Source organism: Quercus suber, unplaced genomic scaffold (assembly GCF_002906115.3).
Source record: "Quercus suber isolate HL8 unplaced genomic scaffold, Cork oak 2.0 scaffold_666, whole genome shotgun sequence".
NCBI classification, from domain to species: domain Eukaryota; kingdom Viridiplantae; phylum Streptophyta; class Magnoliopsida; order Fagales; family Fagaceae; genus Quercus; species Quercus suber.
In genome coordinates, this window is record NW_027070107.1 from 319,974 (window position 1) to 377,847 (window position 57,874).

The 57,874-nt window shown below is 36.2% G+C and overlaps 5 protein-coding genes and 1 pseudogene across 7 annotated transcripts; 4 read left to right on the forward strand and 2 right to left on the reverse strand.

Moving 5' to 3' along the window:
• The first annotated feature begins 14,573 nt into the window (after positions 1-14,573).
• Positions 14,574-22,041, forward strand: LOC112034597 (BTB/POZ domain-containing protein At2g30600). 2 transcript variants are annotated; one of them, XM_024067408.2, is made up of 13 exons: positions 14,574-14,792; positions 15,278-16,171; positions 16,623-16,952; positions 17,960-18,190; positions 18,580-18,741; positions 19,293-19,505; positions 19,600-19,647; positions 19,741-19,796; positions 20,015-20,147; positions 20,305-20,379; positions 20,461-20,541; positions 21,489-21,557; positions 21,709-22,041. In XM_024067408.2, exons 2-13 carry the CDS (start codon positions 15,383-15,385, stop codon positions 21,925-21,927), a joined length of 2,406 nt encoding a protein of 801 aa, XP_023923176.1. In that variant the 5' UTR covers positions 14,574-14,792; positions 15,278-15,382; the 3' UTR covers positions 21,928-22,041. The 2 variants fall into 2 exon arrangements, with proteins under 2 accessions (XP_023923176.1, XP_023923175.1); XM_024067407.2 differs by having other exon boundaries at positions 15,325-16,171.
• A 1,172-nt stretch (positions 22,042-23,213) lies between these two features.
• On the reverse strand, positions 23,214-26,835 carry LOC112034619 (small nuclear ribonucleoprotein SmD3b). Its single transcript, XM_024067437.2, has 5 exons — positions 26,504-26,835; positions 24,640-24,692; positions 24,456-24,522; positions 24,311-24,367; positions 23,214-23,554 (listed from the first exon to the last, which is right to left on the reverse strand). The coding sequence occupies exons 1-5, from the start codon at positions 26,660-26,662 to the stop codon at positions 23,492-23,494; spliced, it is 399 nt and encodes a 132-aa protein (XP_023923205.1). The 5' UTR covers positions 26,663-26,835; the 3' UTR covers positions 23,214-23,491.
• A 5,587-nt stretch (positions 26,836-32,422) lies between these two features.
• On the forward strand, positions 32,423-43,906 carry LOC112034613 (1,4-alpha-glucan-branching enzyme 1, chloroplastic/amyloplastic). Its single transcript, XM_024067430.2, is given in 15 exon segments — positions 32,423-32,584; positions 33,756-33,875; positions 34,074-34,257; positions 34,260-34,283; positions 34,530-34,599; positions 34,693-34,962; positions 35,366-36,272; positions 36,475-36,591; positions 36,917-36,979; positions 37,279-37,386; positions 39,803-39,904; positions 42,172-42,239; positions 42,346-42,427; positions 42,867-42,983; positions 43,452-43,906. Coding segments are annotated over 15 exon segments (2,457 nt in total). The 5' UTR covers positions 32,423-32,518; the 3' UTR covers positions 43,611-43,906.
• Positions 43,907-47,899: 3,993 nt separating this feature from the next.
• Positions 47,900-49,722, forward strand: LOC112034605 (probable glutathione S-transferase). The gene is made up of 2 exons (XM_024067417.2): positions 47,900-48,368; positions 49,134-49,722. The coding sequence occupies exons 1-2, from the start codon at positions 47,949-47,951 to the stop codon at positions 49,476-49,478; spliced, it is 765 nt and encodes a 254-aa protein (XP_023923185.2). The 5' UTR covers positions 47,900-47,948; the 3' UTR covers positions 49,479-49,722.
• A 1,033-nt stretch (positions 49,723-50,755) lies between these two features.
• LOC112034601 (dolichol-phosphate mannosyltransferase subunit 1) lies at positions 50,756-55,748 on the forward strand. Of its 2 annotated transcripts, XR_010625956.1 has the most exons (9): positions 50,756-51,058; positions 51,688-51,787; positions 51,887-51,920; positions 51,991-52,067; positions 52,526-52,551; positions 52,655-52,819; positions 52,907-53,021; positions 54,749-54,910; positions 55,479-55,748. XR_010625956.1 is itself a non-coding variant. In XM_024067414.2 (8 exons), exons 1-8 carry the CDS (start codon positions 50,961-50,963, stop codon positions 54,851-54,853), a joined length of 720 nt encoding a protein of 239 aa, XP_023923182.1. In that variant the 5' UTR covers positions 50,756-50,960; the 3' UTR covers positions 54,854-55,063. The 2 variants fall into 2 exon arrangements, 1 of the variants encoding a protein (XP_023923182.1); XM_024067414.2 differs by lacking the exon at positions 55,479-55,748 and having other exon boundaries at positions 54,749-55,063.
• Positions 55,749-57,657: 1,909 nt separating this feature from the next.
• The window catches only part of LOC136064329 (alkane hydroxylase MAH1-like), a 2,903-nt pseudogene continuing 2,686 nt past the window's right edge, over positions 57,658-57,874 (reverse strand).

The window sequence follows — 57,874 nt, forward strand, 5'->3', positions numbered from 1 at the left end:
TTTTTATATTTCTCATGAAAGTGGTGTTAAAACTTTCATAATTTTGTTTATTAAAAATTATTTTAAGAGCACTCGTTAACATGACCCTTAATAATATAGGTGAATCCAAAAAATTAAAACTAAGTCACGAGATTAATTCCAAATCATGAGCCGCCAAAGACCAGCATTAATTGCAGCAGATTTGCTTCCATAAGCCATTAAAGCTCAAGCTTGGCCCCTTAATTCGACAATTCGCACCAATTGGCAACCTTTTAATTCAATCTGAGTCTTTCGTCTTCAGATTTGTCACACTAGCACAACCTGCTATGAAGGCTAATTCACCATTGTCCCATGTCATTCCACCACCAGAATAACCTTGTTGGGTTTTCTTGCCGCCATTTATGGCCTTGAAACCACCGTTCCTAGCCTTGGGTTCATTATTTTAAGTAGCCATTTATGGGTTCTTTAGTGTTTTCTACTTCCTGCCTAACAGATCCTAGTATTGTGACAATTAGTGGCACAAAAACATGAGGGTTGTGAATGTGGCAGGTTCCAATTCTTCAATATTAGTAGGTATCAACTTTTGGAAATTTTCTATAAAAAAAAACTTTTGGAAATAATTTGTTTAGGGTTTTTTTTTTTTTTTTTTTTTTTTTTTTTTTTGCTGATAGTACTGGAAATAAGTTGATTGATTTTTTTTTTTTTTAATGTACCTAGTGTGAGATCCACATTCCATTAATTGTATTTACTTTTTGACCAAAAACATAAAAGTAGGACTCACAAAATAAGCCATCCAAAAAAAAAAAAAATCCTTTATTATGGGGCCCCACATGAGACTTGCAAAAAGAAAAGAAAGAAAAAAAAAAAAAGATGGCTTGTAATCTAATCCAAATGTACACTAATAAAGATCAATTAGCTAATGACTTAAATTTTATAATATTTGTGAGCTCCACGCGAGTCTCATAACACTAAAACTAATTTCCATCAAAAGGTAGTTTTTTCTTCACACATTAGGTACTATATTTGGTTAAAAAGTTATGGACAAGTACTATTTATGAGTCTCACTCTATATTATTTCTCACCAAATTTGCTTATTCCAGTTCCAATCTACTTTTTTTGTTACAATACTTTTAGCCAAAAAATAACAATTAAGTATTTTTATTTACTATTTTAGAAAAAATTTTGGCAAAAGGCCAAGGGAGGGTGAGCATTCTACTGACATGCACCACCCAACTTGGAACCCCCGGTTGGAGTTAGATGGCGGGTGGTACCTTGGAGCTCTTCCATCAGGGAGTTCCAGAGAGGTCATGCCCATCACGTGGCCGAGGCTCTGGAGTGGCCTCTCCTACTGCCCAAGGATATGGACGCCTTGAAGAACATAAGGCAGCAGGATCTCTTTATGTCCCTGAAGAGGGACTTAGCCTTGGTGAGCTTCTCAGCTTGGTCCCACTGATCTCATGCTAGTTTTTTTGTTTACTTATCTCATGGAGTGTTCTTGTTGTCTTTGTGTAGGCTATCCAAGAGGTTTTCACCATTGAGGAAAGGGTGAAGGACGCCCGCAATGAGGCGAGGCTCATGGATAACCTCCGCGCGGAGGCAAGCAAGTCCCTCACCGTTGCCGAGGGCAGGAACAAAGAGCTAGCCCTGAAAATGGCCAATGTAGACAAGAACTGGAAAAGCGCGGAGGCTGGCCTTAGGAATGCCAAGGCGCAAATGGAGGAGCAGTGCCAAAGGCTCCACTACACCGAGATAGAGTTGGCCATGGCCAAGCAGCAGGTGTTGGAGCTGAAGGCTGAGTTGTCTAAGGCCAAGAGGTTGCCTAGGCAGTGCGAACACTGCAGGGAAGAAGTTTTATGACCTCGAAATGCAAGAAACTGAAACCTGGTTGATCAAAGAGTTAGCTGGGGTCTGTAGGGAATACTGCCTTGAGGTTTGGACTAAGGACCTAAATGTGGTTGGAGCTCCTGTGGACTCAAATTGGAGGAAAGCCGAGAACATCTACTATCTCGAAGACCTCCGAGAAGTCTTTGAGGCAACCCTCAAGGAAGCCGTCCTTGCTCTAACTGTGGCTGAGTAGCCTCCTCCCACCCAGGCCCCTCTTGAAGCCATCAAAAGCATAGCAAGGCTGGTGACCAAGGTAGAGGGTGGAGGTGGCTAATGGTAAGGATGTTGGCCAGAGTAGAGCCTGGCCAAAGGACAAAGGCAAAGGCAAGGAAGCCGCTCTCAAGGCAAAGGAGTCCAAGCAAGCCAAGCCTAAGGCCGTGACCTAGGAGAAGAAGGCCACTAATCCTCTTGTTCCTCTGCCGATCAGCAAAGAAGACCCTCCCCAGCAAAGGCTTAGCTTAGGATTTTTCTTTCTTTCTTTGTACTTTTAGCTTAGGATCTTTTTTTCCTTCTTTGTTCTTTTTTCCCTTGGTTAGGGCAGTTTGCCCCAGTCCGTGATGTACTTTTCCTTTTATTGAATGAAAATATATTTCTTTTTGCCTTTGTGGACCTTTGTTTTTCTTGCAATGTTTGTCTCTGGTTGGCTGTAATCACTGTTTTTCCCTTTGTTGAGACTTTTAGATTGAGGGTGCTTCGAAGGGTGAACATCCACACTTTAACAAAAGCAAGTAGTAATAATATGTAGTTAGCTTAAATAAATTAAATCTATGTAAACGGTGAGAAAAAATGACTATGTGCTGGTAGAAATTGTGTAATCAATAGGAAGGTCTAAGTCTTTAGAGATAAACAAAACACTTAGTAGGAAAGGGATAAACAAGTGTTAATTTATCCAAGGCATGTGATCTGAGGAACCAGACATAGCCCATGTTCTACTTAACCCTTAAACAAATAACCAAAAACATTAATTTACCTAAGGTATGTGGTCCGAGGAGTCAGGCATAACCAATGTTCTGTTTAATATTCACACAAGTAATGGTGAGTGTCAATTACCTAAGGCAAGGAGTCTGAGGAACCAAACATAACTAAGGTTCTGTTTAACACTTAAACAAACAACCAAGAATATTAATTTACTCAAGGTATGTGGTCTGAGGAGCCAGGCATAACCAATGTTCTACTTAATATTCAAACAAGTAATAAAGTGGGTTAATTTATCCAAAGCACATGGTCTGAGGAGCCAAGCATAACCAAGGTTCTGTTTAACACCTAAGTAAATAACCAAGAATATTAATTTACCCAAGGTATGTGGTTCAAGGAGTCAGGCATAACCAAAGTTCTATTTAATATTCAAACAAGTAATATAGAATGTTAATTTACTCAAGACATATGGTTTGAGGAGCCAGACATAATCAAGGTTCTGTTTAACACTTAAGCAAATAACTAAGAATATTAATTTACCAAGGTATGTGGTCCAAGGAGCCAAACATAACCAATGTTCTGTTTAATATTCAAACAAGTGATAGAGAGTGTTAATTTATCCAAGGCATGTTGTCTAAAGAGCTAGACATAACCAATGTTCTGTTTAACACTTAAGCAAATAACCAAGAATATTAATTTACCCAAGGTATGTGGTTCAAGAAGCCAGACATAACAAGATTCTGTTTAATATTCAAACCAGTTATAAGAATGTTAATTTACCCAAGGCATGTGATTTGAGAAGCCAGGCATAACCAATGTTCTGTTTAACACTTAAGTAAATAACTAAGAATATTAATTTCCCAAGGTATGTGGTTCGAGAAGCTAGTCATAACCAAGATTCTGTTTAATATTCGAACAAGTAATAGAGAGTGTTAATATTCAAATAAGTAATTAACGCAACACATAATGTCCTAAATAAAAACATGGTAGAGCTGTCTTTCATTAATAATAGTACCTTCGCAGGTTATTTACATTCCAAGGTCGCGTACAACTTTTTCGTTTAGATTTTCTAGGAAGTATGCTCTTATTCATGCTACCAAGGTGATATAGTATGACCCTTTCAATTGGGTCTTAACTTCCCCCATGCTGGGTTTTTTGCTATACCCACAACCTTTCTTAATACTAAGTCTCCATAGGCCAATGGTCTTAACTTTACATTTGAATCATACCCCTGCTTAAGCCTCTGTTGATAGTATGCTAATTGAACCATGACATTTTCTCTCTACTCCTCGATTAGATCTAGGCTCTTTTCTAATAGGTGGTCGTTGTCTGGAGTGAACAAGCTAGTCCTCAGCGTTGGGAATCCGGTCTCCAGAGAGATCACAGCCTCGACCCCGTAAGTCATTGAAAAAGAGGTCTCCCCCATCGACCTACGAGGGGTAGTCCGATATCTCTAGAGAACATGTGGAAGCTCGTTCACCTATTTGCTCTTTCCATCATCCAACCTCTTCTTAAGTTTATTCACTATAACCTTATTAACAGCCTCGGCCTACCCATTCCCCTAGGGGTAAGCTGAGTGGAATACCTATTCGTGATACCCAATTCACAACAGTACCTTTTGAAAGCCTTACTATCAAACTGAAGCCCGTTGTCCTAGACAAGGTATGAGAGATCCCAAACTGAGTGACAATGTTCTTCCACATAAACCTTTTGGTATCCCTATCCTTGATGTTTGCCAGTGGCTCGACTTTAACCCATTTGGTAAAGTAATCAGTGTCGAACAAAAGCTATCTCCTATTTCTTGCTGCTTTGGGGAAGCGCCCCACAATGTCCAAGCCCCACTGAGCAAAAGGCCATGGAAAAAAAAAAAAAAAAAAAAAAAAAAACCCTAAACAAATTATTTCCAAAAGTTTTTTTTTATAGAAAATTTCCAAAAGTTGATACCTACTAATATTGAAGAATTGGAACCTGCCACATTCACAACCCTCATGTTTTTGTCCCACTAATTGTCACAATACTAGGATCTGTTAGGCAGGAAGTAGAAAACACTAAAGAACCCATAAATGGCTACTTAAAATAATGAACCCAAGGCTAGGAACGGTGGTTTCAAGGCCATAAATGGCGGCAAGAAAACCCAACAAGGTTATTCTGGTGGTGGAATGACATGGGACAATGGTGAATTAGCCTTCATAGCAGGTTGTGCTAGTGTGACAAATCTGAAGACGAAAGACTCAGATTGAATTAAAAGGTTGCCAATTGGTGCGAATTGTCGAATTAAGGGGCCAAGCTTGAGCTTTAATGGCTTATGGAAGCAAATCTGCTGCAATTAATGCTGGTCTTTGGCGGCTCATGATTTGGAATTAATCTCGTGACTTAGTTTTAATTTTTTGGATTCACCTATATTATTAAGGGTCATGTTAACGAGTGCTCTTAAAATAATTTTTAATAAACAAAATTATGAAAGTTTTAACACCACTTTCATGAGAAATATAAAAACCGTCAGAAAAATTAATTGATTTATCATTTTCCAATAAAATATTTCTAAAAATGGTTCCTAAACTAATGCCCAAAACATTTCCCTACTATTAATAACAGGATTCCTATTTAGGTTTCATCATTTTGCGTACTAAAATATCTCCACACAAATTCTTAAACTTTCTAAAATACTCCTACCTTTTGTTAAATAATTTTAAATTTAGAAACATAAAACAATTAAAAAAGTAATTTACTATTTTTTTAAAAGTTCTTAAGTTTTAAGCTTTCAAACTTTTATCAATTCTTACGTAGAGAAAGATCTAAAAAATTAGGACGCTATCTCTATCTCACTTTTAAACATTATTTCATTAAATCCAAAATAAAAAGTAAAAAAAGCCTAATTGGCAAGTGCAAAGCATGTGTGATGAGTTTAGTGTTCAATATTGTGTTCTAATTTGAGTTCTTTATTTTTTTTTAATTATCTTTTCCTTTAAAATTGGTAAATTAATTAATTTTTATTAAAATATTGATGTGGCCCTTTTTTAATGTCAACACTTTTTTTAATATTGTTTAGTTGTCAAGTAAGCTTCGAGTGTGCTATGACTGCATACCAATTGCAAGGTAAGTGTTTTCTATTAATGAATTAATTAAATTGGCTACAAGTTGAAAATATTAGAGGTCAAATTTGTTATGCCTCAAAATATAGGGACCAAAATAATATTTTGCCTAAAATTTTTCATTTGTCTTTTAACTTGTTGAGATTGGAGTGCCTTTATGCACATAAATCTCTCAAAAATAGACTATGGATCAAATATGAGCTCACTTGTTTAGAAGGTACAATTAGACCAAGATGCCTTTGTTACAAAGGATTTGGCTTAGTGTAGTTCACTAGAGCATGGGATTTGTCACAGTTGTGACATGCATCCTTCTTAACTGGTTAAGTGCATTAGAGTTTTGGATCCAAACTTTGACCTATCATGAATCTCTTAGCTTAAAATGAAATGTGCTTATTTGTGGTTGTTACTTGTTTGATTATATAAGAGATTATAATAAATATCATTTACACTTTTACCCATTGGGTTTTATTTTTGGCTACTTTTTTTATATATTTCGATAATAGTAATAGAGAGAGGGGGATTTGAACCTAAATCTCTCCATAAAAAACACTAAGAAGTATAAGTTGAGCGATAAAAACTCCTATTGTTTTTTTGGCTACTTATTAGATACAAGTTCTCTGACCTAGGAATGCTCCCAAAACCCTAGCAATCAGTAGAATAGAGTTCCACCTCTCGTAGTGTGGGAGCTAACATTGGGATTAGTTTGAGTAAGAATAGTTTTGTCTCCTGGTTTCCTTTTATGAGGGGTATCTATGGAGGCTATGTCGGCATTATGGGAGAAGCTATCTCTCATGGAGTCAGAAGGAAGTCAGTATGCCGTGAAGGATGAACCCATTTTGGGTGAATACCTCTTGGCTGCAAAGTTCTTTACTAGGCAAGTTCTTAGTCCAGCAGCGATTGCTAAAACTTTTAAAGTGGTCTTGAGGACTAAAAAGGGATTTAAGGTGAGAGATATGGGTAACCATCTAGTGCTATTTTCGTTTTTCGATTCCTCGAATGTGGCGAGAGTTATGCAGGGAGAACCTTGGTCTTTTGATAAGCATTTGGTAGCCATCAAACCAATGGAAAGGCACGAGGATATTACCTCCCTAGACTTTAGCAGAACATGTTTCTGGGTTCAACTTCATGGACCTTCTATTGGACATATGTCTTATAATACAGCAATGGAGATTTGTTCGATAGTGGGAGAGGTGGATGATAGTGCGAGTGGTGAAGGGGAGAGAAGTGGGTTCAACTTCCTTCGAGTTAGGATGAATGTCAATAACTCACAACCCCTATACCGAGGACGACGATTATCTTTGGTTGATGGGAAAGAAAGCTGGGTTCGTTTTATGTATAAACAACTCCCGAACATCTGCTATTGGTGCGGGAGACTCACTCATAGTGACAGGGAATGTTCTTTGTGGATATGTAGCAATGGGACACTAAAGGACGATGATAGGTAATTTGGTTCATGGTTACGTGCAATGACCCCGAATCCATCACACAAAATGGTGGTAAGAGTGGCAGGTTTTGAGGAGGAGTTTCTTCGCAATGGACATAGTAGTGGTGAGGATGATGTTACCGAAGCTACAGAGTTGACTGGCAGGGGTTTGGGTAACATTCTGGCACCATATGCTGATCTGGTGACGATAACAGCCAATGCTCTTCCTAGAGTTGAGGTGGAGTCCGAAGTTGGAGTTGACTCTGAGAATACTGTTTTGGAAAGGGCATGTTTTCAGGGGACAGTTGGCAATACTCATTCAATTTCGAGTAATGCGTATCCCTCACGTGGTGTTTCAAATTTAGAAAAGGGGAAGAATGACGTTACTTTCCAAAACCAGTTAGCAAATATTGATTTTGAATTGGCAAAGTTTGAAGTGGAAATGGGCCCGAGTACCTTGGGTACAAATAGGCCAAGTGCTAGACTTATTGATGCCCCTCCTTTGACCAACGACCTAGTCCTAAACCATGGGCTTGCTAAAACTTCAAGTTAGCAACCAGTGATTGTTAAGAATCAGATCGTGCTTTTTAACCGAGTCCAGTAGGAAACTTCTAGTGATGACCCTGCTATTTGTCAAAGGGTATACATGGCAAGGAAAAGAAAACACTCAGAGAGTTTGACTGAAGAAACAGAGGATGGGAAGCGACAAAAGAAGGAAGTTTTGGAATCTTCAGAACCAACAGAGGAGGCTGGCCACCAACCCCGCCGATCTCAATGAGTGTTTTGGTGTGGAACTGCAAGGGTTTAGGGACCCGCCGTGCAGTCCGAGAGCTTGTCGAGATGGTACAAGCACAGGGTCCCAAGATCGTGTTTCTCTCAAAAACGAGGTCTGATAAGGAGTATATGAAAAAGGTATGTTATGATTTGGAATTTTAATGGTTTGTTTACTGTTCCTAACAATGGTAGAGGTGGAGGTTTGGCTATGATGTGGAAATCTGAGGTAGTTGTGTGGGTGGATAGTTTCTCGAACTATCACATCGATACGATTGTGAATGGTGGTAGGGAAGATGCTTGGAGACTAACGGGGTTTTATGGCGAGCCTAAAACTAGCAGAAGGAGTGAGGGATGGAATATGTTACGGATGCTAAGCTCGAAGCCGAAGTTGCCGTGGTGTTGCTTTGGAGATTTTAACGAGCTTTTAAGGGTTGAAGATAAGAAGGGAGGTGTGCCACAGTCTCATTATTTGATGCAAATGTTTCGGGAGGCATTGGATCACTATGATTTTGTGGATTTGGGTTTCTCTGGTCCGGCGTTCACTTGGTATGGCAGACGGTGGGGAGAGCTGATTTGGGAAAGATTGGATCGTGGGGTTGCCAATTATGAGTGGCTTGCACAATTTTCGATAGGGAGGGTGCGACACTTGTCTTGTTTTACTTCGGACCACAGACCAATTCTCTTGATATTGGATGCCGAAGGGGAAAAACAGAGGTGGAGACATAAACCTTTTAGATTCAAAGCAATATGGATGACTAATTCGGGTTGTCATATTACGGTGGTTTGTGCATGGGAATCCAACCAGGATGGTTTACCAATGTATAGAACAACAAAAAAGCTGAAAAAGTGTAAGAAGATGCTTAAGAAATGGAGTACATATCACTTTGGCAATGTTACAAGGCAGATTAAGAAGGTAAAGGAGCTTTTCTGGAAGGCAGAGGAGGAATCAGTCAGAACTGGGGATATTCAAGAGGTAGTGAGACTGAAGTCTAAATTAAATTTGTTGATAGAAAGGGAGGAACAGATATGGCTCCAGCAATTTCATGCGAAATGGATTCAAAGTGGGGATCAGAATACAAAGTTCTTTCATGGTACAGCCACTCAAAGTAAAAGGAGAAATTTTATAAGGGGTATTTGAGATGAAGGAGGGGCTTGGCAGAATGATGAGGAGGTATTCTCGAATTTGTTTATTGATTATTATATTAGATTGTTTACTTCATCTAGTCCAAGGGAGCTAGACCGAGTGTTAGAGGGTGTTCAGGAAGTGGTAGCAGGGGAAATAAATGCTAGTCTTATGATGGAGTACAAACCTGAGGAAGTGGTTGCTGCTATTAAGGAGATGGCTCCCTTAAAGGCACCTGGTCCAGACGGCATGCCACCATTGTTTTATCAGTCATATTGGCCAGATGTTGGTACGGAGGTAACTCAAGCCGTTTTGTCCTGTTTGAATTCTAGTTCTATTTTAAGGTCAATTAATCATACCTTTATTTCTTTGATTCCGAAAGTTAAAAACCCAGAGAGAGTTATTGAGTTCCGACCGATTAGTCTTGGCAATGTCATTTATAAGATTGTTAGTAAAGTGATACCCAATAGGCTTAAGCCTTGGCTTAATTCCCTTATCTTGGAGACGCAGAGTGCCTTCACAGCTGGCCAATTAATTAACGATAATATATTAATTGCCTTTGAGTCTTTACACCACATGAAGACGGGCTGTTTTGGCAAGAAAAGCTTCATGGCTCTCAAACTAGATATGAGCAAAGCATACAACAGGGGTGGAGTGGTTGTTTTTGGAGAAGATACTTTTGAAGATGGGTTTTCAGGCTTCTTGGGTTTCTCTTATTATGGAGTGCATTACAACGGTATCGTATTCTATCTTAGTAAACGGTAAGCCAAAAGGTATGATTAAACCACCAAAGGGTCTTAGGCAAGGTGATCCCCTCTCTCCCTATCTATTCTTGTTTTGTACGGAGGGGCTTAATGCTATTTTAAGGCAGGCAACTGAAGTTAGGGACATTCAGGGGTTTTTGATTTGTAGAAGAGGACCCAAGTTAACCCACCTCTTTTTTGCAGACGATTGCTTGCTCTTTTGCAAGTCGACACTTAAGGAGTGTGAAAAAATACAGTAATTATTAGCATTATATGAAAGTGCATTAGGGTAGATGGTAAACAAGGATAAGACTACCTTGTTCTTTAGCAGAAATACTGATGAAGACATTAAAGAGACAATAAAATTCTCTCTTAGGGTTCCAGCCATCCAACACTACAAGAAGTTTTTGAGGTTACCTTCCTTTGTGGGAAGAAATAAGAAGGCATGTTTCACTCAGATAAAGGGGCGAATTTGGTCTCGTATGCAGGGTTGGAAGGAGAAACTCTTAAGCCGGTAAGGAAGTCATGATTAAAGATGTCATCCAGTTTATTCCGGCATACTTTATGAGTGTGTTCAAACTTCCTATTGGGCTTTGTAAGGATATTGAAGCAATGATCAGAAGATTCTGGTGGGGGTAGGGGGATAAAAAGAAAATACATTGGGTGAAATGGAGTACTCTATGTACTTCAAAGTCTGTCGGTGGCATGGGTTTCTGGGATCTACAACAATTTAATCAAGCCTTACTGGCGAAGCAGGTTTGGAGGTTAGTCCAGCAAAAAGACTCTTTACTATTCAAGGTCTTTAAGATGAAATTCTTCCCTGGTGGTACTATTTTTGATGCTGGGGTGCCGACCAATTGCTCATATGCGTGGAGAAGTATTCTTCAAGCTAGGGAGGTCATTCTAAAAGGTGCTATTTAGAGGGTAGGTAATGGTGCTTCGATTAAAATTTGGGAGCATAGGTGGTTGCCATCAACTACTAACAGTAAAGTCCTATCACCGAGAGGGAATTCTGATGTAGTTTGGGTCAAGGAGCTTCTAGTACCTAACACTGGAGTTTGGAATATGGGCTTGCTGGATAGGATCTTTATTCCTTGGGAGGTTGAAGAAATTAAAAAAATCCATGTTTGTGTTCATGGATAGGATGATGCTTATATCTGGCCTATCACACCGGATGGGAATTATTCTGTTCGTAGTGCTTATCGAATGTTGGCAATGGAAACATCCAACGGTGAACCAGTCTCCTTAAATTCAGACTCTACGAATTAGGTCTGGAAGGGTGTGTGGAAGATTCAAGCTTCGAATAAAGTTAGGCATTTCATATGGAGGGCAGTGAAGGACTCCTTACCCACGAAGGAAAATCTAAAGAAAGAGCAGATTCAGTTGGATGTAACTTGCTCTCTCTGTGATGATTCCGAGGAGGACACGATGCACGCATTGTGGTTGTGTGATCAGGCTCGGTTGGTGTGGAAGTTTGAAGCTAGCTTTGTCTACTTGTATCAAAGGAAGTTCAAGACCTTTATGGACTTGTTTGAGGCTGTGCTTGATAGGGGTTCGGTGTTTAAGGTGGCTTGGTTCTCCACAATTACATGGAGTTTGTGGCAGAGACGAAACAGAATTAGAGAGAGGCAGCAGACGTGGCCTCTTCATGAGGTTAGTAGATGGGCAAAAGAAATGGTTCTGGAGTTCTTTGAGATCAATTAGAAGCCTACTAAGCCAATGAGACAATCTGCTCCTACCTATTGGCAGCCCCTACAATAAGGTATGTACAAAGCTAACTTTGATGCTACCCTCTTTGAGGGTCTTGGTATGGCTAGTCTGGGTGTTGTGGTAAGGGATTCAGCAGGGCATATCATTGCTGCCCTCAGTCAGAAGATTCGTAGCCCTCACTTTGTGGAGTTGGCTGAAGCTTTGGATTGCAATCGGGCTGTAGTTTTTGCCCAGGAGTTATGTCTTTCACAGGTGGTGTTTGAAGGTGATAGTCTTCGTATTGTTTAGGCAGTCAACAGTCAGGAGGCGTGCTTAATATTATGTGGTCATGTAGTTGGGGAGATTAAGAGCTTACGGAGAGGCCTTAGATTTTCTTGTTTTCAGCATGTTAAGAGGGATGGCAACAAGCTTGCCCACTCTCTCGCCCATAGAGCAGTTTCATCTGCTGCCACTAATGTATGGGTAGAAGAACTACCTAGTGATTTGGAAGATGTTTTCCAATTTGATTTTGCTCATCAATAAAACTCACTTACCTTTTTCTCAAAAAAAAAGTTTCATAACCACTTTACTTTGTAGATTAAGAACGGAAAGGAGGGACAAAAGGCCTAGATTGGATAAGATCTACCTTAAGATACAGTGATGATGAATGATGACATTACTTTAGTGTGGACCATAAGTAAGAAGGTATGAATTTAAGGTTCTGAATGATGTTTAAAGGGGGAAAAGGAGAGGAAAATTGCACCTGAATTTTTGTGCAACAAATCAAACTAATTGAAGGAATTCTATGAAAATATATAAACATCTTAGGGGTGGAAAACAAAACTTCCTTCTCTTTCTCTTTTTTTTTTTTTTAATTTATTTATCTCCTCATTTTGAGACCCGTGTAATTTTTGTGAAGATCTGCTAACAATCAAAGGGTGAAAACAAATTGAATTGAAGAAGACGTGTGAAGTGTGAACAACCATAAGTCCATATTTTGTGTTTCCTAGGGGTGTAATCAGTTCAGTTCGGTCGGTCTTTTTAGGTTTGGCCAACTGAAACCGAAATTTTCGGTTTGTGAAATTCTCAACTGAAACTGACCGAAATAATTGGAAATCAATCGGTTTCGGTGGTATTTCGGTTTCAGTCCGTTTTCAGTTAAGCACATGGGGCTATCTATTTTTCCAAAACTCTAAGCCAACATCACATTCACAACAGAAAATAACAACTCAACAAAAAATAACAACTCAACATCACATTTTTTCAATAAGAAAATAACATCTCAACATCAAATTCACAAAAATATAGCATTGATTTAGTATTAAGCAAAACCCAAAATACAAAAAAGAGAGAGGGTTATCAAGAAATTAAAAAGAGACTAGAGAAGGTCACCGTGAGAATGAAAAGATCAAGCTGCGTGGGGAGGCCGGCGTGTGAAGGCCAGTATGTGGAGGCGGCAGCAGAGGCATGAGGCGTGAGGGAGATGAAGGAGATGGAGGCGTGAGGGCGATGAGGGAGATGGAGGCCGGCGTGCATGAGGGAGATGGAGGCCGGCGTGCATGAGGGAGATGGAGGCCGGCGTGCGCGAGGGAGATGAGAGAGATGGAGGCCGGCGTGTATGAGGGAGGGCGATGAGGGAGATGGAGGCGTGAGGGAGATGAGGGAGATGACTCAGATGAGATGAGGGCGTGTAAGTGAAAGTGGGGTAGGTAGGGTAAGGGTAGGGTTTTTATTTTCTTTATTTTCAATTAGTTTCTGTTTAACTTAATTAATTTAAGTTAATTAGTTTACTTTTAGTTAATTAATCTAGATTAACTAATGGGCAGTGGGCTTCTTTCCAAAAAAAAAAAAAAAGGGCAGTGGGCTTGAGTTATTTTGGCAAGGCCAAGCCCATGTTTACACACCTTATATTATATCTATTTAATATAAAATATTATATAATAATATAATAATATATTTCGGTTCGGTTCGATCGGTTCGGTGCATTCAAATCTGCAACCGAAAACTGAACCAAAATTGTCGGTTTTTTATATAGTAAAACCAAAACCGAACCGAAATTTTTGCAACGGTTCGGTCTGTTTGAAGCGGTTTTCTTCAGTTCATCGATTTTTTGCACACCCCTAGTGTTTCCTACTTTTTGTGAGATGTCATGAATAGAGCATTACATCCCTATGCTATGTATGTATATATAAATATATATATATATATATATATATATATGGATTCTAAGCAGTACATAATAAAAAAAATTATATAAAAAAAAGCAGTACATAATAGTTTTTTTTTTTTTTTGGAGTTTTATACTGCTTTTAATGTGTAAACAATATAAGCATTATGTCAAGAGCAAAAGACTAATAGCTTAAATAAATATAAACAAATAAGGGAAAGCAAAAGACTAAAAAGGTTAATTAAATTGAGAAATCTGAACTCTAGTCTAGATGTCTATGTTGGAACCATTATTGAGTTAATAAGGTTTTTGGCATACATATTAAAAGTTGGTCACTTAATAAAAACTAACATTTTAATCATATGTTATTTATTTATTTTTAATTAGGTTGTTTTATAATAAATAAATAAATAAAAGATAATTGAAGAGACTATTTGTATATAATTTTGAAATTATATGATTTGTTTAAATAAAGCACATATTTCATAAAAAAAAAAAAAACACATAAATAATGGTATAATTTGTCATATAAAATATAGTTGATTGAAAAAGATAATTCTAAAAATATTTAGAGCCAGATTTGTTGCTGTGGTTTTTTTTGCTTGGAGTATCATTCTGGTAATTCCCACTCAGCTGACACGTTTCACTTTCAATCTGTCAGAATGTTTTACGGTCAGAAATCCATAAAAAAATAAAATAAAATAAAATAAAAGGTTCTACTTTCAAAGCATTAAATGAAATATTTTTGGAACATTAGGAACTCAGTTACCCATTAACCAAGTCCTCCAAGATTATTCTCATCAAAAAAAAAAAAAAAAAAAAAAAAAAAGTCCTCAAAGATTATAAAAAAAAAACACCAAGTCCTCCAAGACATATAAGTTTTAACCAAACCAAACCCATGTTGTCCAATTTGTGGAAAATATCTGTTTTGGCTCAACAGTCCTCTTTCTGATTCTGATTCCTGGACAGAGATCGCATGGCCTCATGAATCTTCTTCAACCAGGTAATAATTGAAAAGCTTCCATTTTTCAATAAATTTTTGAGGTGGGTTTTGATCAAAGACTTGATTTTTTTTCCACTGTTGTCATCAACACCATGACTTTTTCTTGTCGTTTATGGATTTTTTTTGGCCTTATATGAGGTTTTTCTCCATATATTTTTGTCCTGGTCAGGTACTTAGATAAGAATGTGGTGTAGGATTCAGAGCGAGGTTCTGATTAATACTTGTAGTTTATTATTTGGTTTTAGATTTTTTGTATCAAGTGGGGACTGGAAAGGCTTCTAGCATTTTCTAAATTAACCTTAGATAGTGATGTTTGAGCTGTCAGAATTTTTTATATGACATCAAAGAGACTGTTAGTTTCCTACAGTTTTGGTTCAATTTGGAGAGAAAAAAAATCTCATACACTGGTAAAATCAAGATGTTTGTCTTGTTGCTTTAATAAAAAATTGTCCTTTTTTTTAATGTTCATCTTTTTCCCATTTCAGATAGACATGGTGATGTTCCTATAAATACTGTTGTTTTTTTTTCCCAGTGTAAGTGACTAGTGAGTGTAGAATAGTGGGCTATTGTACAAGGAGGGATAATGCAAAATGAAAGAGAAGAAATTCCTTACAGTGGCACCCTTTGAGTGTGCTTGGAGCAAGGATTTGAAATTCCGGGAAGCCGGGCGGGGTTGTGTGGCTTTTGAAGCTTTTGCTCACAATGATGTCACTCTGGTGTTCCGGGAGAATGCGGGAAGCCAGCACTACCATTACAAAAGAGATAATAGTCCTCACTATACAGTTATATTGGGTAGTCATAGGAATAAGAGGTTGAAAATTGAGGTAGATGGGAAAACTGTGGTTGATGTGGCAGGTGTTGGGCTTTGTTGTTCTTCGGAGTTTAAGAGCTATTGGATCAGTATCTGTGATGGGTTGATTAGTATTGGTAAGGGAAGATACCCCTTTCAGAATCTTGTCTTTCAGTGGCTAGATTCAAATCCAAATTGTAGTGTTCGGTATGTTGGGCTTAGTAGCTGGGATAAACATGTTGGTTATAGAAATGTGAATGTGTTGCCAATAACACACAATCACATATCATTGTGGGAGCATGTGGAAAGTGGTGAATTTGAGGGTGAGGAGGAAGGGGAAGACGAGTTGAATGGTGAATACATGGATTATGAGAAATGGGGTCTTGAAAATTTTCTTGAGAATTGGGAATTGTCTGATATGGTTTTCATTTTTGATACTGAGGAAAGGCACGTACCTGCTCACAAGGCTATCTTGGTTGCATCTGGTAATTTTCCTTTCAGTTTGTCTGAAGATGTTGTCGAACTGCCAGCTGTAACTTATCCAGTTCTTCATGCATTTCTTCAATATATCTACACAGGCCAGACCAAGGTACTTTGTTTTCTTGAATCTCCAATACTTAATAACATCCTCATTTATCTGCATTCCCTTTTTGCTCCAACCCCCCCACCCCTCCCTCTTTTAAAACTGTAGTAAATGCATTATCACTAATTCACTATAAAATTTGTTTCAATAATTTATCATTCATATGCATACACGTATATACATACATATGGTATGTGTTTTTTGTTTCCATTTGTCTTTCTTCTAGGCAAGAGAAGCCTGAACTTTGTTTTATGCATTTTTGTGACGGGAAAAAAAAACATAAGCTAAACTGTCATTATGTTGTACCCCTATCTTCTTTCTTCTTTTTTAATGTATATCAGGTTCCTCATTGTTATTCTTGATACAAAAGTTAGTATGCTGATAGATGGCTTTGACAGTTGTAACTTTGTTATGGAACTTTAGATTCTAATAATGCTTGTGCCTGTGTTTGATGTAGATTCCAGAGTCACAACTTGGTCCTCTGAGGGCACTAGGATTACATTTTGAAGTAATGTCATTGGTCAAGCAGTGTGAACAAAATATAGAACGGTTTAAACTAAATAAAAAGTTGTTTGACTCGGGTAAGAGCGTGGAATTATCATATCCGAGCACTCGGACTCATTATTGTGCAACCTTCCCTCTTGGACTTCCTGTCAATATACAAAAGCTCAGACAATTGCTCATAACTGGCAAATACAGTGATGTGAACATATATATCGAGGGTCATGGTCTTGTTGCCCAGGCACATAAAGTTATTCTCAGTTTATGGAGTGTCCCATTTGCAAAGGTGAGACAAATTAATTCTTGTGTGGCTCCCTCAACCCCTTAAATCGCATAGACTATTTTAGAATGAAAGTTCTGACATTCCACAGTGAGCATTTTGCTTCTGAACGGGGGCATCTAATGTGTTCTGTCTGTTTAACAGGATTTACTATGCATTTATATTAATAGAAAATATGCAAGCATCTTACCAAGCTCCATAATAACAATTTCATTTATTTGTAAAATTCAAAAAAAAAAAAAAATGATTGTGCATGAATAAGGTTAAATAAATCTACAACAAACAACAAATAATTCTTGTTTTACTGGTTTTTCAGGGGCCTTGATTTTGACACAACTGTTAATGTTCACTGTTGGGCTAAGGTTTCCAATGTGATATGCTGATATGAACTTAAAGGCATAATAGCTATTTTCATATCATTTGCCTGCCCAGATTGTCTATTCACATGATTTACATGGGAAAAGGTCTGCATTGGAAAAAACTCATGTAAAACAAAATATAGACAGGTTGTAGGTTCTAATTAACTCAATTGGTAAAGTCTTTTGTGATCGAATAAGGGACTTACATTTGAATTGTGCTTATACCAAACATAATTAATTGGTGTCTTGGCCTAATGGTAACAATCATCATGGATTGGATGCCGTAGGTTTCAAATCCTATCGTAACTCCAAAAAAAAAAGGCAAATAGACAAGTTAAACATCTAATATGCATCTTAAAGAAGTTAAAAAAAGAAATTAAAAAAGAAAGAAAGAAAGAACTTTTTGGGGTTGTACACTGCTACTTTGTATGTCTGTCTGTATGCAATACTTGTCCCTAAGCTGTGGACGAGGTTTGCATAAATTACATGAAAGGAGTGGTATATAGGTTTATTAAAGGATTTCAGCTTTTCTTTATGCATTTCTTTTGAAAAATGTGATATTTTAAGAGTTCTGTACTCTTTGGGAATCTACTTGGTTTTTATTCTTTTACCAATGCATATGATCCACTATTAAAGGAAAAGTTTAACTGGCAGATGTTCACAAATGGAATGAGTGAAACCATGTCCTCAGAGGTTTCTTTAAGGGATGTGTCACCTGAAGCATTTAGGGCTATGCTTGAGTTCATGTACAGTGGTGAACTTGATATGGAAGCAACAGTGGTCGCCGGTGCCTTGCTACTCCAAATTTTATTTTTGGCTGATCAATTTGGAGTTACTCTCCTTCATCAGGAATGCTGTAAAACACTTTTAGAATGCCTCTCCGAGGTAGTTTCGCTACCCCTATCTTACCTCATTATTTTAATTTTTCAATTGTAATTGAGATCATTGTTTTTGTCTTTCATTATTACAGTGTTACTTGTATGACTAGAACTAAAAGATGGAGAAGTGACTAGCGGTTTCGGACTTCTGAACCCCCAAAAAAAAAAAAAGAAAAAAAGAAAAGAAAAGAAGAGATACCATTTTGTGAGAATGAATGATAAAATATTGATACTTCTTGTGTACATATTATATGCAGGGATGGTGTTCTCCTAGTGGAAGAGGGTCATACAACGAGTTTTTCTATTATGCACAAGTTTAATGGACGAGGAAGCAGACATTTTTGGAAAAGTAATTGGACTGTTGCCTTTGAAGCTAACTGTTGAAATTTGTTGCAGGACTCAGTATGTTCAATCCTCCAAGTGGTTGCATCAGTTCCATCATGTAAACTTATTGAAGAAACATGCGAGAGGAAAGTTGCAATGCACTTTGATTACTGTACAACTGCAAGCATTGACTTCGTCTTGCTAGACGAGACAACTTTTAGCAATATTATTCAGGTGGGTTCTCACGTTTCAAGTTGCATATTGGTTTTGAGATAGACAGTCAAATCAAGGATTAAGGTGGCTTTACAAGAGCACACATACTCTCTCCTAGAAAGAAGAGCATAAGTGCTTCAATAATTTAGAACTAGAAGGGACAAATGCTCCACAAGTGGAGCGTGGTTACCAGCTTTAACATCTGGAAATGGGGTGACAGGGTGAATAGTTTACTTCTCTGTCCTACTTCTCCAATATGTAAATAAAATGAGGGTTATTTTGGTTGTTGAACCAAAGAGGGTTTGTCACATTAGTAGATTATGTTGTTAAGGAGTTGGAGAAACACTGACGAATGTAGAAGTTTGGACCACATCTATTTGTGGATTTTGAAAAGACTGGATTTCTTTGAGTTGAGACAGGAAATTAAGTGTCCTAAGCCAAAATTACAAGTCCAAATCCAAAGCTGATAGATGATTACTTAGTATCTTACTCTGATAGTGCCTAGCCTTATAATACTTCTTCTAAAGACTTTGATTTTTAATATCATTTATAACATATTGTGGGTGTTGCAGCATCCGGATTTGACCGTCACATCTGAAGAAAAAGTTCTTAATGCAATCTTAATGTGGGGCATGAAAGCAAAGGACTTGTATGGGTGGGAGGTGGTGGATGAGCTGATAATAAATTCGTTTCCTGAACACCTTTTTGGGGAAAGGCTTCAGTCAGTTCATGACTTGTTGCCATTTGTACGATTTCCGTTACTTCCATATGCCTTACTTAAGAAGGTATGCAGGCCCTTGGTGCAGAAAAGTGTCAGCCAGTCTACTGAATATATGAATTCCTTATTTTGACTTTACCTAATCTGTAATGATTTTGCAGTTGGAGAAGAGCAGCATTAGCAGGCATTTTCATAATTTTGATAATCTTGTAAGTTATTTGGTTCTTTTTTACTAATTATAAATAACACATTGATCTTATGAAATTTTGGCTTACTGTTTTTCTCCTATGTTAATGTCCTAGGTTAAGGAGGCCATCAGTTATGTAGAAAATGGAGCAAGGCTAGAAAATGATCAAAAGTAAGTATCAAGTATTTTATTTTTGTATTGTACTGATGATTTATGATCTCATGCTGTAGAGGGTTTTTCTGAAGGATTGAAATCATTTTTTCTAAGATAGAGCCATAAGGCATAATAGGCAATAATTTATTTGGTTGCTGGGAACAATTTGTGTGGCTAATATTCTTTCTCTAGATATTTTTATGGAGGAGTTAGCTAATTTGTTCTTACTTTTGTAGTATTAGATTTCGACATAGGCAATCTAGTTATAAAGAGCTCCAGTACATCTGTGATGGGGACAGCAATGGAGTTCTGTACTTTGCAGGCACATCATATGGAGAACATCAATGGGTAAATCCTGTTCTGTCTAAGGTAATGTTCTTAATTCTTCTTTTCTTTCTGTGTCATCTTCATATTCTTCTTCTTTTTTCCAAATCATGTTCTAAGCAACTTTTCAAAAAAAAGTTCTTGGTAAGTCAATTGATTATTTTTAATACAGCTTCTCACCCCCTGAAGTTAAAATTTTCAGAGAATTACTGTTACAGCTAGTAGTCCCCCTTCAAGATACACTGATCCCAAGGTTTTGGTCTCAAGAACCTACCAGGTATTATGAAACAAACTTTTGTAGAAGTTATCGCGCCATAAGCTTCTCTAAATGGTAACTAAAAGTATTTCCCTACATTAGGGAACATCTTTTACTGGGCCTCGGATGGAAGATGGACATAATTGTGCATGGTGGGCAGTTGACCTTGGCCAAGAACATCAGGTTTTGTCTCTATTCATACTTTCAGAAATAATTTTGTTATGATATAGCAAAACTTCATTGTTGCGAACGTTACTCCAAGTATGCACTTACAGGCACCATAGAAGAAATATCATTATCACTAATGGATTAAGCTTTTAATAGCATATAAAATTTTATCATCAGCTTTGATTGCATCTTGTTAGATGCTGATATTATTGTCACCATATAGCTAATAGAACCATGCACAAAATTTCTGAATATGGATGCCTGTAAACTCAATTTAACCAACTTATGTGACATCCAGTTTGGCTGATTCTTCACTATAGAAATTAAGCTACCGCATGTGTCTCATCCCATTAAAAATTAAAATGCTGGGTTATACCTGGTACTTTGGAACAAGAGGAACTTGGGAGGGTACAAATAAAAATATCAAGAAAATAGAAACAAGGAAACTTGGGGATTTATCTTATATTTGCATTTACAAGAAATCCCTCTGCAGAAAGGTGAAGAGGAAGTTAAAAGAGATGTTGAGGAAAGACATGAATAGGATTTGAAAATGGAGCCATAGTCCGAGTTGTCATGTAGCCAGCCCAAGTATTTAGGCAAATCTGTATGGTAGAGTTTAATTTGCATATTCTTTTTTGTTGGGTCCATAACACGGTGTCTTACTAACAGCTCCAGCTAATGTATATAAGTTAACGGTAACGGTAATCATTGACATAGGACTTGATATTGTACACCTAATGAAGTACCAATTTGAGTCTGGCCAAACTATCTTCAATAATTGTTGCTTTAAGCTATATCTTTCTTCTTTGTGAAAATGGGATACTAGAGCAGACGATCATGGCAAGAATTTTTGGTCAAGTCGTGGTTTTTTCCACAAGTCCTTCCCTTGACCGGATCACATGAGATGCTTTGGTTATTTCTCTGATTAATATCCTGATGCAAGATATTATTGATTGATGCAGCTTATGTGCAACTATTACACCTTGAGACAGGATGGGTCAAGGGCTTTTATGAGATCTTGGAATCTCCAGGTAGAGACCATCTTCGGGATTGGGGCTTTATACACACACACACACACACACACACTTTGCTGCAATGTTTTTGCAATTGTTGTTTTGGTGTCACCTGAAACAGTAAGATGGGTGAAATGTTGACTGAATTTTCTTTCTTATGCATCTGCAGGGCTCTCTGGATGGGAAGAGTTGGACAAACTTGAGAGTACATGAGAATGATCAGACAGTCTGTAAACCTAGTCAGTTTGCATCATGGCCTATTATTGGACCAAATGCCCTCCTACCCTTTAGATTCTTTAGGGTTATAATGACTGGACAAACCACCGATGCTTCTAACCCCTGGAACTTCTGCATTTGCTTCTTAGAACTATACGGTTACTTCCACTAGTTTGATAGGAACTGTGGGCCTCCCTGGCTAATGTATTATCGTGTGTTGCTTTGTCTTCTTGTTCATTTGCTTGATTATACAAATAAAGCAAGGATAAAGTTGAGGCTTTTTATACATCGTGCATACGCGGAGACGGAGATATAACCACATACACAAGTAACGTAAACCATTTTTCATTGGATAAATTGTGTTAAAAAAGCAGTGGGAATTCTTTGAAGATTTTGCAATTCGAATCCTGTTAATTAGGAAGGCACTGACTCGAGACAAGGCACTAGGGCTAGGGTGTATTGTGCAAAACGTGTACAATATGAATTATAAAGTGATGCTGTGCTCTCTGGGGGATCATTGAGTGAGAAAACTCTTAAATATGTTCTTTGTACAGATATTAGAATGAGCAAGTGGCATTTGTGCTGCAAGTTGGGTCAGCCCACGGAGAGTGCATTCTATAAGTGGTTTAATTATCAAACTATGGGGATTTATTTATCCTAGGGATACTCCAATGATTTCAGCACCTCGTGTTGCCTGGACACTGGAATTCCAATCCCACCAGGCCCTATTTTCCTAGGAAATAAAAATAAAAATATGAAAATTAAGCTACAAGTTCAAATAAATAATTCAAGCCAAAAAAAAATAATGTTACATTAAATGCCGTTAGCAAAGAGTTACCAAACGTCTTTCGCTCAACGATTTATGCAAGTACGTTCAGCGGAATTTCTGTATGTGCTCTAATGCCTTTATGAGCTGCTGCATACTTTTGCCGCAAGTGGCACAGCATTTTCATCTAATAATCTTTGTATTAGCCTTAGAATTTAGAAATGCCATTTTTTTTTACAACCAGGTTATGAAGTCAATAAATAATAATAATCATATAAAGGGCTCCTAACCAGACGCACTTACCCCTTCCCATTCCCAAAAGGGCAGTAGCGTCTACTTGCTCTTCTTGCGGCCGAGAAAAAAATTGTCACAAGTTAATTAGGTAACTGAGATTTGGGGTAGTCCCCCAATCAGCACAAAAAAATTGGGTACTTTAGAGGTCGTGGATCATGTACTATCGAGTTTGTTTAGCGAGTCTAGCTAGAAGAGCATGTGGCTGGCACTTGTTACTAGCTAGTGTTGTGCCACAAGTTTAGCCGACTATTAATAAATCCTTAAGTGGGTTGCATAATATGCAGTGGGCTACTGATCATTGAGCGAATCCCTACAAATTCTCTATCCAGTGCCTTACAAGATTTTTTTCTTTTTCATTCTTCAATATTTTTCATATAAGAGAGACAAATATAGATGGATTAAGAATCAAAAACAGGACAGACAACTAGCTTACAACAGTTGTACATAATAGAAAGTCGAAAGAAGTAGAAGTAATTTGGCAGCCCCATGCATGGAGATGGAAGTAAGAGCTCTCTCTCAGATTCACAAAATATGGTCACCATCGTTTTTTCTTCCTAATCAAAAACTCATTCTTTTACATAGATTTTGAGAATATCAAGAGGACCCAAAGAATCCATAGGCTACCAACAAGGACAATCCATGCTCTAGACTGAAGAGGATAATATCCAGCAGTTGATTACCTCCGAACAGGTGGTACAACCCCCCTACCAGGTGCTGCTCCACGGCCAGCAGCCTGAGCCTACAGAGAAAAAAAATATCACACGAAGTTAAGAGTTAGAACACTTCCAAACCATATATACATATACACTACAGTATACACACACAGCAACATCATTTCAAAGACTTATTCCCGGCCAGACATGCCACTCAAAAGACTAAAAAGAAGAAACAATGTTTCACATAGCATTTTGCATTTAAGAGAGGTTTATTTTGTGGATAAAGTTTAGCTACAAAATTAGTTGTAACCTAAGGCTATAACCTTACTCAATATCATTAACATTGCTATATATTTCAAAAATCTAACAATTGAATTACATGTTCTTTATGCTCTTAATACATATATCAAATTTTGTGCCAATCGGATATTATTTATTAATTTATTTTATGCATAACTTTAAACTACAAAAACTTGTAATTTTAACAATTTATTGATAACATAACTATTGATCTTTAATTTTCTAGAAATTTTACGAGCATGGAAGATATAAGAAGAAAATGTAATCCAATAGTAGATTTGTCAAAAATCATCTCCAATAAAAAGATGTTGAGTAAGGTTGTAGCCTTAGGCTACAACTAATTTTGTAGCTAAATTTTGTCCTTCTTTTATCATCAAGCATGACAATTCATGTAGATAGAAATCACTAAACCATCCTGTTTCATTTAAGTTAAAATATACAGCTGCTAAATCAGTGTTTCAGATCATACCCTCCTTTTAAAAATGTTATTGGCTAGAGAGACTACTACCGTGAAAACACCAAATACAAAAGAATTTTACCTTTGCCCGCATTGCAACTGCTCTACCCCTGCCAACTCCAAGTGCTGCACCCTTACCCTATAGGAAATTCAGAAAGCATAGGTCAGAAAATTTTCAAGCAATGTACAACGTAGGAGAACCTAACCATTTAAAAACCAAAAGATACCTTAATCCTGGCATCCAGACGCTTAAACATTGGAGCATTCTTCAGCATGTCTGGTATGACCATGAACCTGTTAAATTTTCACAGCATTTTCAAAGAATTGCAGTCAGTTTGCAAGTAACACATCAAAAGGCTTGAGATGCGAATAAATTAGATATTCTAATCAGACAGCATATGATTTACATACCTGACTTTGCTGCCTCGAATAAAGACATGCTCAAGTTGTTGGACCTTCCCGTCCTGTGCATAAGTCAAGAAGAATGAGCAACTAACGCAAAACAAGATTAAGAACATAAACAAGAGATACATTTATCTAAAAAGCTATTCAAGCTATAATGAAGGAATGACTCAATCAGAACCAAAAATCCAAATATTTGCCCATCTCTCTCTTGCAAAGTCTAATTGGCACATAAAAAGAGAATCAAGCCAAAATCTGTGGAGCTGGGGAAAATAGAAAACACCATTGAACTAGGAACATGGGTCTTACAAAAATTCAAAAGGAAATCACATAAAAAATGTATCCAGTACAAATCTATTTTTATATCAATACTAGTGGTTTTGAAGAGTACCACCTGACAAGCACACCAGCAAGCCTTAGCCTTGCTGGTTCCATTTATTTCCACATTTGCACTACAATATCTTGAAATATATTTCATTTCACTTTAAAAATAAATAAATAAATATATAAATATATATATATATATATATAAATATTGATAAAACTTAAAAATATATATTAAATTTCTACATTTGTTACCTCCCCTACCCACTTGTGTCCAATACTTCAACTACGTCTATATTTTTATCAACTATGCTCTTTAGCCAGTAATAATAACTACCAACATTAAATGTGACACTATCCATACATGTAGAGGAAGCTCTCATTTCTTTGATCATTCAAATTCATAGCATGTGAAAGTTAAGAGTGGGAACCCAATAGAATGATGGGTGATGAAATGAATAACAGCAATATAAAGAAATTAGCCTCAAAAATGTATTCAAGACATACATCCAAGTTCAAAAAACAAAGATAGTAAAAAAAATCATTATGGGTGTGAAAATTGGAGAAACACAACCGTAGGAACTATGCAAAATGTGCTAACGCCTGACAGGAAAAGGGATTGAAGAAAATAATAAAGAGGCTGAATACATGCAACAATCTTTGGGGGGGGAAAAAAAACGCTATCCCTAAAATTTTTTTATTGGTTGGCTTGCTTAGAAACCAGCTTGCTAATCGGGACAGAATGCTGACTTTGGGATTTCAAGGTAGGTGTTACTTTGTGTTTATTATAGAGGTAGCCTTCAGAGTAAGGATCACTAATACCCTTCCAGTAGGAGGCTTTGTCAAACTATCAAGGGCTGGTGAATGAATGAAAGTTTGTATTTTTGTTGTGATAGAGTGGTTCATTCAGTGATATCCTAAGAGGCAAGATTTTTAAAAGCTTCATCGGAAGGCACGCTTGGACTGCAGCTGTTTACCACATTTGGCCCAAAAGGGATGCTCAAGTTCCAGCAGAAATAACAGATCACAGGAGGCTATTCTTCAATTGATTAGAAGAGACACAAAAGCCTGGGTTGATCATGTAAAGAAAGTGTAAAAACCCAGTAAACAGGGTCATTTGTTGTAACAATGTCATCCACTCTTTCTAGTCTGTAGGGTTTCTTGTCTTCAGCCTTTTTAGCTAATGTTGTCTTGTTTTTGTACAGTTTGTTTTTCTTTAATAATAAAAATTCCCTAATTAACTTCTTGATATTAGTTTGGGATCTTTTACCTCAACATATCCAAATTTCAATTTGTTTTTCCCCAATAAAAGCTAATTCCTAATCTAAGTAAGTTATGAAACCAATCATTCAAACAATAACAGACCCAGACGTAAAATCTTCTTAGCAAGTGTATTTTGACCCAGGGTTTTAGAAAACCACAAACAACACAAAATTACAAACTTTTTTCTGAAACAAACAAAAGACTAGGGTTTAAGAAAATCCCATTAATGGCACAATTAAACAGAGCATATCCAACACAAACACAAAACCTAGGGTTTAGAGAGTACCTTGGCAGTGTAGGTAATGTTCTCGAGCTGACAGTTCCAGTTGTCCTCGCACTCGAGCATGCTTCCTCTGTAGAGCTCACCGCTCTTCAGCTCCACCGTCACCACGTGCCCTGAGGCCTCGTGTAGTAGCTTCACCGGTATTCCCAAACTCCTGCTCATTCTTCTTCTTCTTCTTCTTCTTCTTCTTTTTCTCTCGTTTGCTCTCTCTCGCACTCTGCAAAACCCTAATTAACCCCAAACTCACAAAAAACTCGCTGTATTTCTATATGCTCTCTTTAATTTATATCGTCACGGAAAAACGGTAATCAATAATAGGGGGTATTTTTGTCAATTGAGGAAAATATATGGAGGCCTTTTGAAGGAACCAAATCCGGTTTGATTTAAGTTCGTTTGATTGGGAGGATATAAAATGAATGAGATGGAAAAGTGGGATCTTTTATTTGTGTTTGGCTAGAAGGTGAAAAAGTAAGGGGATAAAAAATGTTTTTATTTTGTTAAAATAAAATTTGTATAAATTTATCATTATGTTTTATTAAAATAAAAAAAAAATAACACATTATATTTTTAAAAAATTGTGTATAGATGGACACCTCATTAAAGTTAAAAAAAAAAAGCATAAGAAATTAACCCAAAACTGTTTACTAAAAAAAAAATAATAATGAGAAAAATAAACATATGAGCAAAAAAAAAAAAAAAAAGGAAGCCAACACCCAGTCAAAATCAAGGGGAAAAAAAAAAAAACCAACACGCTGCAGGTGAAGTCCAACGTGAGGGGTATTTTTTTAAACTCATTTCATGAGCTTCTCCCTTTCGGTTTTCTCCCCATTTTTGGGAGAATTTTTTGGTAGGCCCGAAGTGAAAACACCCGAACCCCACAAGTTACTTTTCTTCCTCTCCACCCAACCAAACACACTCCAAAAAAATTCACTTTCCATTTTCTCTCCAAAATTTTTCATTCACCATATTTCACCTCCAAATAAACACACCCTAAGGCCAGAGCTTGGATTCTAGCCCTTCTAGGTCGGAATTGTCATGACGCTGACACGCGCCAAACCAATACGATCCAACTCAATTCACTAGATTTGGTTGGTTTTTAAAGTTTGGTGGGTTATGAAATTTGTTTTTATTGTGTTCAGGTCATAAGATTCACAGTTTCGTCTAACCTGACCCAACTTACCTATATTTAATATAAATTTAATTTTAAATTTTTTTAAATATATTATAGAATTTTATTTTTTACTTTTTTACTCATCTTCTCAAATAAAACTCTAATGATAATTTTTGCTCATATGGTTTGTGTTGGTTTGGAGTTATGCTCATGATTATTTAGTTATAAATTTTCTCTTATTTGTAGTGGTATTGTTCTTAATTTAATATTAATAATAGTATTTAAAAAATATATGTCAAACCCATAGGTCCAACTCAATCCAACCTGATCCACATGGGTTAAGTTGGACCCTTGTGATGGGTTGAATTAGACTGATTTTTTTTTAACCTATCACAATGGGTTGGGTTGAATAAACCTTTCAACCCAACCCAATACAATCCCTGCACACCCTTATGTTTAGCCTAGTGACCAGTCAAGTTGAAAAGAAAGACTATCCCATGGCCCTACTTAGGGACAATGCCCATTTTTTCTTTAGTGGGCTAGGCCTATTGGGCTCAAACGGTCTAAGAGTTCATAAACTTTTTTTTAGAGGAAAGATGTCAAGCTTTATTAAGAAAACCTAACAATGTTAGTTAGGACAACAGGAAATAAGGGTGGTGAAACAACCTCCATTCACACCATAAAATTTGAAATACAAAGAGTATGTCTTGCTAAATTATACGCAACTTTATTACATTTTTTCTTTACATGAGAATAAAGTAATTAATTAAAAAAACTAGCATTAAATCTGATGTCCTCGATTTACAAGCCATCCGAGGACAAATAAGAGCTGTCATTGATCAACACAGTAGCCAACACCAGTAAATCGGTCTCCAAGATAGCTCGATAGAATCCCATATCTGATGCAAACTCCAATGCTGTTGAAGTTGCCAGTGCCTCAATTTCCAAGGACGTGTATATCTGTGCTAATTGTTTAGACATTGAAGCATAACCAAGTCGTTGTGGTCTCGGATCACCACACCAATGCCTAATTTTTATTTTTTTTATTTTTTTAAAGTAGCTCCATCACAGTTTATCTTCACCACCCCTTGTGTTGGAGGACGCCACCTGGTTTGAGTGGAAGTGGGGCAAACCAAGGAGGGGATGGTAGAGGTTGAGTTTGTGCAAACTCGGCAACACGCTCCTTTGCCAATGAAGCAATCAGATGAGCGTTGATGCTGGGTTGTTCAAGCGTACCTAATATTTATTTTTTTATTAAGTTTTTAAATAGTTTTTTCTTTTTTAGTTTTTTTAAAAACAAAGTCCATCTTTAAAAATAAATAAATAAATAAATTTACTAGGCTTCTAGCAAGATATATATTAATAAGCATAATTTACCACAATCACTTTTAAGTATCATAATCGCTTTAAGAGGGTATGATTTTCTATGGGCAAACCATGCTAAATGTTGGCACAAATCCATCTGTGAGCATGGAATGGAAGACAATCGGTGAATCAATGGATGTGCAACTTCTGTGTGGTCATGGAATTAGGAACAGTATTGCATCCACGTAGTGCACACTATGAGAATTCTCCCTGATCCAAGTCAAGAATTGGGGCAAAAGTCCAAATAACTCTCCACCTGCTCAACAAAATGCTTGTGATGACGATGTCTCGAGTCGAGAGAGAATATGATATAACAGAGGAGACAGTTCTCTCGAGTTGAGAGAGAATATAATCAGTGTCAAAGGAGAGGCTTTCCTCTTCCTTCTCTTTTGTTTCTATCCTCTGTTCCTTCTTCATGCTTTCAACTTGCTTATGATTCCAAGGTCTGAATCTGTTTCGCTTAGTGGGGTTTATGCTTTATAGAGATTCTGCTTCTCTCTTTTGGCACTTCATGCTACCTGCTCTCAGCTCCAATATGGTCCCAATTTCAAGATTTAATTCAGTGTGTGTATGTAGGGGTGTTCACAAAATGCTCGAACCGCATGATTGTGCCTAAACCGACCAGAATTGTCCACAAAATAAAGTAACCGCACTATACAAGAAGGTGCAGTGAGGTTCTCTGTTAAGAAAACCACACAAAACTACACCGAGATATATATATTACTTTGGAGATTGTAATATTATACCTTCAGGGCACTTGTAGCAGTGGAGTTAAATAGCTATATAGTTATTTTAGATCCACAAAAACACAAAAATCACCCATACAGCAGTGGAGTTAAAGGTATTCTTTTTAGTTTCATTGCTACAATACACATCTATTTAGATGTGCACTGTAGCTCAAGGTTAAATATATATATATATATATATATATATAATATTTATTTGTGTTCACACTATGGTTGTGTGTGTGGCTGTGATGTTTATAATAGATATATTATTTTATTGTAGTAGATATCTTATTTTATTGTGATTTTTATATTATTTTATTGTATTAAAAGCTAAAATAGATCCACTGCTACAGCATGTGTGTAAGTAAAATAGATAAAGTAACTTTTTGTGGTGTCAAATAGCTAAATTTTTAGCTCCACTGCTGTGGATGCTGCAAGATTTATACCATTCATCTCTGTTAGTTTTATAAACACACACACACACAATATATATATATATAATATGTCGATATATAATTATAATTATTTAAAAGTCGATAAATAAATAATTACTAAATATCAAATTAACACTAAGGGTCTGTTTGAATACAACTTATTTTTGCTGAAAACTGAAAACTAAAAATACTGTAGTAAAATAATTTTTAAATGTGTGAATAGTATCGTGGGACTCATTTTNCAAAATGTATCAATTTTATTGAGCATTTGACGGGAAAGAAAAAGGAAGGAAGATTGTGTGCAATTAGCCAATTGGGATGTTGAATAGATAATGATATAGCATCACTTGATTGGTTCAACCAATAGTTTCCCTAATTTAATATGTTCAAAATTCTCTATGTCTATTAAAATGTTTTGATTGAAAAGAATAAGAATATGTTGCAGACTTGCTTTTTGATAGCCTGAGGCCTGAGGGCATGCAAGAAAGGTTCACCAAATGTGAACTCTCTGGTGGGATTTGGATCGATCTAGAGACATCACTATAAATTTCATGGATATTTGTCAAACTTGAAGGACTTATAGTATATTTAAGCTTTGAAAGAGAGCATAATCTATATAGTATATAATAGCGAAAATGTTTGACTTTTTTTAAACTCTTCTATACGCTACATAAGCTTTGGTTGCCTCACAATTTTTCACATAACTTTTTATTTTTTTAATTTGTTATTTATTTGAAAAAAATAATTAAATGTCGATCATTCCTTTTAATACCTAATATGTAGCTTGTATTCAGCTCCCATTAGGATTTGTTTTTCTTAGAGTGGTGTGCAAGTCTTTGACTTGCTTTCAAAGCATGCTTGTATGCAACGCAAATTTATTCATAGTAAATGACGTGTAGTCGAGTTACTCTCTGAAAATTATATATGATTAGAAGAACTAGGCTAAGGTTGACCCACACATCTATATAAGAAGCATGAACCCTTATAGAAAAATCAAACAATATTGTAGTTATAGTTGACTTTCAAGCCATGGAAAACCTATTGTGGAAACATCAATGAGACATATAGAAGAAACACACCATGACCAAGTACAAGAATATCATCCACTCTTCGCATGCCAAATATGCATAAAGTGTATGCAATCAAACCAAAAATTCAACTACAATAATAACTGCGTGCACCCTTTTTTGTAATGCCAAATACATCGAAGTTCAGATTGACAACAAATTGCCAAACATTGAATGTCTTATATTTATTTATGATGCATGAATTGCATGTTAAATAAGAATTAATAAATAAAACTTAATATCACATATATTCTATATCTATATTTGCTACCTCACTTTGAAAGCTTCATATCATCATTATTTTATTTATTTTATTTTTAAACCAAATTTTACCACAATAAATGTTTGTCTTATATTTCTATTGTGTATTTTGGTCCAATTCGGTCCACATTGGTTCATTCAGTCCTATATTGTCCACTTTGGTCCAATTTGTCTACTTTGATTCTGTTAGATCCAATTTGGTCCACTTTAGTTCTATTCGGTCAACTTTGGTCTTATTCAATCTTAAATAAAAGATTTAATTGGATTTTGGTCAAAGTTAGAAGGTGCAGCCTTAGGTTTTTTTTTTTTTTTTTGGGTACAAAATACATATAGAACTTGACCTTGCTAATGTTAAATTTCAAACAAAACTCAACATCAACAATGTTAAGTTCAAAAATAGATATATTTTGCTATATAGTTTGAAAATGAGGCTCTTTAGCTATATTGTTCAAATATTAAAACTAAAGAGTCTCTTTTTCCGTCTAAAATTAGAGAAGAGCCTTTCTTTTTTCGTAGCTCGGCCCAATTTATCATATTTTTTAGATCTAAAGCCATCTTGATCGAATTGTAAGCGTCCGTTATGAAGACTTTTTTTTTTTTTTACCACAATCGGCTAATGCAATCAGTTCACAGCCGTCATTACAGTAGCTGTTTTTCGTACCCGTGTCCATTGGCATATCAAATAGACGCGGGATTTTTCAAAGCATAATCGATTATCATTAATTATTATCGCACACGAAAATACCACGCGAAGCATATCCTTTGCTTTTGTTGGCTTCCTTTTCTTCTTGAAGCGACGGACAACAACTACAAGTAAAAGAAAAGAAAAGAAAGGAAAAGACAAGGGTAGCGATCACTCAAAACGACATGTCATTGTGGGTCCAACAGATCAACGGCTCAGATGTTTCTGATAGAGACTACCAAGCTATGATTGAAGATTATAAAAACAATTTCAAAGATCTTAGTTTTAGCAAAGCTTTAGTAAGACTGAGAGAGTGAGTGGCATTCATGAGCTGTAAACACTAAAGAGAGAGTTCGAGAGAGAAGGAAAGATGATGGGCTCTTTGGGTTTTCTTCACAAACCAGCTCTTGGGTCTTTACCATTTTCCTCAAGCAAGGTTACTCACTTCGTATATTGAAATCGTGTTTTTTTGGAGTTTGCAAAAATGGGTGCTTATTAGACTTTTGTGTTTATGTACTGTGCATTGATGCCTTTGTGTTTGATCACCTTAACTAACTGTGCTCTTTCTCACAATTGATTGAGCTTGTCTAATTCTGCATCCATTTTCTGCAATTGGGTTGCTTCTTGTTTTTATGTATTTGGTCCTTGGCTGAATTCAATTAATGGGTTGTTTTGTTTTGTTACTGTTGATGTGAATTATTTTTTGCTGTAATTTGTTTATTTTGGGATGAGAATCTATTCATATTTTTCATGGCAAACTTAGATAAATCATATTAGTGAGTGCCAATCTGTGCAAATTTGCTCTGAAGCACCGACGCGGCAAAATGGTTGCCGCACCCACACCCCCGCACGGGACTCGCGGCGACGCGGCGGTGCTCCTCTGACTCGCCGACACGTGCCGATTCGAGCTATACAGGCCATTTTCGCCGATTCCGGCCGAAATTGGAAGAAACCGGCCGATTTTCGCCGATTCCCGGCTTGGGTCCGATTCCGGCCGAAATCAGACGAAATAAGCTGATTTGCGCCGATTCCGGCCGATTCGGATCCGATTCCGACCGAAATCAGACCAAACCGGCCGAGTCGGCGTAGATTCCGGCCGAAATCAGCCGAAACTGGCCGAAATCATGGCCGAAATAGTGAGATATCCTACTGTTTTCACCTTTTCTTGGCATGCACCAACAGGTTGACCATAACAATCATATGTTCTGCTGGGCGTGCCAAAATCATTATTGCTATTTATGCAAACAGATTGTGAGGCGTAGCGCTCAGCATTTTGGACCCAAGAGTTGCAAACAGCACACAGTGGGTTAGTTGTGAACACAACCGTCTGGGATAAGTAAATACATGTAAAAAAAAAAAAACTGGTGGGTTGTATTCTAATTTATGAATATCATCTTTTAGTTATTATTTACCATTACTCTTAAATTGGTATTTATTTACATGGAACTCAATGTAACACAATCTGTTAAGACACTTATACTCATGGAACTCAATGTCTTTCTTTCTTCACTAGTATTTTACATTGTGCAAGTGCCTGCATCTCTATGTCTTTGGATATACTCAAAAAAGCATTTTCAATGGTTCACTTATTTTGATCATTTTCACAGCCAACAAGAAATAGGCAACACCTTGCCATACAAAAACCAATTGGAGTGACCTCTGGGTCTCAAAAATTCCTTGGGCACCAAACCTTCCTTTCTGCACCAAGAATCTCAATATACAGGAGGGTACGTTTGACATATCTAACATGGATTTCGTGCAACAGGGCCAAGCATTTATCTTATGTGAAATAAGCTTGATGCTTGTGGATGGTCCTTGCCTTTTTTTCCATTATATGTGGAGGCTAAGATATTTTTCCTGCCAAGTATTATTCGCGAGTATATTACATGTATATAAGCTGTGATCTGGTGCATTTTCTTCTCTAGGTGCAAGACAGTTCCACGATCTCTGCTCTTGTAACAGATGACAGCTCGACAATGACATCCGCTGAGGAAGACGCAGACAATATTGGTATCCTGGGCACTGATCCAGGCTTGGAACAATATAAAGATCACTTCAAACATAGAGTGAGGAAATATGCTGAGCAGAAAGCACTCTTTGAGAAATATGAAAGGGTCTTGAGGAATTTGCACAAGGTGATCAGTTTTTACTAGATATGAAAATTGCTATCTTTTTTCTTTCTTTTCTGCTTCCACATAGAAAGTTGTTAATAAGTAAACATTTTGTGTCTCTATGCATCTGATTCTTTTTCATTGATTATCTATTGGACTCTTTAGTGGATCTTTGTGTCTCTATGCTCAATAACTTAACCAATTCTAAGATTTGCTTACTAGTTTCCTTTTAGAGTAAAACACCCCCTCATTGCTTCCTCCATTCTGCAGGTTATTTGAAATTCGGATTTAACAGAGAAGAAGGCGGCGTCGTGTACCGTGAATGGGCCCCTGCTGCTCGGTAAGTTTTTACGTTTTGAAATATGAAAATATATAAATTTGCTAGCTATTGTATGCAATTGATTGTTTCTTGTAATTCATGTCTATAATATAGAGAGGCGCAACTTATTGGGGACTTTAATGGATGGAATGGTGCCAACCACAACATGGAAAGGAATCAATTTGGTGTTTGGAGTATCAAAGTTCCTGATTCTGGTGAAAATCCAGCCATTCCTCACAATTCAAGAGTCAAGTTTCGATTCAAGCATGGTGATGGAGTTTGGGTTGATCGCATCCCTGCTTGGATTAAATATGCCATTGTTGACCCTGCAAGTTTTGGAGCACCATATGATGGTGTATACTGGGACCCACCTTCATCAGAAAGGTGCCAACTTCTTATATTTTACTCAAATCCAATTTAAATAAAGTGAATATCTTTCATAGAGAACAGGAAGAAAAAAGTTTGAACAGCCAATGCCTTCAGGACTGACCATTCTGAGGCACGGTCTTGGGTTTTTATAAATTTAATCTTTTGTCTCTCATGAACGAAAGGAAAAAAATCTGTTGCATATATTTATGTCCTAAAATCTTAATATTTCACATTTATATGAGGCATCAATTTTTAAAAATAAAAATAAAAATAAAAATAATAATCTCTTTCACCATGTTTAAGGAGCTTTCTACTGTTGCTTGGCAAAGTTTCATTGAAATAAGGGAGCTATTGTACTTTATTCAAATTTTAACCATATGAGAATAGGCAGAATGTTGACCTTTTCTTCATCATGTAGGTATCAATTTAAGTATCCCCGTCCTCCAAAACCCAAGGCCCCTCGAATATATGAAGCTCATGTTGGAATGAGTAGCTCAGAACCCCGCATTAATTCATACAGAGAATTTGCTGATGATGTTTTGCCTCGTATTCGAGCAAATAATTATAACACAGTCCAGTTGATGGCTGTAATGGAGCATTCCTATTATGCATCATTTGGGTATCATGTCACAAACTTTTTTGCTGTAAGCAGTAGATCTGGGACCCCTGAGGACCTAAAATATTTAATTGATAAGGCCCATAGCTTGGGTCTACGGGTCTTGATGGATGTTGTTCACAGCCATGCAAGTAAAAATGTGACTGATGGCCTCAGTGGATTTGATGTTGGCCAAAACTCGCAAGAATCATACTTCCACACTGGAGATCGAGGTTACCACAAGTTATGGGATAGCAGACTGTTCAACTATGCTAATTGGGAAGTTCTCCGCTTTCTTCTATCCAACTTAAGGTGGTGGCTTGAAGAGTTCAAATTTGATGGCTTTCGCTTTGATGGAGTAACTTCGATGTTATATCATCACCACGGAGTCAACATGGCATTTACAGGGAATTATGATGAGTATTTTAATGAGGCAACAGATGTTGATGCTGTTTTATATCTGATGCTAGCAAATTCTCTGATTCGTAATATCTTGCCTGATGCAACTGTCATTGCTGAAGATGTGTCTGGTATGCCTGGACTTGGACGGCCTGTCTTTGAGGGGGGAATTGGTTTTGATTACCGCCTTGCAATGGCCATTCCTGACAAGTGGATTGATTACTTGAAGAACAAAAATGATGAAGATTGGTCGATGAAGGAAATTTCCTGGAGTTTGACAAATAGAAGATACACTGAGAAGTGTATATCATATGCTGAAAGCCATGATCAGGTATGCACTTTTTCTTTTCTTGTTGTGTGTTATTTTGTAAATTACTTTATGCTGGATAAAGCTTTGCTTGAAAAGAAAATGTCAATTTAGTTACAATTGAATTTCCACAAAGGAAAACAAGAGCAAAGAAAGGCAGCAGCAGACACAGTCATTGTGTTTTGTACTATCATTTCATCATTGTCATTTCATTTTTATGATGCAGGCCATTGTAGGTGACAAGACTATAGCTTTTTTGCTAATGGACAAAGAAATGTATTCTGGCATGTCTTGCTTAACAGATGCTTCTCCTACTATTGATCGAGGAATTGCACTTCACAAGGTTTGTTCTGTACCAGCTTGTGGACTCTGCTTTCTCTATTTATGGTATCTTTAATAGCTCGACTGGTTGATAGTCTCTCCACAGCCTCTGAATTCACTCCTTTCTTTCCTTTTATAAATGTTTTTGGCTATGTCCATAGCTATGAGTTCTTACAACTCATTTGAAGCCCTTCCAGATAACCAAATATTAACAATATCTATGTTTCATGCAATGCTTGTGGCACAAATTTATATATTGGATCCAGAGAAAAGCTCATTCCCAATATATTGTGTCTTGATGAGATTTTGTTTTTATTTGTTCTTGTTTTTGTCTTTATCTTTTGCAGATGATACATTTTATAACTATGGCATTAGGAGGTGAGGGCTACCTCAATTTCATGGGGAATGAGGTAAGCACATTGACCTGTACTCTTGACTACTGCATGGAAACTGTGTGCAGCCAGTCCTAGGTTTTCTGATATATTATGTATTGGTTGGAGCTTAGTTTGGATGGTCCTTGAAGATTCCATATACTTAAAAAGACAGAATTTTCACCTCATGCCACGTTGATTAGTTTGTTTCTTCAACTTCAACATCAACATTAACACATGCAATGGGATAAGCAAGTAGTGGAGATCTTTTTAAGTTGTCCATGTGTATACCCAACATTGTTATATTTAGAAATTATTTTTCATTGATGTTTGTGTAGTTTGGCCATCCTGAGTGGATAGACTTCCCAAGAGAAGGCAATGGGTGGAGCTATGAAAAATGCAGACGCCAATGGGACCTGGTGGAATTAGAGCACTTGAGATATAAGGTTTGAGATCACCTCTTTATTAGTCATGTATTTCTTAATTCTGTGTTGTCTGGACCTTCACTTGACACTACCAGACAGCATGAAATGGGTAAGAGTATGGCTATCAACAGGGGTGGGAAATGGGCTTAGTACCAATAGTGGTGGCAAATGGGCCAGTCATTGATGGGTTAGATGTGCGATTTTTCACTTACCCATTTAATTCAATTCCTGTACCCAACTCAACCTGTTTATTTTGGACAGGACCTGACTTGTCCATTAACCTATATATATATATATATAATCACTACACAAACATATTATGCATAAGTCAATACATGTGTGTTAATATTAGATATTTTTGCAATTATTTCTGGAAAGAAGATAAGTTATATAAATTCATTATAAATATTTCTTAAAAAGGAAAAATATATCAACCCCTCCCCCCCCCCCCCCCCCCCCACATCCACAAAAAAGGAACAAAAAAAGAAAAAAATGGGAAAAAAGAAGAAGAAGAAGCTAGGATGCACGGACACTTCATTTGGGGTGCCGTACCCGTGTTGTAACGGTGTCTAATCTGCTGTATCATGTTATAACTTTTCAAAAATTACTCATGTCGTTGTATTGTATCCATACCTGTACTTGTACTCGTGCATCCTAGGAAAAAAGACATATATTAATGGGTAATCTCTTGAAATTCAATAACTACATCTAAAACATTTAACAACCACAATTCATGCAGAATTTTGAATCATAATTAAACATTTTCAAGGCATCTAACTATAGAAAATAGCCAAAAACGAGGCCCCCTAAGTAGTTAAAAGAATATTAATAGTACAACATAAATCACAATACAACTATTCTTATTTTTGATAAACTACAACTCACGTGCAAAGAGCATATGCATTATTCGTAACATCCATGGCCTTAGAGGTGATCCGATATGCGATATCTCTGGCCAAACAGCACTTCTCCCCCCTTTGGAAAACGCAAGGTCCCTCTCAAGAACCTGTAAAACATAGACCTTAATTGATACACAATGTTCAACGCCCCATCCCAAAGGAATGTTTGTTGCTAGTAACTTGGTGATAAAGTGAGCCAAGACCAAACCCTTGTCTCTCATCAATGTTAATAATGATGGACGAGAATTTTCCAACCTTAAGAATGAGATTGGTGAGGGAGAAGACGGAGGTGAGACTGTAGAACTAGCCAGTGAAGGTGGGTTTATGTTGTGAGAGGAGGTAGGATTTCAAGGAATTGAGGTATTGGTGTGTTTGGGAAAGTGGGTGATGGGGTGGTAGGTTTTTGGGTGGTGGGGTTTGAGGGAAGGAGAGACTAGAAAGGTGAGTTGGGTGGAATTAAGGGATTTGAAAGAGGGTTTTGTTTTGGAAGGCGTAACGTGGATACCTGATTGGTTTCCCTATACATATTTAAATGATTCATTACACATTGAAATCCTGTCCTTAAATGAATGGTCTGTTACCCACTTATATTGGGTTGGTTAGGGAAGATGATGGGTTTGGGTAATGTATTGCCACTTCTCGCTACCCGATACTCTAAAAATGGCTGGAGAAAAATCCCCTAAAGACAAGCTAATTAAACAGTTGATCACACTCCCATACCTGACACCAATACCCAAGTCCATGCAATATAATTTTACAAAGTTTGTCCGCTTTGTTAGGCCCACCTCCCTTCTACCCATTTCCCTTGTGTATAAATGGAACGCTTGCTGAAAAACTTTTATTTTTAGGTCACATCTTTAGCACTTAGGTTGTAAGTTGATGGAATGTGGCCTGTCTGATATGATACATGTTAAGGAAGTTCAAGATTAGGGTTGTCAGTGGGTGATTTTAGGATCCAAGTTCAAATCATGTCTGACCCAATGAAGCTCCAATTCACATATTTAATTAGAATTCAAATTAAATGTTTATAATTTGATTTCACTTGGATCTAATTCTAGTTCAGTAGATCATTGTGATTATGATCCATCATGTAAGAGTTATGAATGTTGGTATATATGTGTGTGTGTGGTAATCATATATGCATAAGACATAAATTTCAAACCTTTTACATATTATATAATACTGGATTGAAATCAAATTTGGATGTTTAAATTTTTATCTTAATGGAACTCCAATTCTTCTTAGATCCACACCAAATTTGAGCTGCTGATAGTCCTTACCAAGATTATGTTTTAACTGACTTGATTAAAAACATATTAGGCCTTAGGAGTTAGGATTCTGTTCATTTTCATATTAACTTATGACATGGGACCATGGTGGGCATAGGTAATGGTGGAAACTGCATATTCTTCCTCCATACAGTGCACAAGAAACCTATTATCTAACTATTCCTGTTTATAGTTGCATATATTTTCTGTTTTTGCTTCCACTTGATACCATTTTGACATCTTCTTTTTCTGTATTTGGGAGTTGTACAGTTCATGAATGCGTTTGACAGAGCTATGAATTTACTTGATGATAAATTTTCGTTCTTGGCATCAACCAAACAGATTGTGAGCAGCACAAATGAAGAAGACAAGGTACAAATGCCCCTGGATGATCAATAGCTCTTTTACTTTACTTTTAGAATTGGATAATTAGTTCACAATTCTCATATGAGCAAGTAAATTAAAGTGCGTGGTACACGAGCTCTGTTTGGAAAGAACGCATTGTTTTTTAAGGTGGTCATTAGAGGTGTGTTTCTTGGTCACATATTATTGAACTAAACGAGGAAAACAGTTGACATCCAAATAGAAAGACCCTTTTGTTTAATTTAATTAGATAAAAGAAATATCAATCATTGTTTTGGCTAAAAGATAATCATCGTGTCCCTAAAGAGATTAAACTCTATTAAGATTATTGATCCCCTTATTTACACCCTTCAATATTATATTGCTCCATTAGTTTTTTTTCCCCCAAATAGGAGAATAGGGACTAGAACACACAATCAAAATCCTTTTAAAAACCTATTTGCTATAAAATTCTCAAATTTGTTCATATTAAAAAAAAGGTGGCTGAACAACAAGGCATGCTGACTAAGTTATTAGCTAAGTGAACTCATGCCAGTTTTGCTTCCACGACTGAGCCAACTTGACCAATCCAACATGAGATGATCCACCCTCTTTTATTGCTGCACAAGATCATCTATGATGATTGAAACCCTCTCTCTCACCTCTCTCCCTACTCTGGTCCATTAACTCCCTCACTTTCTTTTCCAACTTGGCAGCACAGACCAATTTTTGTTCTGATTCCCTCAATGCTAACGCTACTTTCATTTCCACCATCAAAACCGTGCTATTCATCTTTTGCTTGGCATATGAAGGCCAAGCAACTATTGGCACCCCCCCACACACTGCTTCAAGCACAAGTTCCACTTGCAATGAGTCATGAACCTGTCCTTAGTCATGACTCGGTATTGCCACTTGCAGGACCCATTTTTTCACCGCAAACCCCTATCGTTGGTCCTTTCCGTGAAACTCTTTGGCAATAATTCATCTAAGTCTAGGTATTTCTCATTATCTGGCAGTGTATTCTTACTGCCCACAAGAATTTTAGACCACTATTTTCTAATACCACTTCCATTTCTTCAACTGTTTTGTGAAAAACAATTCCATGCTTCCAAAACACACAAAGACAATAGTTTGAATTGGTTTCAAGTTTAGCCAATTCAAACGTTCATGCTCATCTCTGTCTTGACTCAGTGTCATCTTGTTTTTCTTCTTCACCTGCTGTTTTTTGCAACACATAGGTTTTTAATAGGACTGCGATTGTTTGTGGTACTCCATTTTTTTCTATTTGAAAAATCTGATTTGACAATATTTTATTGGAGTGTAAATAAAGGTTTTACACTAAATCATTATAGAGTTTAATCTCATCCCCAAACCTGGAACAGCAACAGCTTGAAATCTTTTAATTATTCTGTCTAATATGGGCTCTTAACCCTGATTTAGAACATATTCTGAAAGATTAATCTTATTTATTGTTTACTTAGGTGGTGGCAGGGGCTGTAAATGAAAACAGCTTGGGCTTGGCTTGAGAAAAAACTTGTTTATGTTTGTTTATTTAGCAAATGAGCCAAGCCCAAACTAAATTTAGGCTTGATCATTACACAAGCTGAGCTTAAACATAATAATGTGTTCGAGAACAAGCTTGTGAGTATAAGGTTCGATTTTAGTATATATAAATAGGTTTATATGTATACATATTGTACTTATACAAACTTGAGATTGGATGAAAATACTCCATTTTGTAGTAAAAATCATATATAACTTTTAAGTTTTAACAATACAAGAATGGTGAATCTAATTTTCAAAAGTTCATAAATGAAAACCATTCTATTTAATTAACTCAAATAATATAATTTCAACTATAAATTAGTCATTAATTATTAGCATGGGTTTGTGAAGCGTTTAAAAATTTTAGTCACTGTGTTTACTATATATGGAAAAATAATAAGTTAATCAAGTAGCTTGTGAACAAGCTTGAGTTATTCTATAAGAAAATGAACTGAACTTGAACATGTAATCTAGTTTATTGATGAGTTCAAGCCCGACTTGTGTTTGAAATAAAATTAAATGTACAATCATTAACTTTTAATACTTGGCTCAACTTGGTTTGTTTACAATATGCTAACCGCTTCAATTCTGGTTTGTTTACAATATGCTAACCGCTTCAATTCTTACTCCATATGAGTAGGAAAAAATAAGAATGCATTCAAATTTCTTGTAGTTGATTTTGTAGTCCTGATCATTTCAGTTGAACCTTCACTATTATATTTGGAACTTTGCATGATTGTTTCATGTTTCAGGTTATTGTCTTTGAGCGTGGAGATCTCGTTTTCGTGTTCAATTTTCATCCAGAGAATACATATGATGGGTATTTTTTTTTTTTTAAATTTTTAATTTAAGTTTTTTTTTTTTTTTTTTTCATTTATGTATTGAACAAAAGATTCCAAGTGACTAATTTATTCTTGAACAAACAGGTACAAAGTTGGGTGCGACTTGCCTGGGAAGTATAAAGTTGCACTAGATAGTGATGCTTTGGAATTTGGTGGACATGGAAGGGTAAGTAACCACTTTTACCGTAATCACACGCATTTCTATAATGCTATAAAAGAGACTAATTAAGCATAATGGAACTGCTCCATTGCTTGATGGGCCTTTGTGCTAGTTGCTCAGTTGGTTTACTGTTTCTGCATTCCAATTTATTAAACTATTTTCTATGGAAATTAATTCTATTTTTGTGGATTCTTGACCAACTAACCTTTGTCTTGAAAACTGCATTTCTCCTGGTCGTCTTCCTGAACCCCCTTCGTATATTGTGAAACTCAGTTTACTTTGGAACCCTTATTATATCCACCCGGACAAAGGAAAAGAGATAAATAAAATGTTAATTGATCTGTTTGTCTTTCTCTCCTATCTTTGGTGGTGAAGATTTCTTTGACATTGTGTCCTTATAGTAGTTACTATTGATCGCTTGATGACATGATTATCTCTTAAGCAGGTGGGCCATGATGCTGACCATTTCACATCCCCTGAAGGGATTCCGGGAGTGCCTGAGACAAATTTTAATAATCGCCCCAACTCCTTCAAAGTACTCTCACCGCCTCGCACATGTGTGGTATGGTTGACTCTTTTGGTCATTCCTAGTGTTGCTATTTATGGTTATTGTGCATTTCTTCTTTTTTGATGGAAATTGTGCATTTCTTCTAGCCATGAGAAAAGAGAAGAAAATTATATGGTGATTTAAAAATCAGGATTTTATCAGATTGCAAAATACTTGTCAGGGCCTGTGCCTATCTCATATCTACCAATCTTGGTGTTGAGAGTGGTGGAAAGAGATGGAAGGTCTTTGCTTTGTTTTTTTGTCTTTGTTTCTCTAAGAAAAGTATTTATTCAGCGAAAAGAGGAGAAATAAGTGTGTTTATTTGATGTTGAAAATTTATTTCGAGCTATCAAGTTTATGGGGTTTTGGTCATGTATTACTGGTATTTTGGAAATCAAATCTCCAGCTTGTAGTTATTATTTGTTGTGCCCTGTTTGAGATTGTGTATGTGAATTGCTAAAATTTTTATTATTATTTTTGAAGGTTTATTATAGAGTGGAAGAAAAAGAAGAAAACGATGATATTGATTTGGTCAGCGCGAATGAGACATTAACAGCAGACGCAGGAGCTCAGCGGGAAAATTTCAAAAAATCAGCTTATGTTGAAGACAATGACATTGATACCAATCCAAGCAATGTGTAAAATTTGGAGGCAGAAGAGAAGGAACAAGATGAAAGATTTAGAAGCAGAAGAGATGGGAGAAGAGACACCAGATGACTAAAATAGCAGTTCGTTTGTCAATACTCAATAGTTTCAGTGCCTGCTAGGTGGTAGGTGTGTGTATAAATAAAGGGCTTTCATTTAGGTTGTACTATATTTTATTTGGACAAAGGTTTTCCGTGCTTGTATATATGAGAAGAAAGACATTGCGCGATGTAGTATAATGATTGTCATGAATGGGAATATAAATAAACCAGAATTTTCTTTTGGAGAGCCAACTCATGAATAATTTTTTTAATAGAATTTAAGAAATACCAACATTCAAAACTAAATTAATATATGTAAAAATAAAACTATTCATTCAATGCTAAAAAAATATAAACAAAATAAAAGATAAAAGAATACCTGTTTTTCAATATAGTTTAACCAATAATTTATTAAAATGAAACTTGGTGTTCTTTTAAATTTGAAAATAATTCATGCTTAAAAATGCTTTTTTTAGAAGATCAGTGTATAAAATCAGTCCTTTGGTACATCATATTCTTTTTAATTGAGAAACCTAGTGTCAAGTTGCAACAACATTCATGATTGAAAGTGTTTGTTTTGTAATTACAGTAAAAACTAGAACTATTAGTAGAAATTAATCCACTCTATGACAAGTTGGTAGGTTATTGATCATCTTATTCTTAACCATTTGACAAAATTCAAAAAGAAGAAAGTGGGCGGATAAAAATAAAAATTTGCTTTGGATCCACTATCATTCCCATCAAAATTTTATAGAAAGGAAATTAATACAAAATATATTAACTAAAAAAAGCATCGATATGATGCTTCAAGAAACCTGTAACCTCAATAAAATCATTCATTATTTCACATTAGGGCTAGATTGGGCTAGATTTTTTCCTATTCCCATAGTCCATCTCTTCCCACTGCCAAATCATTTTGCATACCTAAGCAGTTCCAATACCCTTGGGATTCCTCAGTGAGTCTTGTTTCCATTAAAAACAAGACATTGGGAGCTTCTTGCTTCACTAGAAGGTAAAGCTTATGAACTGACCATGAGTTATCTCTCATGCCATCAGTGACATAGTCTTTCTTCTTTAATAAAAAACTTGAATCATTCTACAAAATAATTGAAGTGAGGCATGTCGAGCTCTACTTTCAATTAAGCTATAGGATTATTTTCTGGATGTATAGAAAAGTGGATGCTAAAAGAGATTAATAATATTTTGATAAATTAAAAAGAAAAGAGAGAGAGCTTAATAAGGTTTAAAGATGGGCAAGTGTGACATTCAAAGCTTATAGGGATTAGTCCATACCGGGATATCAGGGTGGTGGGCTCAGTGAACTTAAAAAACGTGTTATAAATCTAGAAATTTTAAATTCCATCCATCACATTATCAGTTTATAAAATTTCCGAAGTATCTCACAAGCATGAAGTGGAACAGTTGGTCAAAAAATTTGAGACACCACTTTCTCATATATTATAGAGGGAGTTAGAGAGGGATAAAAAAAAAGAAAAAAGAAAAAGAAAAAAAAAAGGTGCAAAATGCAATATAAAAATGTGTAATACTAGAAGGTGCAAAATGCAATATACTCGGCCAGCCCAACCCCATTTGCAAGTGACATGGGCTCAGCGGATAAGTTGTTTCAGAAAAAAAATTGCATTATTTTATTTTATTTTTTAAAATTTAAAATTTTAAGTTATTTATATGACGTGGAATAGTTTTTATTTATTTTTTATTTTTAAAAGCCACAGCATCTTAATAAAAAAAATTTAATTTATTAATTTTATGAATTTTCTTGGAACACAGTCAACAATCAAGAAAAGAAAAGTCAACAATGCTCCACGAGAGTGCGTTTCTTTCAATATTCTCAATTTATAAAAAAAAGAAAAAGAAAAATCTAACTTCTAACTTTTTATTTTTTAAAATAAACTAATCTCTATTGATAAACACCTTATAAATAAGCTATAACCAAATAGCTAAATTAATTGTTTTATTGATCATAGCTCGTCAACTTTACCTCTATCTCTATAGTCATACTTGCTGCCCATGACTATAAATCATTTAAGGTCTCTTCGAAGTGTTTTTTGCATTTTCTCTTAATTTCATTTGCTTCAATACCTTGAGTAGTTCTGTACGTAACAATGGCGGACGAGGTGATTCTGCTGGATTTCTGGGCCAGCTTGTTTGGGATGAGGGTCAAGATTGCACTGGCCGAGAAGGGTATCAAGTATGAGTGCAAGGAGGAGTTGTGGAACAAAAGTTCATTATAGAGCCCCCTGCTTTTAGAGATGAACCCCATTCACAAGAAGATCCCAGTTCTCATCCACAACGGGAAACCGGTGTGTGAGTCACTCATCATTGTTCAGTACATAGATGAGGTCTGGAAGGATAAGTCTCCTTTGCTGCTCTCTCATCCTTACCAGAGAGCTCATGCCAGGTTCTGGGCTGATTTTGTTTATAACAAGGTACGTTTTATCAATCATGCAAAATATTTTTGGTTTGGTTTATTAAATATGTTTGACTAGTTAGGTTTGCTAGATTTTATTTTAGAAGCTAGCTATTATGTATTTATTTGTGTGATGTTTAGATTCTATTGGAGTTAACTAATATTCAGTCTCTACTGTTATATCTGCTCCTGCAATTCTGATTCTACTTGAAGTTTTTGTTTCTAATCCTAGTAGATCCAAGAGATCAGAGCAGAGTGTAGTTGGGAAATAAGTTATAACACCTTTATGATTACTAATATGTCCTATGCCAAAGAATTTATGTAGTTTTTTTTTTAACATTCTTTCTGCCTACTCTTAGCATTTGTCATGTTATATTTTCAAGAAAGTCCAATACTATGTGACATTATTTTTTTAGGAGAGTTCTATAGTTTGTTGCTATATCACACACAATTATCTACTATGTGTAGGTACCAATTAGTTTAACTCATCAAATTTTGGTAATCAAATAATGGACTTAGGTTTGAATTCCTTCTACATACAATAAAAGGAAATCCATTGGTGTGATTGGCATTATGGTAAAGAATAATCAGCATGCTATGAGAAAGAGGTCATATGATTATATGAGTTCATCTCATAGAATGCTTTTTGTAGGGACTCAGTTTGGATTGACCCTGAGTATGAATGAGTTTTCAGCCCAACAAGCCCAAACAATAAATTTATAGAGAGTGGGTTAAAGGTTTAGGCGCTGGCCGTCGTTCATCAAGCATCAACTCTCATTTATAAAAAGATACTTAGAGTTTCTTTACAACTGGGAGGATGCTCCTCGGCCATGGGCCGAGGAGGCCTTTTGCTTCTCTTTTTTCCCCCCCCTCTTTTACTTTATTTGCTTTCCTTATATAGTCTTCATCTTCCTATCTCCTTATTCCATCTGTTGATCATTCATTTGCTTCTCTTCTGGCCGTCCGTTCCATCAGAGGCCTTATCAGTACTCGAGTGGTTCACTCTGATCAACGTTGCCCTGCTAAGGGGTTATATCCCCATTAATGCGGCCAGGGGGGTTAGGTGAATGCATTAAATGCGAGGGTGACAGCTTACTTTGGGTCTGGTCTTTCCCGAAAATCACCCTTGTTAGGCCGAGGATGAGGAAGTTCTCGGCGTGGATTGGGAAAAGAAGCTTTCCCCAATTTAGCCTTGAATAGTCAGTGTTCCTCGGCATGGGCCTTGGGCATGCTATCCGATAGGCCGAGGCTATCAGGCCCACGGGCCCCACAATAGCCCCTCAAAACCCTGCTGCACGTTCCCTCGGACGGGGAGGAGGGTTTTGATACCTGCGGGCCCTCTAGACGAGTCACCCTACTTCGGTTCTTGTTAATGCTGGCGGCTTTTTGACTGCCCGATGCGCGTTTTTAGCATTTCAAGACTTAATGGGTGTCCACATTAAATTTTGGCGGCACCACGTTTCCCACTTTCAACGGTATGATCTCTTGCTTTTATGAACAAGCGGTTACATTTGGGGAACCTAAGGGGGAGTATAAGTACCTGTTTGAACCGCCTGGTTTCATCACTTTCGCGCTTACAACCATTGATGCGTATGACTTAAGTCTAGTTCAACTTGCACTCTTCCTGAAGAGAATCGCTATACTTCTGTAAGTCTTCTTTTTCTAGCGACCCCAAATTTCCTTGATTTTACTCCTCATTTTCTTCTTTTAGAACTTTTAGTCATCTTTAGGGAATGGGTAAGTTTAAGAAGTTGGTTGAGTCTGTTTCTTTCAATTGTCTCAATTTAAAAAAAAAAAAAAAAAAAAAAAATCTATTGTCATAGCTCATCAACTTTACCTCTATCTCTGTAGTCATACCTGCCGCCTATGTCTATTGACTATAAATCATTTAGTCTCTTCGAAGTGTTTTTTGCATTTTCTCTTAATTTCATTTGCTTCAATACCTTGAGTAGTTCTGTAACAATGGCGGACGAGGTGATTCTGCTGGATTTCTGGGCCAGCTTGTTTGGGATGAGGGTCAGGATTGCACTGGCCGAGAAGGGTATCAAGTATGAGTGCAAGGAGGAGTTGTGGAACAAAAGTTCATTAAAGAGCCCTCTGCTTTTAGAGATGAACCCCATTCACAAGAAGATCCCAGTTCTCATCCACAACGGGAAACCGGTGTGTGAGTCACTCATCATTGTTCAGTACATAGATGAGGTCTGGAAGGATAAGTCTCCTTTGCTGCCCTCTCATCCTTACCAGAGAGCTCATGCTAGGTTCTGGGCTGATTTTGTTGATAACAAGGTATGTTTTATCATTTATGCAAAATATTTTTGGTTTGGTTTATTATATATGTTTGACTCGTTAGGTTTGCTAGAATTTATTTTAGAAGCTAGCTATTATGTATTTATTTGTGTGATGTTTAGATTCTATTAGAGTTAACTAATATTCAGTCTCTACTGTTATATCTGCCCCTGCAATTCTGATTCTACTTGAAGTTTTTGTTTCTAATCCTAGTAGATCCAAGATATCAGAGCAGAGTGTAGTCGGGAAATAAGTTAAACCCCTTTATGATTACTAATATGTCCTATGCCAAAGAAGAAAGATGAATGGGTGTGGGGGTAATGAAAAATGATGGTTTTTGTTTGCTTTTCATTAACATGTTGAATTTATGTAGTTTTTTTTTTAACATTCTTCCTGCCTACTCTTAGCATTTGTCAGTAGTATGTGATTCTATTTTTTTAGGAGAGTTCTATAGTATGCTGCTATGTCACACACACAATCATCTACTATGTGTAGGTGCCAATTAGTTTAATTGGTAAAGTTTTTGGTAATCAAATAATGGACTTAGATTTGAATTCCTTCTGCATACAATAAAAGGAAATACATTGATGTATTGGCATTATAGTAAAGAAAAATCATCATGCTATGAGAAAGAGGGCATATGACTATGTGAGTTCATCTCATAGAATACTTTTTTCTAAAGGTTTAAAGAAATATTCTTCTATATTGATTTGAAATTCATTACTGTAATTTTTCATCCTTTTATATAATCTGTGGAAAATGCAGATTTATTATCTTTCAAGGAAGGTATTGACCACAAAAGGAGAAGAGCTGGAGGCAGGCAAGAAGGAATTCATTGAAACCTTCAAGATAATGGAGGGGGAGCTTGGTGACAAGCCCTACTATGGGGGTGAAACATTTGGGTTTGTGGACCTTTCTCTTATCCCCTTCTACAGTTGGTTCATTGTTTATGAGATCTTTGGCAATATCAACATAGAGGCAGAGTGTCCCAAGATTATTGCATGGGCTAAGAGGTGTCTGCAGAAGGAGACGGTGGCCAAGTCTCTTCCTGACCAGAAGAAGGTTTATGAGTTTGTTGGACAGTCAAGGAAAAGGGATGGCTTGGAGTAGAGTAATGGTTAGGCTCAAATCTAGAAGTGTCAGCATGGTCAAATGGTTGTGTAAAATTGTAAATACTAAATAGCGTTGATTACATTTTGTTTTGTGTAAGTTTGGCTTTGTTTCATCTAGGTCCGTTGAACTTGTTAAGACACTTTAGTCTGACTGCTGAGCTTTAAAGGGGCATGCATTGTATCATGAATAAGAAGACTTTGTTGGGTCTGTAAATGTTAGATCATGCTATGACTTTATTTTATTTGGAGTATGCATAAATTTCACTATATGTGCAAATGTGGGGCCAACCTGGATGTTTTAGAAATAGAACAAATGAAATTCAATCAAAAGAAGAAGTATATTTGTCAATTTAATACATTACATTAGTCCAAAAAATTAGGAAACAAAGGAATAAGATATGTAATATGAAAAACATTTCAACAATCATGTACAAGAGACACAGTAGAAGATGATTTTGATTCCAAATAAAATTACGTAAAATATTAACCAAATCCACTCTCCCAAAAATAAACGAAGGAAAAAAAAAAGAAATTTCTTCCCATGTCAACTGTTAAAAAATCAATTGTTAAAACAGAATCCGTCACTTTTGAAGATCCTAGTGGTGCAGCTTTATCAGCACAACCATCCCAAAGGAAAGATTTAACTAACCAAAAATGTTACAGCCATCAAGACCCAAGCAATATTTCAAGGTTATCGTGTATGTTTTCCAATCCATTTCATTTTCTTTTAGACATTTTGTTTATTGAGAATAAAATGGTAATCAATCTATATATATAAAAGCAGAGACTTCATGTTAGAGAGTATTAGATTGTGTTATGTGGATGTTAAAAGAGATTAATAATATTCTGATAAATTAAAAAGAAAAGAGAGAGAGCTTAATAAGGTTTAAAGATGGGCAAGTGTGACATTCAAAACTTATAGGGATTAGTCCATACAGGACACCAAGGTGGTGGGCTCAATAAATTTGAAAGACGTGTTATAAATTTAGAGATCTTAAATTCTATCCATCACATTATCAGTTTATGAGATTTCTGAAGTATCTCATTGAAATGGAATAGTTGGTCATAAAATTTGGAATACCGCTTCCTCATATAATATAGAGGGATATAGAGAGGGAGGAAAAAAAAAAAAAAAAACCTAAAGTGCAAAATGCAATATGAAAGTGTGAACTGTGAAATACTAGAATGCGCAAAATGCAGTATACTAGGCCAGAACCTCATTTGCAAGTGATATGGGCTCAGCCCAAAAGGTCTATAAGGTAAAGCCCCCTGGACCTCGGCTATCTGATTCTGACTCGTCTCTACAATCTTGCTCTATTGGCACACACTGCACTGAGTCCCAACTGCCAAACTTTCTTTGTAAAGTCAAAAATTGAGAATCTGATTCAGCTGCCTCTCACCGGAGCTGAATTACGAGTTCATACAGACACAAACAATAGAGTAGAATAGGGTTTTTGGAAAAGAAAGAAAGAAACAGAGAATGGAAATCAACAAGAACAAGTACAGTATAATTGTCCCTACCTACAACGAACGCCTCAACATTGCTCTCCTCGTATACCTCGTCTTCAAGCATCTACGGTACCCCTACCGTTCCTTTTCCTTAATTTTTGGATCTGATTTAGGTTGTCTTGTCATGGCGTGTGTATATACATAAGTATTATTAGTTATTTCCGAGTTTTGCATCTTGGGTCTGTACAAACATATGATCATTTCTCGTTTTCTTAGTTTTTATGAAAAACTTTAATTTCATTGTCTTATTTGCTTATGGGTATTATTGAATTTTAACCTTAATCAAAAAAATTTATGAGAGATTGTGCGAATCGATTAATTATTAGAATTTCATGAAATCAACGATGTGAATTGATGTTTAAAGTTAGGGTATTTGCCACTATTTCTGAGGTTGATAAGCTTTTGACGTAATTGAGTGAGTCTATACTGACTATTTTAGAGTTTTATCAAGTGAGATCAATAGACTGATTATTAGCTGTATCAATAATCTCTCTCAAACCGTGCAGAAGTGGGAGCTTTGTGTACTGGGTATGGCCTTTTAGGCTTATGCTGCTGGTACAAAGGGTTGGGGGGGTAACCAAATGCTAATATTCAATTGTGATTGAGGAGCTCTGGCGTTTATATCGTGTTTGAGATTATGTTGGCGGTATATAATAGTTTGTGAATGAGCTTCTAATACAATTTCCTGCTTGGTTTAGGGATGTGGATTTTGAAATAATTGTTGTGGATGATGGGAGTCCTGATGGGACTCAAGAAGTTGTAAAACAGTTACAGCAGGTGTATGGTGAAGACCGTATTGTAAGTACCATAGACTTGAAATTGGATATGTATTTCTTTGTGGGTCAATGTTTATGTTTATTTATGACAGTGAAATCTTCCCCTTTTTTGATGATGCAGCTTTTGAGAGCTAGACCTAGGAAGCTTGGGTTAGGTAGGTCTTTGTAACTTATTTTTTGAAGTGATTATAGGGAACTGGCTTTTGATTCATATTCAAATTTCAGGAACGGCTTACGTTCATGGCCTGAAGCATGCATCAGGAAATTTTGTTGTGATCATGGATGCTGATCTATCTCACCATGTAAGTGGGTCCGTGGGATGTGGATAATAATTTTGAGCAATGTTGTTGAAGTTAGATGTATGCATGTTGGCAGCTAGGGAAGCAACACAACATTTTTTTAGTTTTCTTGTATCGTTTTGTTTTGTTTTGTTTTTAATTTTTATATTTTAGAGAGTATGCTTTGATGTTTCCTTTTCCATTGAGCTATCTGGAATCTCTTTCATGTGGTTGTCTAAAATAAATGTGTATAAATTAGGATCACCTATGGTGGTTAAAACATCCATGAGACCTCTAGACCTGGTAAGTATGTCCCAATTGATTTCTTGGGGGTTTCTTCTTGCATGTGCATGGAGTCTGTGGCTATTTGTAGTTCAGTTGTTGCTTGCTCTGCTGTTAGTACCCATTTATCACATTATTGTTTCCTACTTGCTAATTGCTATAGATTTCTTTCTCTAACCTATTTGCTTCTTGTTATGCAGCCAAAGTACCTGCCAAGCTTCATCAGGTAAGAGTAATTCTAGTGATTCTTTTATACTTTCCTATATTAGTTTAGGTACTGGTTTTCTGGATAACCTTCTGACTTCTTTTACTCTGATATGTTTATCAAGGAAACAGTTGGAGACTGGTGCAAGTATAGTTACTGGAACCCGCTATGTTAAAGGTGGCGGTGTACATGGATGGAATCTTATGCGCAAGCTAACAAGTAGGGGAGCCAATGTTCTCGCTCAAACACTTCTGTGGCCTGGTGTATCAGACTTGACAGGATCTTTCCGGTACACAAACTAATCTATAGAATTAAACTATTCAATTATTTGACACTTACATGATTTTGAAACTGACGTTATTTGGATCATTTGAAGGCTTTATAGGAAATCAGTTCTTGAAGATGTCATTAGTTCCTGTGTAAGTAAGGGATATGTCTTTCAAATGGAAATGATTGTTCGAGCTTCTAGAAAACGCTACCATATTGAAGAGGTAGAGTTTTATATTGTCTTATCATGGTTTATGGTGGAGATGGATGAACTTTGTGCATGTGCTGTTGTGTGGGTCTTGATCCTAACCACAAGCAAAATTTGAATATTTATTAAAAAAAATTCTTTGCTTTTCCATCTTCTGGTGGAAAACAATAAATTTACTGAACAAATCCTATTCTGATATCCTCAATATCTCATTTGCTTAAAATCTTAGTAAAAGAAATTGGCTCTTCCACAGCCTTTGCACTTCTCCACAATTGATAGCAGCTTTTTGTTAGCTAGGCTCAATACAGTTTGCAAATAAACATCCTACCATTATGGTTTGGCTTCTTAGTATTTCTGTTTGAATTTTATAGCTGTAATGTTGTGCTTCTTGAATGCGGCTATGCATTAATGATGCCTGTCTTGAGTTAATAAGATACATTTGCATCCATGTAATAGCAATCAACATGCTGGCATAATTTTCAAATTTTTGATTGCCTTATTTGCATTACTATTCTATATTTATCTTCCCTCATCCCAGATCAGAATAAACAATTAGCAGCCAAATAGTTGTTTTGATGCTCTTGTTTTGCCTATCTGATATATTTTTTTCTAAATGTACTTATGTATGGTGGGATTTGGAACATTGGGAGCCTATGAAACATGGACACAAAACTGATAAGATATGGAATACAGTGTCAAGATATTTCTTAAAAAATTAATACATGACATGCAATTAATTAATATATATTTTGGGTATATTTATGTATTTTAAGCATATTTTATGTTTAGTTAGGTGAAAAGAAAAAGAAAAAGAGATTGAAACAAAACAAAACAAAACAAAAGAACAGAGTAGAGTAATAGGATATGACAATACTGTTATTTAGGCTAAAGAGAAGGAGCAAATTTCTCCAGCTTATTCCCCTGCATATTAGGGAAAAAAGAAGGGGGGAAAGAAGGGGGGGTTGTGTGGGTAGAGCAATAAAAAATTACCAGCAGCTGGCATACATCCAAAACCAAAAACAGAAGCAAAAAGAAAACAACAGGCTAACAAAACCTCCTCCATCACTCAACTCAAAAGGGGAGGTTTCCTTCCTAACAACCTTGACATTAGCCTATGCAAAGGCACTGGTAACTTTAAATGAAAAGTGATTGTTGAGAAGTGGAGTGTTAATGAGCACGGAGGAGTGCCGATGAGCTTTGAGCAATGCCAATCTCAGTAGCCACCAATCAATTTGAGTCCAGATCAAGTGAGAGAAGGAGAGGGAAGATTGAGTAGTGCCAATTTCTTCCTTTTGTTACTGTGTTGAGCCCGAGTCCAAATTTTTTTTCCCTACTGACATTTAGTGGATTTTCCAAAGTCCATATTTCTTAGGGTGGTTTATTGTATAATATTGTACTTGGAGATGTTGTAGAATAATAAATGATGTTATGGACATTCCTGGAATATTTTGTTGTCTGTGCTTAGTTTTTGGCGTAGTTTATCTTGTAAATGCAGGGCACTTGAAGATGTTTACTAAAAAATAATATTTGGACTTTATACATAATTTAGTTGTGCAGATTCTATCCTAAGAGCGGTACGGTTTGAGTACTCATGATTGTGTATTGCATTGCATGCTCTTCATGTGAATCTATTCCCATTACATATTTACATTTGTATGTGTACTAAGGATTTCCTTCATATAGATTACTTTCTGCGTAATTCATTGATCTTTCACCTGATCTGAGTCTTGTGGTTGTTTACAGGTTCCAATTACATTTGTTGATCGAGTATATGGAAGCTCAAAGCTTGGAGGATCTGAAATTGTTGAATATCTAAAAGGCCTTGCTTATCTGTTGGTCTCAACATAAAGTTAAGCAGAAATGAGAAGTCAGTGATAATCTCTTTCCATTTTGTTCACAAGCCGTGTAAGGTTTTTTGATACAGACAGTTAAGATTCCCAATTTAGTCTAACAACCAACATTCTCACATTGGCTCTTTTGTTTATGAATTTTGATAGGCTTTAACGATACAGACAATTAAAATATCTTATTTTGAGTCTAAGAACAAATATTCTCACATTGGCTTGTGTCTTAAATTTGCTCTGTTTTATTAACATACAAGTTAGAGCAATTCCAATTATGTGGTCACATATTAAGTTGATAATTTTTTTTTTTGGGAGGAAAAATCACACTTTTCCACCTTAAACTTTCATCTCTTTTACAATGTCCCTCCAAATTATCCATTTGCTCAATTGACACTCCAATTTGAAATAATTGTATCTACGTGCCCCTACTATCTAAATTAGGCTTTAAATGAAACGGAAATTGGATGTAATTATGAAATTACCCTCATTGGTTGTAATGACAAATTATAATTTCCATCTAATTTACTCTCAATTTGGACATCAATTGAGCAAATTGATAGTTTGGGATATGAACTTGTGATCTCAACCTCTTGTGTAGCAAGGCCTAATTTTCACAATGAATCCTGCAGCAAGGCTTAATGTTGACAATGATGAATACGTGCAACAAAGGCCGAAAGTTCATAGTGAAGTCTACAGAAAACTAGATATGTTGAACTCTCTGGAGGGTGGTTAGAGATATATAGAACCGGGTCAACCAAGAACAAGATGATTAGATGTTGTTTATAATATGTAAACTTTATTTTGCCTCCCTTTCAAAATTCCTGGTTCAAATGGGATTACAACTTACTTATATACTCTCATATATGCTAGTTTTAATTTTGGTTCTTTCAACCGATCAATATATTTAATATTTTCAAAGAAATTAGAGGAACAAATCAATAAAAAGATAAATGGTGATTTGGCTGATGATTTGGTCCATTTGGTCTAATTCAATTTATTTTGGTCCATTTTGGTTCACTTCGGTCCAATTTAGTCCATTTCTTTACATTGAGTCCAATTCGGTTCATTCGGTCTAATTCATTCTAGTTCAGTACATGAGTTCAATGTGATGTTAAAATTACTATCAAATTTCTACCTTTTTTTTCCCAAGAAAATACCCATAAATTTTACTACATAAACCTCATAATTTGATATGTAACTTTTAAATACAAGATAAACACCTATAATTAAGAAATTTATTTATTACATTATTAATATGATGAATCACTTATTTTCACTTGAGAAAGTCTTGTGCACTCAGTTTTTGTGCCATAGCAACCTGACAAATTTATTTTACATCAGTAAAGTTTATATACACACACATAATGACCATCGATCTTAAATAAAACGGAAAACGGTCATGTGTTGTGCACATGACCACTTTAGTCTTTTTAAATATAACATATATATGCACAACATATAATAAATTTCAGTCAATTATAGCTAACAAAATTGAGATGGAGTTAATTTGGACATTATTAAACTTCATGAGTCAATAATACAAAGTTGATAAAATAGAAGTTCAGTTGCAAACTGACTTAAACCACAGTATTTTTTTTTTTTTTTTTTTGGGATTATTTTTCCCTTAAAAATATGGGTCTCTTTCACCTTTTTCAAAATATGAAACCTTGACAGATCATGCAAATTAGTCAACATAACATATGTTTTGCAGAGTATTTATTTGAAAAAATCCATGTGAAGAATTAGTAATCCATATGTAATCACTAACACTTAAAGATAAAGACTCCTCCACAGGAGAGTCTAAACACTGCTTTGGGGAGGTCAATATGTGTGCCGATGCTTTGGCTAGGAGAGGATCTAAGCTGCAATAGGATTTTGTCTTTTTTGATGCATCCCTTATGGATATTAGTATATTGTTAGTTCAGGATGATAAGGGTGTAATATTTGACAGGAATTGTTTGGGCATTGTCAAACCAGGTTAATTGTGTATTTAATAATATGATTCTTTGTTATAAAAAAATAAAATAAAAATCCAAGTTCTTTTTCCCAAGACTCAACAAAGCAAGGCTACCCCACAAAACTCAAGTGCCATAGATACTTTACGCATGCCAAATTGCCAATGAAGATAAGACATTGCCTCCAAGTACATGTAAGGTGCGTTTTAACCTAATAATAAAGTATTCTGTAGTCTAGAGTAACGATTTGAATAGGTAGGCATGATTATTTAGATCACATAATATCACTGTCAAGATCAAAATACCATCCTAACTAGAGCAAGCTATGTAATTCATTTACGCTCTTTTTTCGTAGTTTCTATCGTACTCTAAATTACTATCTAACCTGTTATTGTCAAATAGTTAGTCAACAGAGGAAAAGAAAATACGAACTGATAACCAACGAAAAACAGGGATGGCTTCCAATTATTCAAGCTATATATGTGTACCATGTATGGAGTACTATTTACATACATGATAGTGATACAGCCCTCAAATATGAGGCAATATTACATGTGTGCCATAATGTATCACTTTCTCATATGGGGTTACATGTATTGGATACATGATAGATTTTCTTTAATACATATATCTACTTGTACCAATCACCAATCCACATCAAACGCTTCTTTTGGTAATCCTTACCTTTAAACCATGTTCATATGAAGTACAACAGAAACACTTGGTGAGACGGGATGACCTTCAACCATTTCAACGTGAAAATTCCATACGATGGAGGTTGCAACAATTTTCATTTGAATGAATGCCATAGCATTACCCAAACAACTCCTGGGCCTCCACCAAACGCTTGAACTTAAATGATGGTACAGAAATTAATCCTCCTTGCTCCGAAATCCATCTCTCTAGCTTATATTGCATGCAATCTTCGCCCCATATTTCTTCCATCCTTCCCATTGCATATAGAGAATTATAATGGTGGATTGGCACTAATATGGCGACCACTAGGAAGAATGTCTGCTTTAACTGCAGTTCTAGGATCAAAAGCCACCAGCAGGTATAGACGTAGGCAT

Coding starts and splice junctions, on each gene's coding strand:
- LOC112034597 (XM_024067408.2), top strand. CDS start 15,383: ATGAAAGAGAAGAAATTCCTTACAGTGGCACCCTTTGAGTGTGCTTGG. Junction 16,953..17,959: donor GGAGTGTCCCATTTGCAAAG/GTGAGACAAATT, acceptor TTTAACTGGCAG/ATGTTCACAAATGGAATGAG. Junction 18,191..18,579: donor TTTTAGAATGCCTCTCCGAG/GTAGTTTCGCTA, acceptor AATTTGTTGCAG/GACTCAGTATGTTCAATCCT.
- LOC112034619 (XM_024067437.2), bottom strand. CDS start 26,662: ATGAGCAGGAGTTTGGGAATACCGGTGAAGCTACTACACGAGGCCTCA. Junction 24,693..26,503: donor ACATTACCTACACTGCCAAG/GTACTCTCTAAA, acceptor ACTTATGCACAG/GACGGGAAGGTCCAACAACT. Junction 23,555..24,310: donor CAGTTGCAATGCGGGCAAAG/GTAAAATTCTTT, acceptor TTTTCTCTGTAG/GCTCAGGCTGCTGGCCGTGG.
- LOC112034605 (XM_024067417.2), top strand. CDS start 47,949: ATGTCTATTGACTATAAATCATTTAGTCTCTTCGAAGTGTTTTTTGCA. Junction 48,369..49,133: donor CTGATTTTGTTGATAACAAG/GTATGTTTTATC, acceptor TGGAAAATGCAG/ATTTATTATCTTTCAAGGAA.
- LOC112034601 (XM_024067414.2), top strand. CDS start 50,961: ATGGAAATCAACAAGAACAAGTACAGTATAATTGTCCCTACCTACAAC. Junction 51,788..51,886: donor TGTATGGTGAAGACCGTATT/GTAAGTACCATA, acceptor TTGATGATGCAG/CTTTTGAGAGCTAGACCTAG. Junction 52,820..52,906: donor GACTTGACAGGATCTTTCCG/GTACACAAACTA, acceptor GATCATTTGAAG/GCTTTATAGGAAATCAGTTC.